The sequence below is a fragment of the Poromitra crassiceps genome (assembly GCF_964638095.1).
Source record: "Poromitra crassiceps genome assembly, chromosome: 25".
In the NCBI taxonomy this organism is placed as follows: domain Eukaryota; kingdom Metazoa; phylum Chordata; class Actinopteri; order Beryciformes; family Melamphaidae; genus Poromitra; species Poromitra crassiceps.
This window is the reverse complement of record NC_139649.1, coordinates 774,254-842,500: the sequence shown is the minus strand read 5'-3', so window position 1 is coordinate 842,500 and position 68,247 is coordinate 774,254. Positions and strand designations below refer to the sequence as shown.

The 68,247-nt window shown below is 45.9% G+C and overlaps 3 protein-coding genes, 1 long non-coding RNA gene and 1 pseudogene across 6 annotated transcripts in view; 1 reads left to right on the top strand and 4 right to left on the bottom strand.

Annotated features, from left to right (window-relative positions):
- LOC310798300 overlaps window positions 1–3,094 on the bottom strand; it is a 4,462-nt gene extending 1,368 nt beyond the window's left edge. The window contains exons 1-3 of the long non-coding RNA XR_014553763.1: window positions 3,050–3,094; window positions 2,186–2,260; window positions 373–468 (exon numbers count right to left, since the gene is read on the bottom strand). This is a non-coding gene — a long non-coding RNA (uncharacterized lncRNA). The remainder of the gene's footprint in view (window positions 1–372; window positions 469–2,185; window positions 2,261–3,049) is intronic.
- Window positions 3,095–17,353: 14,259 nt separating this feature from the next.
- On the bottom strand, window positions 17,354–26,224 carry ldlrad2 (low density lipoprotein receptor class A domain containing 2; the record flags this gene model as incomplete). Its single annotated transcript, XM_083660973.1, has 5 exons — window positions 17,354–17,682; window positions 22,042–22,182; window positions 22,862–23,011; window positions 23,350–23,835; window positions 26,194–26,224. 5 exons carry the CDS (start codon window positions 26,222–26,224, stop codon window positions 17,354–17,356), a joined length of 1,137 nt encoding a protein of 378 aa, XP_083517099.1.
- A 2,277-nt stretch (window positions 26,225–28,501) lies between these two features.
- On the bottom strand, window positions 28,502–52,330 carry nampt2 (nicotinamide phosphoribosyltransferase 2). 2 transcript variants are annotated; one of them, XM_083660801.1, is made up of 11 exons: window positions 52,144–52,330; window positions 43,451–43,586; window positions 40,650–40,753; window positions 40,398–40,526; window positions 39,774–39,932; window positions 38,190–38,320; window positions 36,932–37,157; window positions 34,336–34,455; window positions 32,946–33,086; window positions 29,749–29,874; window positions 28,502–29,632 (listed from the first exon to the last, which is right to left on the bottom strand). In XM_083660801.1, exons 1-11 carry the CDS (start codon window positions 52,189–52,191, stop codon window positions 29,468–29,470), a joined length of 1,485 nt encoding a protein of 494 aa, XP_083516927.1. In that variant the 5' UTR covers window positions 52,192–52,330; the 3' UTR covers window positions 28,502–29,467. The 2 variants fall into 2 exon arrangements, with proteins under 2 accessions (XP_083516927.1, XP_083516928.1); XM_083660802.1 differs by lacking the exons at window positions 32,946–33,086; window positions 34,336–34,455.
- Window positions 52,331–54,654: 2,324 nt separating this feature from the next.
- LOC310798423 (uncharacterized protein) lies at window positions 54,655–56,848 on the bottom strand (the record flags this gene model as incomplete). The annotated part of the gene is made up of 2 exons (XM_083660972.1): window positions 54,655–55,523; window positions 56,554–56,848. 2 exons carry the CDS (start codon window positions 56,846–56,848, stop codon window positions 54,655–54,657), a joined length of 1,164 nt encoding a protein of 387 aa, XP_083517098.1.
- A 5,719-nt stretch (window positions 56,849–62,567) lies between these two features.
- On the top strand, window positions 62,568–65,435 carry LOC310798422 (deubiquitinating protein VCPIP1 pseudogene; annotated as a pseudogene). Its single transcript has one exon. The product of its transcript is annotated as a deubiquitinating protein VCPIP1 pseudogene (transcript).
- Window positions 65,436–68,247: the final 2,812 nt, after the last annotated feature.

The following is a 68,247-nucleotide window of genomic DNA, read 5'->3' as shown; positions in this document are numbered from 1 at the left end:
ACGGAAGGTCAGATCGTGATGCCTCTAAAAAAAAATAGATGTATTTTTTCTATGTATCTTTTGATGCATGACACATATATGTGATATATGTATTTTTTCACCCTGAATCCACCACTGCCATCCGTGAGTCTCTATGAGTTGCGGTTGCAGAGATATGTCCACCCTGCCATCAGGACTACGGGGGGAAGGGGTTTAACTTGGGGGTTCCAAGTTACTGACCAAACACTATTTCAGTGATTGCTGTCAGAATATAGAGCCATTTAACACTTGAAGTGCCAAATAGTAGCTTCCATAGTTGTCTATTCAGTGGAAGGACTAATTTCAAATTTAGAGATTGTAGGGAGAACCCTGAAAGCCATGTATTGCACTCACTTTTATCTCCTTGATCAATGCAGTGGCATCTTCACCCAGGTGATCAATTAGACATCTGATTATGACTTCTCTCCTTTGTTGGATGGGGCAGTCACTCTGTTAAGGAGAAAATTAATTTTAATAGCTGACAAGATGCAATACTCACTCTAGATCAGAGGTTTTCAAAGTGGGAGGGGGGCCTCCAAACAGTTACAGGGGAAGCTTAGTGAATGGAAGTGAAAAATATTAGGTTATTATTAGCGTACTCATCAAAAGGAGATCACATAAAATACCATAAATGTGTGTTTTGGTGAAAGAGATGGTTCAGAGATACAGTAGACTGTCGGGATTTTACCATTTTCCCAGAGTCAGAAACTAAGAAAGAGAGAGAGAGAGAGACAGAGAGAGTTTGATTGCAATTCCATTGAATGAATTTGAATGATTGGGATGTATTTACTATTTTTGGTTTCATCTGCATGCTTGTTCAAGTGACACATGTCGGTGATATTCAGGCCTACATGACCTTTCTGTGAATTAATACACAAGATTAATTGGTCATGCAAACACTAAGTACTTAGCTACATGATCAATGAATCTTGTTTATTAATTCTTGTTAGTGTCTCCTAAAGATCAATATATCAGCTTCAGGTCTTCTAAGGTTAAACTTTTCATTTGTTTTATTAAAGAATCAGCATCTTTGCAGAGAAGTTGACTCAATGTGAAGCAAGAATAACTCTAAACAGCTTTCATGTGTAATTTGGATAGGCCTATCTCCATTGACTGTATATATTATCCCTATCTCACAACACCATCACATCATATACCTGTAAAAACATCTGTGATTTGTTGCAATTTGGGTTCTTTTGTTGACTGGAAATAAACGTGTTTGCAGTGGGGAAACGGGGGTGGGGGGGACAAATGGGAGGAGGATTTACAGTGGACTCAATTAAAACTCTGCGAAACAGTGGGAGCTGCCGTGCCAGCAGAGAGAGATGGAGAGCTTGTCAACAGATCGTCTGTGGTGCCCCAACGACCCTCTGCGTTATGGGATAGGTGAAGGTGCACTGCAAGTAGGCTACAATGTCCAAGTTTCCTCAATTAACTTGCCATTAGGCTCTTTGCGATGTGATAAAAGTTTCTCAGTGAATTATAGTTGATTGCCTCACTAAATAATCTGCTGCTTACCCAATTTTAGCAGCAGAATTTGATGTCCTGGCATGGCATGTCCATGTGTTATGATGTATCCAAAAGGAATTCCTCTGCACTGTGCTGTGCAGCACAGATATTATGGTGGGCTCAAGCACAGCGGGGTATTTTAAGAGGTGCTTTTCAAAGCTCTTTGCAAAGTAATTGTGTGCATGCTGACAATAGGAGCATGCCATCTGTGTCCCCGCATTTTGCGTGGCACGCCTGGTTTGGCATGTGGCACACCTACCCCATGCATGTCCAGTACAATTCTAACAGGCATACAGGTAATAGCGCGGCAGGGAGAATACAAACACGCTTGTACACACCCCTAATTTACATTGCAGTGGCGTTAAACGAGCGCAAAACCAGCACTAACGCAAAATTACCGCTTTTGCAATGATAGGACCCTAGGTCTCTAGTGATTGGTTAGGGAAAAACAAACCCTCCTTCGCGAGATCCCTAGTAAAATAAATAACCAAAATGATTGGGGGGGGGGGGGGGGGGGGATTGTTTGGGCTGTAGGGCCACCGGATGGGATTCAAACATCCCCCCTGGGACCCCACCACCACTACTGAAAAAAATCCTAGAGGAAGCACTGGAGTGTGATTGCTTTGAATACACCCTACAATTCTAAAACTGTGCTGACCTTGTACTGATGGTCCTGGCCTCCTCAACGCCTCCTCGACATCAGGGTTTCCTCCAAAGGAAAGAAGGTTCAGAGCTGGGGAGTAACAGAATACATGTATTTAAAATACAAAATTCGACTGTATTCCATTACAGTTAAAGTTTAAATTGGTGTGTATTCTGAATACAGTTACTGTGTCTTCAAAGAGATTACTTACGGTATTACTTTGTTTTGTTTTATTTGGTCTAATGTTCATGTTTATGTGCCAAGCATTTCCTATAAACATATTTGATTTTTTTTTTGCATGTGCAGTGCACCTGCCACACACAGCCAGGAATCGAGCGTGCATAGTGCGCAAGATCCCTAGTAAAATAAATCACCAAAATCAAGGGGGGGGGGGATCATTTGTGCTGTAGGGCCACCGGATGGGATTCAAACATCCCCCCTGGGACCCCACCACCGCTGCTGAAAAAATCCTAGAGGAAACACTGGAGTGTAGGGATGTCACAATATATCGTCCCACAATATATCGCGATATCAAAACGTGACAATAAGTATCGTTGAGATGAAATCTCATATCGCGAGAAAAAGAAGCTGAACATGGTCGCAATTATCTGCATCCGATTGCATGCTCGCTCTCCTTTTCATTGCTTTGTTTGAACAGATGAGGGACGTTACAGAGGATGAAAATGGTGAAATTACTAAAATTATCGTGGAGGATGCCCCCTCAACATACAAAGCCATTGCAAAAAAATATTGTTAAAATATTGTATCGTTATCGTGAACCCAATATCATGTATCCTATCATGAACTGAGTGTATCGTGACACCCCTACTGGAGTGTGATTGCTTTGAATACACCCTACAATTCTAAAACTGTGCTGACCTTTGTACTGCTGGTCCTGGCCTCCTCAACGCCTCCTCGACAGGGTTTCCTCCGAAGCAAAGGTTCAGAGCTGGGGAGTAACAGAATACATGTATTTAAAATACAAAATATGACTGTATTCCATTACAGTTAAAGTTTAAATTGGTGTGTATTCTGAATACAGTTACTGTGTCTTTAAAGAGTATTACTTTGTTTTATTTTATTTGGTCTAATGTTCATATGTGCCAAGCATTTCCTTTAAACAGATTTGAAAAAATGCATGTGCAGTGCCACACACAGCCTCCTGGCTGGAGAAATGTGCATTTGTTTTTGCAAAGAGTGAATGAACCACACACTCAATATTTCATTTGATATGAATAAAAGACAGACATTTTCATTTTCTGACGATGAAAATACAATTAATTGTGCAGCCCTACTATAAACTCTTGATTTACTGTCTAAATGTGTGTGCTGCATCTAGCCTTGTCTTACATACAAAAAAACGCCAAAATGCCTAACTTTGGAGCATTGGAAACCCCACAAGCTCGACCACATTGGATGCAGTGGGTCTTAGTTTCATGTGGTATAAGGCTCCTCACTACAGTTTCAAAAATGAGTCTGCTACAGCCTTTGAAAGACAGTAATATCCCCGCGGTGTTTCTTCACATCCACCACGTGATGTTATAACGTTATATGGGGCAGAAATAGCCGATATACAGGCGAAAATAAAAAGATAGATTGGCGTTCGTACTCTGCTCATTACCGTGTGTGCTGCAGCACGTGGGAAGACCATGTCCACGCAGACTCTGCAGTGAAGCCAAGCCAAGCGCTTTCACTTCAAAGCCATGAGGAAACCTGTGTTGTACTCCTGGCGTTGCTTTCTCAACCCGACATTATCTCTCAGTACCGTGCTGACAGCATGCACCTACCTCTGGACCAACGCAAATCTTTTCTGCCAACGGGGAATAATTAACTACTTTCTCGCGCCCATTAAAACTGATTAACCCCAAGAGAAAACACGGAAATGCAGAAAGCACCAGCCTAACGTGCAGCAGCAAGACCTCAGCACTGGCAGCACGAATAAAATGTTGGAATTAAGCCAGTCACACAAGGCAAATTCGTTTTAGCAAACAGTGGCTTGAATATGTTTAAAGTTACTTACATTGATGTGCTGCAAGAAGAGGAAAATGTTGGGTAGCAAAAAGCTTCAAGCAGCCGGCTCAAAATGTCCTCTGTCCATGTGGCTGGGCTCTCAACAGATAAATGATGTCACTTCCGCCAGCTTACCAAAATCTTTAAGCAATATGACCAATACATCTAGTTCTTAACATTATAATTTTTTCATTGAAACATACAATAATGATTACAAATATTTAATCAATGGAATCTGTCATTAAAATAACCATTTATTTTAACGAAATAATCTCACTATTATATGTCAATATTATATATAAACATTAGTTGGTGTTTTACTCATGGATTATGATATGATCAACTCAAATAATAACCATATTGATTAAGAGTAATTTTATTGGGTGAAGTTGTCATTATAATACTGTTATATTTACTTGGTCAATGAATTACTTTTCTGAGTGTATATATATATATATATATATATATATATATATATATATATATATATATATATATATATATATGGGTTAGGGTGATTATGTTTGTCCCCTCTTTGTCTGTCTGTCTGTCTGTCTGTCTGTCTGTCTGTCTGTCTGTCTGTCTGTCAGTGTCTAGTCTCGCTTGCCAGAGAGTCTGACTGTTCACTCTCACTGTGGTCTAGCGGGGGGAAAGGCTCTGTTGTCTTTACAACCATCCACCGAAAGTACCAAGCAGGCCTGCTTTATTGCACATTCCAAATCTTCGTCAAAACTCGCAATTTTCAGCGTGTAGCAATGCTAGCTTGCTTGCTAACAACGCTAGCTAGCAAGCAAGCTAGCGTTGTTGTCGTTTCACAGGGGCGGAGGCAGGGCCTGAAATTAACACCCCGCCAAGCGCCTAGATTTGGTGTGTGACAATCGGGGGTCTACCCGCCATGTCCCAAAATAGTCAGCATGTAAAATTAAAACTGTGTTTTGGTGTGCAGCCAGCTAACATGAGTGCTTTGTGAGGTTACATGCTGCCACTCCGACGTGCTGCCACTCCGACGTTCTGCCACTCCGAAATATCGGCACTCAGAAAGGGGGTCTATATTCCCCGTTTTTCACTAACCTCTCCCAGCCCCCACGCCAAACCTAACCTCCCCCCATGCCCCCAGACCCTAACCCAAAACCTAACCTCTCCCACCCCCACGCCTAAACCTAAGGTCGGCATTGCGGCTTCTAAGGTGAACGACATAGTTAGGGTTAGGGTTAGGGTTAGGGTTAGGGTTAGGGTAGGGTTAGGGTTAACCCTAACCCTAACCCTAACCCCGCTTCGTGAGACTGTCTCTAGTTTTCTGGCTCCCGGCACGCGCTGTGAGAACAAACAAACACACCCAGCAGCAGGCAGCACACAGTGACAGACGTGAGTTGCAGACGTGAAAGAGGCCAGTCGTTGACTTTGTTTATAACGTTATGAAGTAGCAGCAGTCACGCAGCTCTCTTGACAGGCTCAGCGAGCATGCAGGCAAGTCCGCTAATGTTATGCTGATGAGCCCATAATTCACATTTCCACACCCACTGGCCAAAAGGGGGTGTGGCAATGGCCGTGGCCAATCACAAAAAGGCTCCTAAGTTCCAAATGGATTCACGTAACACCTGGCTGTAGTGGAGGTATGCCCTCTACGGAGTGCCCTCTAGTTGGCAATGTGATGAAAACCAGCCCTCATAAACAGGGAGAAACCTCAGTCCTCACAGACTGTGGGAAAAATCAAGCTAGACACAATTACAACCACATAATAAGCTATGGTGTAATAGGCTTAATTAAATTAAATCAAGCTAGGCACAATTACAACCACATAGCGTAATAATCTATCTCGTAAGAGGCTTCATTAAATTGTGCGGCATGAAGGAAAACATGAGAAAACATTTTCAAAATATGTTTTGGCTCTGTGCCAAAGTCTGTGTATGTGAACTAAGACACACACACACCATAGAATTCTCACACACACCATAGACTTATCTCTCTCTCTCTCTCTCTCTCTCTCTCTCACTCACACACACACACACACACACACACACACACACACACACACACACACACACACACACCTCCCTTCCTTTTTAAATTCCCAATATGTGACTGTGCCATAATGGGAAATTGACAAACACCATCACAAAGACTCTTTTTGTATGAAACCAAATAAGCACTGGAGCAGCACATTCACCTGCTATGCGTTATGTCCTGTCAGTGAAACTCCTCACTGTCATGTGCAGAGAAGCGGCCGGAGACTGCATGTATATCGGAGGAAGCTTCAACTCTCGCCAGATGGGCAGAGGAGGCGGAGCAACGACCGGGACAGCAGGGGGACTTGGCCAAGTACAATTATGGAGAAAAACGGGGGGAAATCAGAAAAAATGTGGATTTGTGTTGAAGATGATGGTGCAACACACTGTTTCTCAATGCACTGATTCACAACAAAGTGTTTCTGCATTTCCGCTGTTTACCATGTTAGTCACCATTCATGTGTGTGTGTGTGTGTGTGTGTGTGTGTGTGTGTGTGTGTGTGTGTGTGTGTCAGAGTTTGTCCCATTGACTGTACGTCTATGATGTGTCGCAGTATGAGCAGAGGTCGCAGCAGCAGTGTCAGTGTCAGTCAGGCCAGCAGTGGTACAGGGCGAGTGGGTATACAGTATACACAACCTTTCCCCTGATTAGATGCCTGCTGATTTGGAAGATTCACATGGACTCTAGAACAGAACAGTGGTTCCCAAAGTGGGGGTCGCGAGACCCCTCGGCTCTGATTTCCAGAATGTGTGAAAATTGGCCTCAAGAATATGTGAACTGCAAAATGTGTGAAATACCATTAAAAAACGAATGACAAGAGCACCTTTTAACTATAATTGTTTGTTTTGTTTACAAAGTTCCCATGCGCGCACCAACGTTTGTATGCTTCAACCACCTCCAGGGATATTGGGGGTCGCGAGGCTCTGGCACCGTGACTTTGGGGGTCAGGAGCTGAAAGGTTTGGGAAGCCTTTGCTCCAGAGGACCACCTGCATGGCTTTAGCCTACCTACAGTGTTTTCAAGCTGGACCAACGCGATTGCAATTGAAGACCATAGTGGGGTTTCTTTCTTGTTTTTTTGTGTGTGTTTTTTTTGCCACTCACTCAATATATTTAGGTGGTTGGTTTATAATTCTACGTTATAATTTTTCATCTTGGCTGCAATAGTATGATAATCTTTCTGCTAGATGTGTTGATATAGATTTAGCTAGAAAATCAAAGGAAGACAAAACAGATGCATCACTCAGAGGAAGGCAAGTGTGCAAAGAAAGAAAAGCCAGTGATCATCATCATCACTCATTCATGTTCTCTCTCTCTCTCTCTCATGCTGGGATCAGACTATACAATATTTTTGTCTTTCACGATGGTCACGTAATTAGGTCAGGTAATTATACTGCCATAAATTCATGTCATTTCTTGGCCAGGAGACTGGGAACACGAGCAGGAGACTGGGAACACGACCAGGAGACTGGGAACACGACCAGGGCTGCCAACTCTCGTGCAGAACGTCAGCAACGACACAATCTCAAGTCCATTTTCTCATGCAGGGAAAAACTAATTTGTAATTGATAACGCTGAGGGAAAAGGGGAGACTGACCGCGCCCGGACAGCCCTCACAGAGCCACAGCAGCAACAGAAAGAGAGAAGTTTTGTAGACTAATTTATTCCCATGCAGGCTGCTGAGTGGGCTCTTCACAGCTTCTCTACTCTAAGTAAATAGGCTCTGGCTCTGCTTTTTCCTTCTCTGTTCTACACACGTCTACTTCAGTCTCACACGACAACATACGTCTGATCGCTGGAAATCAGAAGAGCAAGAGCGCCGCACCTGAGAGTAGATTATATACCCGAGTCCGACCAATCAGCGTGCAGGAGCAATTGCACCCAGGTGGTGCTAGTTAGTGTCTTAAAGAGTAATCCACGGCAGCTGCGCTGGATCAGATAATCTCATCATGAATGGAATTCATGAGGGAGAGAAGTCGACTGATAGGAAACAGGAGTAGGGCTGCAACTCACAATTATTTTCATAATTTTCTCAACTAATCGATTAGCCGTTTGGTCGATAATAAAATCTATAAAATGTCACAAAATGGTGAAAATTTTCACTTTTCCCCCAAAGCCCAAGATGACATCCTCAAATAGCCCACAACCCAAAGATAATCAGTTTACTGTCATAGAAGACTTACAAAACCAGAAAATATTCACATTTAAGAAGCTGGAAGGAGAGCATTCTAGTATTTTTTTCTTAAAACTTTGTCTAAACATTTAATCAATCTTACTATATAAATTCAGCTCAATTTCTACTTGTAAAAATAGTTGCAGATACATTTTTTGTCAATCAATTAATCGACTAATCATTCACGCTCTGTGTCTCTGCCCCCTGAAAACAAACCTCACTGTGTCTCTGCCCCCCAGAAACAAACCTCAATGTGTCTCTGCCCCCCAGAAACAAACCTCAATGTGTCTCTGCCCCCCAGAAACAAACCTCACTGTGTCTCTGCCCCCCAGAAACAAACCTCACTGTGTCTCTGCCCCCCAGAAACAAACCTCAATGTGTCTCTGCCCCCCAGAAACAAACCTCACTGTGTCTCTGCCCCCCAGAAACAAACCTCACTGTGTCTCTGCCCCCCAGAAACAAACCTCACTGTGTCTCTGCCCCCCAGAAACAAACCTCACTGTGTATCTGCCCCCCAGAAACAAACCTCAATGTGTCTCTGCCCCCCAGAAACAAACCTCACTGTGTATCTGCCCCCCAGAAACAAACCTCACTGTGTCTCTGCCCCCAGAAACAAACCTCAATGTGTATCTGCCCCCCAGAAACAAACCTCAATGTGTCTCTGCCCCCAGAAACAAACCTCACTGTGTATCTGCCCCCCAGAAACAAACCTCAATGTGTATCTGCCCCCCAGAAACAAACCTCACTGTGTATCTGCCCCCCAGAAACAAACCTCACTGTGTATCTGCCCCCCAGAAACAAACCTCACTGTGTATCTGCCCCCCAGAAACAAACCTCACTGTGTATCTGCCCCCCAGAAACAAACCTCGCTGTGTATCTGCCCCCCAGAAACAAACCTCACTGTGTATCTGCCCCCCAGAAACAAACCTCACTGTGTCTCTGCCCCCCAGAAACAAACCTCACGGTGTCTCTGCCCCCCAGAAACAAACCTCACTGTGTATCTGCCCCCCAGAAACAAACCTCACTGTGTATCTGCCCCCCAGAAACAAACCTCAATGTGTCTCTGCCCCCCAGAAACAAACCTCAATGTGTATCTGCCCCCCAGAAACAAACCTCAATGTGTATCTGCCCCCCAGAAACAAACCTCAATGTGTATCTGCCCCCCAGAAACAAACCTCACTGTGTCTCTGCCCCCCAGAAACAAACCTCGCTGTGTATCTGCCCCCCAGAAACAAACCTCAATGTGTCTGTGCCCCCCAGAAACAAACCTCAATGTGTCTCTGCCCCCCAGAAACAAACCTCGCTGTGTATCTGCCCCCCAGAAACAAACCTCGCTGTGTATCTGCCCCCCAGAAACAAACCTCGCTGTGTATCTGCCCCCCAGAAACAAACCTCACGGTGTCTCTGCCCCCCGGAAACAAACCTCAGTCCAAGCTGAAGTCAAAAGGCAGCCCTGGAACATGTCGTAGAGGGTTGTTAAACTAGCTGAGAAAATACAAAAAAAATTGACATGCCAGACTTTTCATGTCTGGGTCACGTCGAACCATGTCTTTGGCAAAAACAAGCTTTTAGTGGACGTACATGGATGGTTCGCGTATGTCCCGTCCACCTCCGCTCCAGCCCGTTGCGTGGCTACCGGCTGAAGTGATCTTGCTCAATACTGGACCAAATTCAGAAATTATTTGTAGTCACACACAAAAAGTTTGGAAAATACCGAAATGTTCCTTTAACTCAATATTGAACTGTACACACTATACAATCCCTATATTACAGGAATATTATTGGACATAAAAATCGCATAAAGAACAATAAGGTGACCATAGTGAGTAAACAGACACTGCATATCCCTATAGGAATATTATAGTGATACTATAGGAAATAAGGTGATTATAAACTCACTATTGAGTATCACAGACACAGTACTATGACCTATAAGCCACTATCGGTGTATTATAAGAACATTACAGTGATAGTAATAGGACATTAAAAACTCATAAATTATAATAACATTGCTATTAACTGGTTATTGAGTCTACAGTACAGACACTATTGTGATAGTACAGGCTATATAAAAACCCTCATAGAACACAGGAATATGACAGGACTACATGAGTGATATGTGTATAATCCCCTTAACCTACATAGGCCAAAAACTGGGCCAAAGTTCCTGGCTCCAGTCGCCTTGTTTTGGCTCATACGTGAAAGACGTGATTGGGTGCTTATGAATATTCATGAGTCATGTTGGTGTGGGTGGAGTCAGACAGTCTGGGCCTTTAAATAGCAGCAGTACCCAGTAAGGGGTGTGCTCTGGGCCATCCGCTGGAAATCCTGTGCAGGTTGTCCACACTTCAAAAGCTCTGAAAGGACAAAAGCAAGCAACCACATCAAAGTAAGTTGATTATTTGGTTCTTTTTAAACTGTACTGCTAAAGCTAGTAACACCTAGCCTAGAGAGGGATAAGCCTCAGTCTGACAAGAGCAGACATATTAATGTAGGCTATATCATATCCTAGAATGAGTTCATAATTCATAATCAAGTCTTGGATAATAGCCTACAGTAGCCTATATTCTGTAACATAAGCTATGTAGCATGATAAAGGTGACATTTTATAGTTGAATACTTTTTCTATTAGGCTACTACAGGCTACATCCTATCATTAAAGGATTTTATTTAATAGCCTATGGAGTTTCCATATATTCTGACTGAGTGCAGTTCTGACAGGATACGATTTGACAAACCAGCAACAACTGTTCTGTAGGCTACTTTCTATATTTTTTTACACAGTCTATTGAATCCTAAACGGCTCTTAAAATAACACCACACATATGTGATTAACCTTTTTAAAGATACATGTGCCTTACCAGCTCACATTTTGTCAATGCATATATTTTGTTAAAGCATAAGCTAAACATTGTGTGGCCTGGCTGGGCATAGTAATATATTTAACTTACTGAATATGACTGAATAAATAGCACTATACCTAGCTTAATAATAATGTCATTGTAATGCACTTTTCATTAGCAATAAATCTCAAAGTGCTACAGAGTAAAAGACCGGGAGCATAAAATGATCCAAAAGCAAAGAACATTAAAGTCGCACAGGAAGAATGGCTGGTTACGAAATGGCCTGGTTAATAACCAACATTGCACTCTTGTGTCCCCAGCTGAACCAGACCAGACACCATGGAGAGCATGCAGGACTTCCTCCCCTTCGCCAAGGAGCTGCTGAGTCAGAAGCCCAGCCGGGGCATGCTGAAGGTCTACCTGGTGGGCTCGGTGTTCGCGGTGCTGGGGACGGTCATCGGCCTGGTGGAGACCGTGTGCTACCCCTTCTCCTCCGGCCAGCCGCTGGACGATGAGATGTTCCTCGTGTTGGCCCGGGAGCAGGGTCTGGAGCAGAGGCCATGCAGCGCTGTGCTCCAGGTGGAGGCAGAGGAGGAGGAGGAGGAGGAAGAGGCCTCGGCTCCCACCTTCCACAAGGTGCACAAAGTCGCCCAAAGGACCCTGTCTAACCGGCTGCATGCTTCCTAAGCGGATCGTCCCGAGTGACTGTATTGATCATATTTATTAGGGAACTGCTGCAGTTCCTGCCACACCACTAGGGTGCGCACAACGCACACAGAAAGCTTCAGGAGACGGCTGAATGAGAAGGCAGGCGTCTGAGCTGCCTGCCCTGCCTGTCTGCCACCATGTGCCGCTTACTGCATCGCTTGGTTTCAGCCACCAGAAGACTGATTCTGTTACAGGGCTCTTTCTCTCTCTCCACCAAAAAGCACTTCACATGTTTCAAGCATAGACTGTATGGTTTTCAAGCATGGTTTCAAGTCGTATTATCTGAACTTGGCAAGACAGATTTCGGAGGAGCACTTGAAGGCAGCATGAGCCCTGCTGAGCTGCCCACTGGAGCATGTGTTCGGCACATATGCCGCTGTAGCGCCACCTGTTGGCGGATGAACCAAACAGAACCGCTGCTGTCTGGTGGGTGGAACTGAACTGCCACTGACTGCCACCCACATAAGGGACTTGAAAAAGAAAAAAGAATGTAAATAAAGAATGTGTCAAGCCAATGCTGTAATATATTTGTTTTTTCATATCAATAAAGAACATTATATTTATAAAGTCTGGTTTCAGAGTGAATTCTTGTCTCTGCTAGCCTAACTCAATAGTGGGTTTACCTTATCATATTTTATTGTAATTATAATCCCCTGTGGTGATTTATAGTATGGTCAATAAAAACTCACTGTTGCCTATGATAATACTCACCAATTAAAGACACTATAAGTATAAGTCACAATTGGGATTCTAAATGAATATTACATGAATATACCATAGGAGATTAAAAAAGTAGTACATACAGTAAAATAAGTCCTCTTTCAAATTCCATTCAAGAACACATTACTTAACAGGTGATCTATAGTCCAGCTGGTCACGAGCAACTCCATTTTTGTATTCTCACAAATGTAGGTACAATGTAACTTGTAACTTGTAACCCACCCAAAATGCAAATGTGTTATATTACACATATCTGATATATATTATGTATTATAATAACTTGTAAACATCACACAAATGTGATCGTATATATGTATATATAAGACTTGTATTGTATTGCATTATTGTATTGTATTTGGACCCCAGGAAGATTAGCTGGTGCCACAAGCATCAGCTAATGGGGATCCTTTTTAAATAAATAAATAAATAAATAAATAAATAGGATATTATTTTGTTGGGGAAATTGCATGTCTCAAAAAAAAACTCCCATGCAACTTCCCATGCAAATAGGAGTTGGTTCCAAAATGATTAAATGCATATTAATATACAACTAGCTAATCAGATACTGTAGGTATTAATATATAACCAGCTAATCAGATAAATTGCACTCTGAAAAGCCATAAGGTTATTTAATTGGCTCCATGAGGCTTAACTGAGTTTACAATGAGATGATCTCTGCCTTCAGAACAGAGCTGCCTGTGCAAATCTTTCATCAATGACCTGCATTTCAACACCAAGCCTACTTAGGACGGCAAAGTACGCTGAATGTCCCTTTCTCCTAAACCTCCAGACAATGGTGCATATAGTGCCCTTTACTTATGCTCCATTGAGCAGTGAGCACTGGTGCGTTGAGGGTTGACCGAGGTTTGACTGAGGCACGTCCTGCAGCTAGGCTCACTGAGGGTTGACCGGGGGGGGGGGGGGGGGTACAGGGTCACAGGGAGGTTTGACTGAGGCACGTCCTGCAGCTTGGCTCACTGAGGGTTGACCGGGGGGGGGGGGGGGTACAGGGTCACAGTGAGGTTTGACTGAGGCACGTCCTGCAGCTTGGCTCACTGAGGGTTGACCGGGGGGGGGGGGGGGGGGGTACAGGGTCACAGTGAGGTTTGACTGAGGCACGTCCTGCAGCTTGGCTCACTGAGGGTTGATCGGGGGGGGGGGGGGTACAGGGTCACAGTGAGGTTTGACTGAGGCACGTCCTGCAGCTTGGCTCACTGAGGGTTGACCGGGGGGGGTACAGGGTCACAGTGAGGTTTGACTGAGGCACGTCCTGCAGCTTGGCTCACTGAGGGTTGACCGGGGGGGGGGGGGGTACAGGGTCACAGGGAGGTTTGACTGAGGCACGTCCTGCAGCTTGGCTCACTGAGGGTTGACCGGGGGGGGGGGGGGGGGGGGTAGGGGGGTACAGGGTCACAGTGAGGTTTGACTGAGGCACGTCCTGCAGCTTGGCTCACTGAGGGTTGACGGGGGGGGGGGGGGGGTACAGGGTCACAGGGAGGTTTGACTGAGGCACGTCCTGCAGCTTGGCTCACTGAGGGTTGACCGGGGGGGGGTACAGGGTCACAGTGAGGTTTGACTGAGGCACGTCCTGCAGCTTGGCTCACTGAGGGTTGACCGGGGGGGGGGGGGGTACAGGGTCACAGGGAGGTTTGACTGAGGCACGTCCTGCAGCTTGGCTCACTGAGGGTTGACGGGGGGGGGGGGGGGGTACAGGGTCACAGGGAGGTTTGACTGAGGCACGTCCTGCAGCTTGGCTCACTGAGGGTTGACTGGGGGGGTACAGGGTCACAGGGAGGTCAGACTGAGGCACGTCCTGCAGCTTGGCTCACTGAGGGTTGACTGAGGCACGTCCTGCAGCTTGGCTCACTGAGGGTTGACTGAGGCACGTCCTGCAGCTTGGCTCACAGAGATAGCATGGACAATGGGCCGCCCAGCAGCAACTTGACACATGAACACACAGCTGAGTCAACGTGGTTTTGGCCTAAGAATAGTTTGAGTGATGAGGTGTCTGAAGGCAGACACAGATACCGTAACCCTCAATCTCTGGGCACAGTTGGCCTACCGGGTAAACTGAGAAGAGTCATTGTTCCCTTTGATATACTGTGCAGGCTATGTAAGAGCGCCCCCTACCTCTTAGTGTTGTGTGGCGCTGAATGAGTGTAAAAGCAGCCTGTAGGTGAAAGCAGTGATGTAGTGGGAAATAATAAGGTGAGTAAACTATGACCTCCAGTGGGGGATCGGCATAAAGCAACGGAAATTAATGACATTTCCAGATGGGTTTGTCCCTTAAAACACCCAATATTTAAACATCTTACAGCAGTTTAATGCAATTGACTAAGAGTCGATGTCATACAGATTTATGACAGGCTAAAAATACTTACTCTGCAAAGTCAAAAGGTGGGTAAACATTCACTTAAAAGGCATTTTGGGACATGCCTTGTGTCCACACACTTGGCAAATTAGGAACACTCTAACTTTACAACATAGCTACTTAACTCCAGGTCAGAAGGTCAATGATGGACAGATAAATCAAAGTGACAAAGGGATGGGGCAGATATTTACGCGTTGAAGAAACGCAGGGATTTGACTTGAAAGGTTGCCCGTGGAGACAGAGGCAACACACACAGTTTGAAGCTGCTGGGTTTCTGCCAAGCTCTACCCCAATGTCACCCTGCCGGGGGAGAGAGGCTTACATGCATGTTTTGACTTGAAGACAAGATCTGGAAGATGCCTCTGGTTCTTCTTCAGGAAGGTTGCAAATGTGCTTTAAACACTTGTCTGTATTTTTCTATTTATTGAACATAATGCACATTACAAAACGAGATCAACACTGAAATATTTGGACAGTGAATGTTAATCAAAATGTGTGCAGTGTGTGTAGTACAACAAAACAAATCATCACACTAGCCTCTAAACTCTTCATCATAATAATAATAATAATAATAATAATAATAATAATAAAAAGCTTGGTGAAAACACTTTTCTGCTTGTCCTTTTGTCCTTTTCTGATTGTGTGCAAGGTTGTATGGATTTGATATATTTCTTTCAAAAATACAATTTCCCACATTGAAGTGAAGGATGACATCCCTTTGTTGTTGTTGTTTTTTGATATTCATTTTACATTCAGAAAATCTCAAAGAATATTTACCAAGGATTGATCCAGCACAAGCTAACACACCACACTGAGATCATCTTCATCATCATCGTCATCATCATAATCCTCCTCCACAGGCTGCCTATATGAAATAACTCAGACATGTGTTTATATACAGTATTACGCACTAAATGAAAGCTTAGAGTGAAAAAGTCTCCCTGGCTGAAACGTTGTACTGGGGCTCTGGTGTTACGTGGGTGTGACGCACATCCATGTGACTGTGGGTGTGTGAGTGAACATATGCATGTGTGTGTGTGTGTGTGTGTGTGTGTGTGTGTGTGTGTGTGTGTGTGTGTGTGCGTGTGTGTGTGTGTGTGTGTGTGTGTGTGTACTGTACATGTGTATCCTGAAAGCGAGACAGATGAAGCAGTCAGCATACCTCGCTACGTCGCAGCCTAGCAACCTGGAGGTTAGAAACAGGGTATTTATTCAAGCCTATGGCTGCAGCCTTACCAAGGGCACAAAGTCACAAAGCCCTAGGAAGACGGTGCAGGGGGGCTCTGTGTGACGCAGTGGGTGAAATGAGGAAAAGTTACGGCGTCACTCCATCTAGAGGACGCCACGAAAGAACGTCTGCCGGCCTACGCACGCACGGCTCGCCCTCAGGCCTCACACGCACGGCTCGCCCTCAGGCCTCACACGCACGGCTCGCCCTCAGGCCTCACACGCACGGCTCGCCCTCAGGCCTCACACGCACGGCTCGCCCTCAGGCCTCACTCTGAGCGTCCATCAAGATGACGACAGGAGGAGACAGGGGGAGGCTGTTTGGTGCTGTTGTTGTTGGGGCTGTTTCTCCAGCATGGACCAGAGCTAACCCTACCAGAGCTAACCCTACCAGAGCTAACCCTACCAGAGCTAACCCTACCAGAGCTAACCCTACCAGAGCTAACCCTACCAGAGCTAACCCTACCAGAGCTAACCCTACCAGAGCTAACTCCCCAAAGTCACACTTTTGGTCAAAGCTCTGATCACGGCATCGCACACACGTGCATTTTCACCGCTGAAGAATCATTTCAACATCTACTTCTTACGTCTAATGTAAAGTAGGTGTGTTTAGAAACACACAACCATACAACTGTAAATCATTGTCCATTTTGAAAGGGTTTGTAGCTGTGAAACACTACTAGACTCTTAAACAGTGTGTGTTGCTGCCATAGTGTGTGAGACTATTTTCTAAACAGGCAAAAATGTACTGTAGATTTTGGTTATGAGTGATAATAAAACAACCCTTATTCATCATAGCCTTCAAATACATTCGTACTTTTCAAATACATACTGTACCCTGCATGACCTTCTCTTCACAACAGTCCCAGCAACATAAAGACAGCAGTCTCTTCGTCTCCTGCAAATCATATTTAAAGCGCGCAAACCATAGTAAGAGGTCCACTCATTCACCTGCATTCACTTCAACATGCCTTAGTATCGGAACACATCAGCCCCACCTTCAAACACGTCCAAAAGATTCCTGTTGGTTGTTGCACTGCCTACGTTACCAGCTGTTCATGTTCGTCACCGACCGCCTCGCAGTCGGCGGGTTCACCGCCGACCCCACCGGACCAGGGTTCTGCTCTAAACCGCCACGGTTTCCTCGGTGCTGTCGGTTCTGTCGGGGGCGCCCCGGGTGGTTACCAGGCCCGTTGGGGTTCCGTTGGCGGGTGGGTGCGGGGTGACTGGCTGCTGCTGCGGGGTGACTTTAGCCGGCCGGTGCTCCTTGTTGTGGCCCGTGCAGCAGAGCTGGCAGGAGGAGCAGGCCGAGTTGCAGCAGGGCAGGAAGCGGCAGACGCTGACCCGCCACAGGAACCACGCGGGCGACCAGCAGCACCAGCACAGCACCACAGAGCCCACCAGCACACCCAGGAGGAGGTACAGCGCCAGCAGGGACACGGAGCCGGGCGGGTCTGCAGGGAGGGGCGGGGACAAAAGCTACAACATCAACAAGAGGGCTAGGGACAATAGCTTATCTCCTGATACAATAGAGAGCTAACAGTCCTGGTTCTTCACTGTTTTCGCCTATGGGAGTTTTGAATGGGTTTTTGGCGCAATGCTTCTAATAATCTCTCTGGGCAACACTGGCTTAATCAAACACGAACCAGTGTTTAGTAATATCATCTTCACACACGAGGACCACTTTTATGAGTTTTGAAGCTTTTACGTGCCGTTAAAAGGGCGGCTAGCTAGCAAATGGCTAAATGGGACTACACTGTTGAGTCGATGGGGATATATACGTCAATAACGTCACCACTTCAAAGGACGAACACGGAAATTCTCTTTCCCTCACCTGGTTCAGCCCCGTTCAGCCCGGGGTAATCAGTGCACTCATCAACAACAGTCCAGGTTGAGTGGTGACGTGACGTGGAAGCCTATGCGACAGTGTGTAGTTCTGGATTAGCTTAGCTCGAGCTTTTTACTTCTAGGGCTCGCATTTACGCTACAAAACTCATGAAAGTGGTCCTCATGTGTGAAGATTATCCGACTGAACTCTGGTTCGCGTTTGATTAATCTTGCGTTGCCCAGAGACCGTATTTGAAGCATCGCGGCAAAAACCCATTCAAAAATCCCATAGACAGAAACAGTGAAGAACCAGGAAGTCCGGGACTTCCGCGTTCTGACTACAAAAATACGTCATCCCTGCGGCTCTCTATACTAGCAATTTTCCATAATGCTGAAATTGATAAAAATAAGGCATAATTATCAAAATCACAAGTAGACCTAATTATTGTCTACTATAACCTAAATTATTTCATAATTGTAAAATAGGCCCAGAGAAATAATTCTGTTTTTGGATTGGGGTGTTTTGAGAGGGGGGTGGGTTGCGTGGGACTCTTACTGCACCTCACAACTTGGTTTTCACTTGGAGAAACATGTGGAAGAGGCTGGCTGAGAGTGCTGTCATCAAAATAAAAAAATAAAGAAATATTGATCTAACATCTCAATTAAAAAATTAATTAAAATTATAATGGAAAAAATAATAATTTTGGGGAAAATAAAATGGAATTTGGGAAAAAATAAAACTGATTTCATATGGCCCTACTTTTGAGATAGGTATCATGAAATAAATCAACCCGTTGAAGCCGAACCCCCACATACAGAAGAGAAAATACAATGACCTCCCCAATAGCCAACAGGCAAATCTCACTTGGTACCCTGCTACAGAATAATGTAGCTTAGACTAACTGTCCAGACAAGAAGAATCAGATTTGGCTTCAAATCGATCTCCCTATTCACTGGTCCTGTGGGCTGGGCAGAATAAGCTTCATTCAAATGGATCTCGGCTAGTAAACAGCTGGCAGTTTGCACAGCAGGCGGATGGGAATCCTCTTTCCTGCTCCCGGTTGAAAAGACAGAAGAGAAGAAGAATAGCTGTTTTCTGGGCCCAGACTTGGCCGGGTCTAAAAAGCAAGCAGAGGCTGACAGCCTAGACAGTCTCTATTTGCACCTCTGGTGCTGGAAGAGAGACAGATCACTCTGGTGCTGGAATAGAGATAGATCTCTCTGGTTCTGGAATAGAGGCAAATCACTCCAGTCACTCTGATGCTGGAATAGAGACAGATCTCTCTGGTGCTGGAATAGAGGCAAATCACTCCAGTCACTCTGGTGCTGGAATAGAGACAGATCTCTCTGGTGCTGGAATAGAGACACATCACTCTGATGCTGGAATAGAGACAGATCACTCTGGTGCTGGAATAGAGACATATCACTCTGGTGCTGGAATAGAGACATATCACTCTGGTGCTGGAATAGAGACAGATCACTCTGATGCTGGAATAGAGACATATCACTCTGGTGCTGGAATAGAGACATATCACTCTGGTGCTGGAATAGAGACAGATCACTCTGGTGCTGGAATAGAGACAGATCACTCTGGTGCTGGAATAGAGACACATCACTCTGGTGCTGGAATAGAGACAGATCACTCTGGTGCTGGAATAGAGACAGATCACTCTGGTGCTGGAATAGAGACAGATCACTCTGGTGCTGGAATAGAGACAGATCACTCTGGTGCTGGAATAGAGACAGATCACTCTGGTGCTGGAATAGAGACAGATCACTCTGGTGCTGGAATAGAGACAGATCACTCTGGTGCTGGAATAGAGACATATCACTCTGGTGCTGGAATAGAGACACATCACTCTGGTGCTGGAATAGAGACAGATCACTCTGGTGCTGGAATAGAGACAGATCACTCTGGTGCTGGAATAGAGACAGATCACTCTGGTGCTGGAATAGAGACAGATCTCTCTGGTGCTGGAATAGAGACAGATCACTCTGGTGCTGGAAGAGAGACAGATCACTCTGGTGCTGGAATAGAGACAGATCACTCTGGTGCTGGAATAGAGGCAAATCACCCCAGTCACTCTGGTGCTGGAATAGAGACAGATCACTCTGGTGCTGGAAGAGAGACAGATCACTCTGGTGCTGGAATAGAGACAGATCACTCTGGTGCTGGAAGAGAGACATATCACTCTGGTGCTGGAAGAGAGACAGATCACTCTGGTGCTGGAAGAGAGACAGATCACTCTGGTGCTGGAAGAGAGACAGATCACTCTGGTGCTGGAAGAGAGACAGATCACTCTGGTGCTGGAAGAGAGACAGATCACTCTGGTGCTGGAAGAGAGACAGATCACTCAAAAGGCCTCATTCAGCCTGACGACCCATCACCATTTATTGGTGTACAGGGAGTGTTGAGATGAAATTAACAACTCAGTGCGCGCCTCCATTAGTTTTACGTCGCGCCATAGAGCCACTTTGCAGATGGAGACTTAGTTAATTTGTGTAACAACTGACTGTCAGACACAAACAGTACATTACACAGTGATTTATGCCTGTTCACTGTTCAAACTGTTCACTGCTCTGACCCCTCCCACCCTGGCCACAAACTCTTTAAGACACTCCCCCACGGCAAGAGACTGAGGTCTGCCAAGACCAGAACCACCCGCCACAAGACCAGCTTCTTCCCAACCGCCATCAGCCTCACCAACAAGGCCCGGAAACCCCTTCCGCCAAGGGCCTCACAAACAACCCCACCCCCACACACACAAACTCACTACCTCCTCCTAAACTCCTAAACTCAACTGAAACTGGAACTCATACTGTATCTAATGTAATGCCTGTCTAACTGGGACTGGTAAATTGATGTAAATTCCCTGCACATTAATGCCTATTTAACTTAGCCTGTAAATTTCATGTACAGTACATTCAATGTAAACTCTTATCTAACTCTGACTGTAAATTCATGTAAATCCACTGCCTATTTAATGTATATTTAACTCAGTCTGTAAATCTCATGTAAATCCAACAGAACACTTCACCACTCATGTACATATTGTATAAATTGACTCGATTTGATTGCACTTGCAACCTTGCGATTGCCGTTAGTTATCTTCCTACTTCTTATCCCTGTATATTGATGTAACCGCTACGCTGCATACAGACACTAAGACAAATTCCTCGTATGTAACTTGCATACTGTGGCAATAAAAGTGATTCTGATTCTGATTCTGAAAGTGGAACGTTTGCCCAGCAAGTGCACCAAGTACAGCATCAAATACGAGGGATCAGCCAAGCAGCATTTTGGTAAACAAACCGCGTCACCGGGTGGCAACGGCAATGGAACCCTATGGAGCCTGAGTTTGAGCGTCTGACTCTAGCCGGCTGACCGTGTTTACAATTTAAAAACTGCGACACTTCACACAACTTTAACACGACGTGCATATATTATACATCTCTAGCTCAACTCTTGAGCTAGTTCTGCTCTCACTCAGAATGTCAAAATGTAAGTGATAGGGATGCGATCCAATATCGGTATCGGGTGCCGATATTGGCACTAATTCACGGATCGGATCGGATTCGGATTTTCTTTCCCTTTTTTTTTTGCAATTCCAGCGCGGGCCGCACAGGGGGCGCTGGCTGTAATTTGCCCATGTATAATAGTATCCTTCTTTGCCTTGTATATTTTCTTAATTTTGTCTGCTTTTTGCAAGGTATATTTAAAAAAAAATCTTTAATTGGCCAAATGTTTGCCTATACTGTATATTCAAGAAAGATATTGGTATCGGCATAATATCGGTATCGGCAGATATCCAAATTCAGGTATCGGAATCGGATCGGAAGTGAAAAAATGTGGATCGGTGCATCCCTAATAAGCGTTGTAATGTATACTTTTGGGTGGCAGTGACGTCACGCTGATTCATCCTATAGCAACATGGGGAGATAGGGACAAAGCACATGTTGGGTGTAATATCACATTGGTCGCTCACCTGTTGCTGATTCATGATTGGGTGCACTGTTTGGCACGGCACAGTTCATAGGCGGAGACACTGGCACCGTGGGCGGGTTCACCAAAGGTGGGGGTGGTGTTGCCATCAGCGGTGGAGGCTGAGGGGGTAAAATCTGACCTGCTGAAAAAGGAACGATTTTTGGATGTAATATTATAAAGAGACATACAGCATGTATGTACAGCATGTTAAAGGATACGTTTCGATTTTGGACCTATAGGCTATGTAATTTAGCGCTGTTCGGGGCGGAAAGGGAACTGGTGGGAATAGCGTGATCCTCCCACGTGCTACGTCCTGCCGGTGACGCTCCCCGCTGTCAGGTGAAAAGAAGCGGCTGGCAACTGCGCATGTATCGGAGGAAGCATGGTGCTAGTCTACGGCTCTCCCCGGTTCGGCAGAGGGTGGAGCAGCGACCGCGGCAGCAGGGGGAAATTAGCCAAGTACAATTGGAGAGAAAATAGGTTGGAAAAATCTGAAAAAAATAAAAAATATTGTGATGTTTGATTTTGTCCATATCACCCAGCCCAGCCCTAATGTAATTTATATATTAAATAAATATAAAATATTTGCATATTAATAGATTATAGAATTTTTTTAATGAGGGATGAGTAGATGTCATTTTAAGGATTTTCACAAGATAACTGAACTTTTTTTGTGCGGTCGCAAAACACATCAGACACAAGTTATTATTCAAAGTGGAGTATTTTACATAATACACAAAACATGACTTTAGGGGGTCTTTCAAGTTTGGGTATCGACATCACAACAAACACACAGCGTCCGGTCCAAGCAGCTGACTGACCTTTGCATCCAGTGGTCAGGTTTTCTTCCAGGTCACTGCCGTCCCCACAGTTGTCGATGGCCTTGTCGTCACACACCAGGCTCAGTGGGATACACTTGCCATTCCTGCAGGTGAAGTAGGGCTCGCCGCTGCACTCTGATTGGTTGAAACCTGAAGAGTGGATTATATATATCAATCAATCAATCAATCAATCAATCAATCAATCAATCAATCAATCAATCAATCAATCAATCAATCAAGTTTATTAAAGGACAGATAGTCCATAGAAAAAACATACAAACACAGCATATATATATATATATATATATATATATATATATATATATATATATACATACATACATACATACATACATACATACATACATATATATATATATATATATATATATATATATATATATATATATATATATATTCCACCAAAATACCTGTGAGACCACAAGCATCTATAGCATAAATGGGCGTGTCTCTGTCTTCTGTCTTACCCAGCCTGAAGGAGGTGAAGTCCCCCACAAAGTCCACTCTGGGCTGGTTCCCCCGGGTCACCAGGCGCAGGGTCAGGTAGTTTCCTGTAGACAGCACGGGCCGGGGCGGGCTCTTGCCACACAGCGGCAGCCCCACGGGCGGCGAGTTCCTGTCCCGACCATCGTAGAACTGAATGTAGGAGCCGGCGTGGCACGGATCCCCCGCCCCCTGGCCGGGCGTGGGCTCCGGTCGTGGGTTGAGAGGGGCGGAGCCACGAGGGGACTCGGGTAAGAAAGGGGCCGGACTTAGCGGGGCCATTCGCAGCAAGCTGTAGACCAGGAAGAAGCGGAAGTGGAACTGGACCTTGTCTTTAGGGGACGAGGCCTGCATGGTGAGGTGGCAGTCGGTCCCGATGGTCACGAAGTAGAACTTCTTGGACTCCTGGTGCGAGTTGACGATCATGCCGTCACCCCGGATGGTCTGGCCGCAGAAGTCCACCACGTTTACTGACGGGGACAAGAAACCGGAGATGGTATACCTCAGTGGAGACGATCTGATAACGTCTCAGTTGTATCGTGAACTTGGGGGCATCCTTTGAACAGCACAGCATTTTGTTTTGTCTTATTCACCAAGAAATATACGTCAACTTGTTGCACAAAAAAACAGCACTTGCAAGTAGAGCGCTACTTGCAAGCGAGCTTCACCTGTAACACTAATCGGCTGGCTGACCGTGCGCCCAGTGTTGGGGGTAACTCATCACAAAAGTAACATATTACATGTAATATAACTCAAGTTATATTACTAACTCAAGTTACAAATTGAGTTACTTCTTCCCATCAAAGCACATATTTAAAAAATATACAATCATTTCCTAATCAAATTGTGTGTTCTTATGCAAATAACCACTATAGATGACAATAACAAAGGAAAAGGATAACATTTAGAATTTTGGATGTTTACACTGACTTCAAGATGGTTAAAATAATTTTTGGGGTGGTTTGACGGGGCGGCGATGTCATTCTGCTACTGCTGTTATTTTGGTGAAAGTAATGCAAAAGTAGTGTAATAAGTAACGAGTTACTCTACACAGACAGTAATATTGTAAAGTAACGTATTACTTTACAATGAAAGTAACTAGTAATATGTAGTATATTACATTTTGAAAGTAACTTGCCCAACACTGCGTGCGCCCTACAGTATTGTACTGATTTGATTTCATATCCTATTCACCTTATGTTACAACACAGAGGTCAGCCAGTTACGTCCTATTGTGTTGACACTTCCTGTGACAGTACAGGACTAGTGAGCAGGTAAAACAGACGGTGTTTTGAACAGGAAGTCATAACACAACTGGGTCAAGTGGGCGGGGCTACATAAGGTGAATAGTATGGAAAGGATTTCCTCAGCAAAAAGGGTGATCATATTTATTTTCACTATAATTCTGGGAGGCTAATTGTTTCTAAACATGCAGGCCGACCGGCTAGCAGCTGGTTATAATCCGGATTTCACTGCATGTTTAGAAGGGGCTACTGTGTTAGAGGGTGTGAAGTCAAACCTGATCAGCATGGTCATGGTTTGAGAAGCAGTGTAAGGACAGATGGGGTGGGCAGATCCTGCTCCAACAGCCCCCCCCCCCCCCCCCCCGCCCCCACTGCCCTGCCCCTGCCTCTGGGCTGCAGGCCAAATAATGAGAAAATTTACGACCACCCCTGGAGTTTATTAGCTCCGTTTCCCTGGGAGACAACTAGATCCTCCTGCACTGACCTCCAGGAATGTCCCAAAGCCGGGGAGCCCCTGTTGGTGGGAACCCGCTAATCCCCTCTCCAATGCACAAGTCAATACAATGCCTGGGGGACGCCGTCCAAAACACGCATGACTGTGAGACGCCGTGTCCCCAGTAAAGATTCTTTACAAACACTTTTAAACACTATGATTGTAATTGAGTGGGTTTCAGAAGGCAGATGCACAGGGCAGGGATGGGTCAAGGTCCTGGAAGGCACACTGACTGGACTGTAGTGAAAAATGCCACTGAGACAGCATTGTCTGGAAAGGGCAGATGCCTCATTGGCTGTCCATGTGTTATCCTGTGATGTGTGTGACTCAATGCAAGATCACGCTTTACTAGGTGAGACTTCAAGTTGAGTGACTGCATTCAAAGCAATCCATATGCAAACAAACATACATACATACATACAACCTCTGATGCAAACAGTAGAACAATGACTACACATAAACAAATAGGCCAAATGAGGCTGCAGTGTGTGAATGGAGTCCCATTGCTCCTAGCTGTTACAGGCCTAGGTCACTTCAAAATAATCAGCCTATTAATGTTAAACGTATTCTATATATATATATACATAATATATATATACATACATACATACACACACACATACATAAACACACACACACACACACACACACACACACACGCACGCACGCACGCACGCACACACACACACACACACACACACACACACACACACACACACACACACATACACACACATACATTTTGTAGAGAATATGTTGTGCCTTATATCTCATGAAGCAATATTATCATCATCATCATCATGATAATAATAATAATAATAAACTTGAGGCTACTTGATAGGACTTTTCTAAGTAGGCTACTCAAAGATGTTTTACATAAACAGACACAGAAAATACAACTATAAATATAAATATAAACGTTACAAAAACTTCTACTAGGCTGATAAAACAAGTACTAGTACTAATTGCCTACTACTACTACTACTGGGCTACTAAGAAGAAGGAAAAATGAAGAAAGCGCAGCGCACACAGGTCAGTGCGTCATAAGAGACAATTACGCAAGAATCAGTGTTTAAAATCCGTCTCCTTACCGGTCTCGATGGCTGTGCTCTGGAGCGCCATGAAGCCAGTCAGGATGACGAGCTTGGCCAGGCGCTGAAACGGGCGCTCCGCCACCAACTCCATCAACGAGCTGCGAGTAGTGCTGCCTGGAGCACTGGAGATCCCCGAAGTGAAAGTGCTGCCTGGAGCACTGGAGATCCCCGAAGTGAAAGTGCTGCCTGGAGCACTGGAGATCCCCGAAGTGAAAGTGCTGCCTGGAGCACTGGAGATCCCCGAAGTGAAAGTGCTGCCTGGAGCACTGGAGATCCCCGAAGAGAAAGTGCTGCCTGGAGCACTGGAGATCCCCGAAGAGAAAGTTAGGCTACTCAGCTGTTACCAGCGCCATTACATATAAAGTTGGCATTCTATTGGCAGAGGGAAGAGAAGGTTTAGCCTATGAAGGAATGAAAATCCTTTAGCTTCCTCTGTCCGTGCTGCTCTCCATCATACTGGCTTTATTCCATTTGAACCTCCTCTCGGTCCCCTCCATCGACGTGTCCCGCCGTTTCCATGACAACGCTCAACCAATCAGCTGTCAACGTCAGCAGGAAATAGCTCTGAAGTTTAGCAATTTTGGGTGCGTTCGGAACTGATTCGGAAATACCACTCCGAGCGCCCAGACGGTAAATTTACGAATTTACCGTTCGTAAATTGGGAGCGCCGTTGTAATGTACCGTACCTTCGAGCTCTCATTTCAGTGTAGAGCGTCCGCACCTTTTGTAAGAAAAAATAAAATCAATTGGGCTATAATAAAATGATAATAATTATTATTACATTAATAGTTGCTATTCAGTCTATTTCTGCACTTATGGCTATATAAGTGTATATGGCTATATGTGCTCAAAAATGGTCTAAGCGTTTATTTACTTCAAAGCTACAGATAGGCCTATTGAAAATCGAATTTGTCTTGAATAATCTAGGCTATACATTTTGTGTTGAGATTGAGAGATTTTAATATTTTACTTAGCATTTAAAATAGCCAAGTTCATTATGGAACTCTAGAAGGGACTTGCAGTAACTACCGGTAAGCCTTAGCTGCTTTTAAGCCATGCCTGGAAATGTTCTGTCACCTTGAATTATTAGACAACACGCATAGTAAACTCATCCTTTGTGTAACTCTGCTGCCCTCTTGTGGCTGAAGGAAAAGCTAAATTGATATTTATTGGGTGAGAAGAATGAATGAATTTTTGTTCTTAGGTGAACTGATCCTTTACCATTGTTACTTAGTGAGCTATCTATCTTGGTGAAAGCCTGATCACAGAGGTTTGAATGGATTCTACATCTTGATAACTTCACAGGTTCAAGTTTCATGCTTTCTTGCTTTGGGACAGCATAACATACATCTTTGATTTGCTTTCGGGATAAAACCGGTCAGAACTCAGACTCACTCTTTAGTAACATACCTCACATACATAGTTGACAGCATAAAATGTATTTTTTGGGTCATACAAAATTTATTTTTTTAAGACACACAAATCACAAAGGACATTAGCATAATCGTTTTCAAAAATATATTTAAAAAATAGATTAATATAAATTATATTACCATCTGTGCCAACCTTATGTTAATGCGCAATACTAGAAAAAAGAGGTACACTTTTTTCGTCCAATGTTGGGGGCTTAATTGCATAAAAATCAGTATAGTCTGGTCAGAAGCATAAAATCAAAGGCTTTAGAATAGATTAAAACAGACTACTAGTCTGAAACTAAATCCAACATACCACCATCTATTTGGAAACAGACTACTAGTCTGAAACTAAATCCAACATACCACCATCTATTTGGCAGTATGTTGCTGAATATTTACAATCTTATATTAAAAGGGAGAAAGTGGGCAATGTTTGTTGTCCTTCCTGGCTGAGGCATAAGTTCAGCGATGATGTCATCAGTGATGTCATAGAGCGAGGCCGCGTACTGACCCTCTTCTGTGGGTTTTTTCTACATTTTGATTTGAAACTAAATACCGGTAGTCTCCATAAAGTCTATGTGAGCAGGTCAAGTAGAGTAGTGCAGTATGCCTGTGTCTGGATCTTTAGAGCAGCACAATAATCATAATGTTTTTATAAGAAACTAATCCAGACTTGACAAAAAAGCTATTCCATACTTATATATGATATATACATATATGATCATATTACCAGTATATTCAGCATCAATAACAGCCTGTCAATATCTCCAGAGGCAACACTTGAATGGGGCATATTTAACCCATTGATACCTGATGCAGCATTTGTGTTTGTATCCCTTTAAGACCGCGAACCGCGTAACGCGGTTTGCGGTCTTAAAGGGATACACACACAAATGAGGGCTATACACACAAATGCTGCATCAGGTATCAATGGGTTAAAGCAGCATTCATTCTTTCAAGATATAAAATTTGTGAGTACATGAGTTATTGTTGATGTTGTGTTATATGGTAGAGAGCTCGCCCCTGCCTACACCTTTGCCAAATTAATATGCCAACAATGGACATTTTTGTAAAATTACTCATTCATTATGTTCAGAATAAAATGAAAGCACAAAAAAGACAAACCCATAACCACACCCCCTACCCAAAAAAAACATTAATCTACACACCTCCAAAATGAATTGAGAATGTTCTGGAGATGAAAGTGAGCCTGAGATATATCACAAATATGAAATAGAAACCACAGGTACGATTCACTTTGGTTTCTGCTCTATGCTGTGGTGAAATAGCGCCTTCTAGAGGTTTTTAAGTCATGCTTCATTCATTTTTCTGGATTCTATGATCATATGCTGGCATGCCTTCTGAATCAGCGCTTACATGGAAAGATCATCGTGTCAAAACAAAACAACACAGACAGAAGTTAGTGCTACACTCATATATTGACTTGCTGATCATTTATGTACGTAATTACTTATTAAAAATCAGTCAGTCACTGTTTGTCCATTGATGATTGGTGATTGCATATTTATTGTATACGTCAGCATGAATAATACTAATAATAATGTACTTGGTGTAAAAGGAGAGTTCTATCATATTTGACCCTGAGTTTTGATTGTTCCGGTCATGGGAGGAGGAAGTGAGGGGAATGGTAGTGCTTAGGTGGTGACTGTTAGGAGAAACAGCGTTTCACTCCCCTCTCGAGAGGTCAAGTGGTGACAGTCTTTCACACACATGAGGCCTGCAGTGTGCGACTACAGTCCGTGCAGTCTCTCCACCTCATAGCAAATCAGTGCAGCCTGTAATTAAATACTCTAATCTGATATGAGATGCATGTGTGAAGAGGCGTTGGAGCTGACTTAGTGCAGCCTGTTGTTGATGATGTGATTGTGAAGCAGCTCCTGGTCCTTGTTGTGCTGGGCGGGGCTCACCTCTTCTTCCCAGAGCCGGGCGTTCTTCCGGATCTCCTCCAGGGAGTAGTCCTGCAGGAGGACGCCGTTCTCAAACACCGTCACCAGCAGATCCTGAGGAGGCAAAGCACACACAGATACTGGACATGAGGCACCAAGAGTTTCCTGAGGAGGTAAAGCACAAAACACATATTATACCGAGTAAGATCCAACTAAACTCAATATCCCACCTCTTCAGGCTTGCCTGCCCCTCTCTCTACTGTCTCTAGGAAGCCATCAGAATTTCTCCTCAGTGATAGTCGACCCCTCTTTGACCCCTTGGATGGGTCGGTCACCGGCTGCTTGTACACGTCCATCTAAGCAAGACACACAAACAAAACAAACAAATTTAAACTAGGAAATATTCTAGTCTTTGAGTATTATCTGGGAAAGTGGTACAGAATCAAAACACAACTCAACTCCAGTCAATCCATTCATCTACATATTTTATGATCTCATTACAGAACGGTAGAGGTATGCACTCTACTGCACGCCTATTCAGGTGGTACAGGTATGCATTCTACTGCAGGCCTATTCAGGTGGTAGAGGTATGCACTCTACTGTAGGCCTATTCAGGTGGTACAGGTATGCACTCTACTGCAGGCCTAGTCAGGTGGTAGAGGTATGCACTCTACTGCAGGCCTATTCAGCTGGTAGAGGTATGCACTCTACTGCAGGCCTATTCAGGTGGTACAGGTATGCACTCTACTGCAGGCCTATTCAGGTGGTACAGGTATGCACTCTACTGCAGGCCTATTCAGGTGGTACAGGTATGCACTCTACTGCAGGCCTATTCAGGTGGTACAGGTATGCACTCTACTGCAGGCCTATTCAGGTGGTAGAGGTATGCACTCTACTGTAGGCCTATTCAGGTGGTAGAGGTATGCACTCTACTGCAGGCCTATTCAGGTGGTAGAGGTATGCACTCTACTGCAGGCCTATTCAGCTGGTAGAGGTATGCACTCTACTGCAGGCCTATTCAGGTGGTACAGGTATGCACTCTACTGCAGGCCTATTCAGGTGGTACAGGTATGCACTCTACTGCAGGCCTATTCAGGTGGTACAGGTATGCACTCTACTGCAGGCCTATTCAGGTGGTAGAGGTATGCACTCTACTGCAGGCCTATTCAGGTGGTAGAGGTATGCACTCTACTGCAGGCCTATTCAGGTGGTACAGGTATGCACTCTACTGCAGGCCTATTCAGGTGGTAGAGGTATGCACTCTACTGCAGGCCTATTCAGGTGGTAGAGGTATGCACTCTACTGCAGGCCTATTCAGGTGGTACAGGTATGCACTCTACTGCAGGCCTATTCAGGTGGTAGAGGTATGCACTCTACTGCAGGCCTATTCAGGTGGTAGAGGTATGCACTCTACTGCAGGCCTATTCAGATGGTACAGGTATGCACTCTACTGCAGGCCTATTCAGGTGGTAGAGGTATGCACTCTACTGCAGGCCTATTCAGGTGGTAGAGGTATGCACTCTACTGCAGGCCTATTCAGGTGGTAGAGGTATGCACTCTACTGCAGGCCTATTCAGGTGGTAGAGGTATGCACTCTACTGCAGGCCTATTCAGGTGGTAGAGGTATGCACTCTACTGCAGGCCTATTCAGGTGGTAGAGGTATGCACTCTACTGCAGGCCTATTCAGGTGGTAGAGGTATGCACTCTACTGCAGGCCTATTCAGGTGGTACAGGTATGCACTCTACTGCAGGCCTATTCAGGTGGTAGAGGTATGCACTCTACTGCAGGCCTATTCAGGTGGTACAGGTATGCACTCTACTGCAGGCCTATTCAGGTGGTAGAGGTATGCACTCTACTGCAGGCCTATTCAGGTGGTAGAGGTATGCACTCTACTGCAGGCCTATTCAGATGGTACAGGTATGCACTCTACTGCAGGCCTATTCAGGTGGTAGAGGTATGCACTCTACTGCAGGCCTATTCAGGTGGTAGAGGTATGCACTCTACTGCAGGCCTATTCAGGTGGTAGAGGTATGCACTCTACTGCAGGCCTATTCAGGTGGTAGAGGTATGCACTCTACTGCAGGCCTATTCAGGTGGTAGAGGTATGCACTCTACTGCAGGCCTATTCAGGTGGTAGAGGTATGCACTCTACTGCAGGCCTATTCAGGTGGTACAGGTATGCACTCTACTGCAGGCCTATTCAGGTGGTACAGGTATGCACTCTACTGCAGGCCTATTCAGGTGGTAGAGGTATGCACTCTACTGCAGGCCTATTCAGGTGGTAGAGGTATGCACTCTACTGCAGGCCTATTCAGGTGGTAGAGGTATGCACTCTACTGCAGGCCTATTCAGGTGGTAGAGGTATGCACTCTACTGCAGGCCTATTCAGGTGGTAGAGGTATGCACTCTACTGCAGGCCTATTCAGGTGGTACAGGTATGCACTCTACTGCAGGCCTATTCAGGTGGTACAGGTATGCACTCTACTGCAGGCCTATTCAGGTGGTAGAGGTATGCACTCTACTGCAGGCCTATTCAGGTGGTAGAGGTATGCACTCTACTGCAGGCCTATTCAGGTGGTAGAGGTATGCACTCTACTGCAGGCCTATTCAGATGGTACAGGTATGCACTCTACTGCAGGCCTATTCAGGTGGTACAGGTATGCACTCTACTGCAGGCCTATTCAGGTGGTACAGGTATGCACTCTACTGCAGGCCTATTCAGGTGGTAGAGGTATGCACTCTACTGCAGGCCTATTCAGGTGGTAGAGGTATGCACTCTACTGCAGGCCTATTCAGGTGGTAGAGGTATGCACTCTACTGCAGGCCTATTCAGGTGGTAGAGGTATGCACTCTACTGCAGGCCTATTCAGATGGTACAGGTATGCACTCTACTGCAGGCCTATTCAGGTGGTACAGGTATGCACTCTACTGCAGGCCTATTCAGGTGGTAGAGGTATGCACTCTAGTGCAGGCCTATTCAGGTGGTAGAGGTATGCACTCTACTGCAGGCCTATTCAGGTGGTAGAGGTATGCACTCTACTGCAGGCCTATTCAGGTGGTAGAGGTATGCACTCTACTGCAGGCCTATTCAGATGGTACAGGTGGGGGGGGTACGGTGGTGCAGTGGAATAATAATAATAATAATAATAGCTCAGGGAAATGTCCGGCCCCCAGGCCCTTAGATTCTTAGTGTCCCCCTGAACGATATACGGTAGTTGAATAGCCCTGCTCTACTGAGCGCCCTCTAGTGTCTAATGTAGTTTACAATAATCTGTTTATGGGAGAGGAAACGATGTGAAAAAACATCATTCAAACTGAGAATGATGGCCTGTACAGGCTGTTTGAAAATCCACAAAGACCAAGGTAATCAAAACCGAGGCAAAGAGGTGTTTAATCGTTCCCCCGAGAATAGTCAGTTACCGTACCCCCTTGCCGTTGGTCTCCACGTAGCTACACTTGAAGGCACAGTTGAGTGTATCTCTGTTGAGTTTCTGAAGCAGAGCGCTGCCACAACCAAAGAAGATGTTCTCAGCACTCCAGCCTTCATCGCTAAGCTTCTGCAGGATCTACCGACAAGAAAGACACGAAAGCTTCAGACACAGCAGGACAGAAGCCCTGGGATTAGCATGTTAGCTTATGAGCTTCAATTCCTAGAAGATCAGCAATGTTACAGGCAACCAAAAGTAAGGAAGTCAAAGGTCAGAAGATATTCCTGTTAAGAGAATTGCTGGAAAAGAAACAAAAACAAGACAGCAGCAAAAAGGGCACTACAACATTTTGTTTGTTTTAGTTAGTACTCAATGAGATTGTTTTATTAGTCGTTCACAAGAAGCAAACTTATAAACATGAACAGGTTTGAATCTTCAGACTGGCTAAAAGTCGTCTCTCCCCAGACTCAAATATTACGTGCATCTGATATTACGTTGAATCGCTGCACTCCGCATAGAGATCTGCAGCATGCAGTAAAGTAGTATATCAGTGTAAGAACTGTCATGGGTCTGGCGTTGAGGTGAGACTAGGCTAAAAAAAAATTGTTTTTTCTGAGAAAGACTAGGTGAGAGGGAAAGGTGGATCTTGTTCATTTTTGAAAAGGGGATAGTTTGTTAATGGTTAATTGTTTTCTGCCAGGCACCAAACCTGCCAGGCACCAAACCTCAACATGCCATGTTTCCCAACTTCGTAGATGAAGCTGTAGCTGTTGTTTTGTTTCCTAATAAAACGCAAAAATATTTGACCTCGTCTTTTCCTCTACAAATCATCTGCACATGCTGACACGGAACCTCCGGCCCGGACAGATGTGCGTTCACGCTGCACCTCCCGCTCGGGGGGAACCAAGCGTTTTGCCATAGCAACCCGCGTTAGCATGGTAGCTACCTACTAGCAAACAATGCTAACCGAACATGCTGAATGCTGAATTTCACACGGAGCGAAACACAGATGACACAAACACATGACACGTTAACATTACATAATTAAGACCTCAAATTGTGTTAAAACGTCAACAATGCAAGTTGCCATTTTGATGTGGCTGTGACGTCAACTTGGAGAAACCGGAGCTCTGGATGATACCCGAATTTCCGAGCTGTAATTCCGGCCTGAACGACCGTTCAATTCACTTTTTACAGGTCGGAACCCATTTTTTCCAGCGGTCTGAGTTGTCTTGAACGGGGTATTATATCTGATGAAACTAATGATCATCGTGGGGAAATTAAGTGTTTATAGCAGCAGAAAATACAAGAAAACGACATAGATCTGAATAAGATGGATACACAGTACTTCACATAATACAAGTAGAACAAGCAAACTTCTTCTGACCTCTCCCACTGAGTTGAGGTCGATGCCATCTCCTTGAATGATGCGTAGGTAAGAAGGCAGCACCTTGTAGCCCACAGAGTTCACTGAACACTCGAAACACTCCTCTAAGATCTTGATGACCTAAGAAACCAAACACAAGGCATTAATACATACAACTCCCACAATATTGCTCTGTAGACCAGGAGTCATTTGAGTCATGAGCATCAGATGTGTCTGGCAAGGTGTGCTCTGTCTCCAACAGACTACGTCCAGAGGTTTAGGGATATTTCTGAAAATACTTTTTTTTTTCTCCTCTGTTTTCAAAAGGATTCCCGTTCACACCAGCCAACAATTTAAAGCTCATTATTTCCTATAGAGACACTGCATGAAATAGGCCACGTCCCATCACGGGGGAAAGTGCTCCATTCACTTCCATACACCAGCGTCATTTCCCTTGAATTAAACATAGCTAAAAGCTGTTGTGTGGTGGGGCTGCGCAGACAACAAATGTAAAAAATCGCCAATTCAAGTTTTTTTGTACTCCTGAGCAAAACAAGGAAGCCATTGAGAATTGTTGAGAAGAAAAATGTGGATCTAGCTGTCAAGGAAGTAAGTTGGAGTGTTCATCTTCCGTATATATGATCTTTGTGTGCAACGTGACCATGCACGCGACATAGGAGAACGCCAGGATTGGGGGGGAGTTTTTGTTTTTCCCCGTCTTGGGCGTGGTTTCTGAATGATGACACGGTCCACAGTGTCTCTATGGTAGGGTTAGGGTTATCGAAAATCGATAATTGATCGTTAACTCATTGAGTGCCAGCCACTTTTGGAAAACGGATGCTCCCAGTGCCAGTTTCAGAGCGTTTTCAGTGATTTCTCGAGGCCCACAGAATATTGTGTGATATTACTATGTAAACACCGAACACGCCCAAAGAACGATGAGACTCTCTTCTATCATCAGCAAAAAAAAGTTTATTGATATCATTTGCCGTTCTTTAGTTATGAGCCGGAGAATATAGGTTGATTTCACCAAAAAGAGACGTTTCAAACTAGAAGCTGAGATAATTAGCCTTTTGTGAAATGAAGCATTTCAAGCACATGACTGACTCTGAAGCTAATATTTTCTGATGTGACACCTCAAAAATAATTTCCTTCAATAAAACAGTGAAAACAAAGGAATTTAGTTTGGCAAAATAATATTTCTTAGCTGCAACCAGCAGCGCTGGCCCCTGCGTGCGCTGCTGGTTGCAGCTTCTTGCTGGTTGCAGCTTCTTGCTGGTCTTGATTTACTGCTGGTGGGCATCAGATATTCTAGCTTGTGTTTGCCAATCCTGTCCTGCTGTCTGGGTCTGTCTGGGTCTGTGTTGTATGCTGCCCTGCGTGCCCCCCCCCCCCCCCCCCCCCCCCCTCAACTGCAAACCCCTCCTCCGTGGGTGTGTCTCTGGTGGCTCTGGTGGCTCTCTGCTGAGTTTGCTCTGCACTGAAAAGTGCGCTACATCCAGCTTTTTTACAGCGTTCCGCGTGTATTTGTCACCGGCTCCCATGCTTCCAGTTGAGAATAATAACAACTCCACAACTAATCATGCGGATGGGCTATCGCAGCGGACACGGAGGGGCTCAATTGTGGCAGCAGATTGGCTGCTGCAGGCACAGCTAACATTATGCTTCATGCATATCGATGCATACCGATGCAATTTCCGTTTCCCCATGACTTCTTCTCTCTTTTTTCCTCGCCTTTCTCTAATCTGGAGAGCACTGTCGCCACCTAATGGGTCCGTAAAATAGCTTTTACACATTCAACATCCACCATACTTTCACAGGAGATGGATCAGGCTTTGATCCACGTCCCACCGTCAAAAAACGTAATTGACGACAATCGTCGTCATTGGCACTCTACGTTAGTATTTGAATTGACGACGATTGTTGTCATTGGCACTCAATGAGTTAAGGAATGGAATCGATCATGTGGAATTTTTATCGATTTTGTTATTATTACATTTTTTTTTTTTTTGCGGACTAGGTTTGGGTGGAATTCGTTCCTCCTCGCCCCACTCCATTGCACAGCCGACTAACGTGAGGTGGAGCTTCATATAGTCTGTCTTCTGGCTGGGCACGGGCCTTTGTGCCAACAAAACTGTTTTAAACATGGGGAATTCACACCGGCATGCGCCGGGGACAGCAGAGTGTTGGAGAGGAGACACATTGAAATAAAGAGTTAATTGAGGAGAACACGTTGTCTTTCGTATTTTCTGCCATAGGCATTCATTTTGTTAAAAAAAAAATATATATATATATATACCGTATATATATTAAAAAAATATAATTTTTAATATGATCGATAATCGATAATTGATCGTAAATCTTCCCCCGATTTTCGATTATGGAAATTTTTCAAAATGAACATCCCTAGTTAGGGTACAGATTCCACACTCACCCCCGTGGTTGGTCGCGCAAAGAGTGGAAAATAGTTCAACTTGCAAAAGCTCTGTTTTCATGTGCACGGGAGGCCAAAATGCAGAGAAAATAATACATTTTCAAAAATGATATCCGTATATGTGTGGGCGGGGCCTCAGTGAGCCCAAATTTGATAGGGCATAAGAGTCAGGTGTGTCCAAACCTCAATAAGGGTCTCGGCGGGGTCTCCGGAGTCTGGCCGGATGACCAGATAGGAATCCTGGCTGCGCTCCATGACTCGCTCCTTCAGCTTGTCTCCCCAGATGTGTTTACAGGCCTTGAAGATGTCGTAGCTGTCGCTGACCACTGACACCGGACCACTGGAGAACTGGTCCAGGAGCTGCTCAAACGCCTCCTTCTCCCTGCTCCTTCCCCACGAGATGATGGTACTGGAGGACAGCAAAGACAGGACACAGTGTCACAGTGCTGGATATACTAATTACACGTTACACCGCCACCTAGCGGCCTGGCATGTGCACTACAGTGTTTTCAGTCACTTTTGCGGCACCGTCTGCACGTGATTCATTATCATACAACACTGTGTGTAAACGCAGAACCAAAGTCCAGAACACAACAGCAGTTTGCCGTTTTATGCAGGGAGCGACGCCGTGTAAACATGGCCTAAGTTTACATGCACGCATGTGTGTGTGTGTGTGTGTGCCCCTTAAGCTCACATCCATCAGTCTTATGACATCACTGATGAGATCATCACTGTCTTACACGACTGCTTTTGTCCACAAGGGCTGCTAAAATCAACACAAAATGAAAGTTCCCCATAGCTGCTTTAAGAATGATAAGAATGATACTTTATTACTGTCACATTGCTACTGTAATATCCAACAAATACATTGTACATTGCATATTTGCTCCGTATTGTACGAGTAACATTGTGAGAAAAACACACATCTAGAAAACATGTAGCATTTTAGCCTAAATATTGCATTGGGGCGTGTGTGTGTGTGTGTGTGTGTGTGTGTGTGTGTGCATGCGTGTGCATGCGTGCGTGCAGGCGCGGACTGCATAATCGGGCACGTCGGGCAAATGCCCGGTGGCCTGGCCTGGCCTGGCCTGCAAAAAAAAACTTTTTTTTTTTTTTTTTTTGGTGCCCGCAGTCAGGCCACTCACTGAACAGCAGGCCAGGCGCCGCCTATTGGTTTACTAGTGGTTTTATTACTTTATTCAGGGTTAAAGTGGGTGCATCTCATTGTAAAATTGGACTCGGCCCAAATTGGGCTTCAAACGGCCCAAATTGAGTTTCAAACGGCCGAAATCTGGCTTCAAACGACCCAAATTGGGCTTCAAACAGCCAAAATCTGGCTTCAAACGGCCCAAATTGGTATCTAATGCCCGGCCTGAATTATTTTTCCAGTCTGCCCCTGCGTGCGTGTGTGTGTGTGTGTGTGTGCATGCGTGTGTGTTACCTGTGTTCTGCTGCTGGAATGGAGAAGCCAGCCATAGGACAGCTGTAGTAGCGCTGTGCCATCAGCAGCCCTGCTACTGTATCTGTGCTGCAGAAATTCACCAGGTGAGCAGCCCCTCCTAATGCTGCTGACTAGAGAGAGAGAGAGACAGTCACACAGAGAGGGGCGGCTGTAGCTCGGCTGTCAATCAGCTGTCAATGCGGTTTGTTGCCACACAATAAACCAGCGGTTTGTTCCAAGCCAGTGTGATCCTTGACTCACTCCCACATGGCAGCCAATCAGCGTTGAACAGCAAGCGACTGTTGGCATCGAAATTTCGCTCGAGTTGGGATATTTCATCTCGGGCGACGAGCTAATTTTCGCCCTATCGCTCGGTCTCTGTCGCTTTCTCCCGTCGAATATACGCTCAATCGCTCGTTTGCATTGACTTTGTATGTAAACTGGATGTCAGCGAAAAACTTTAATAGGTCGGTGTGAACGCACCTTAAGACAACCACCTCTACTTATGCAAGAGATAAACAACAGCTGTGGCAGTTTGTTTATGGCTGATTTGAAAGTCACCTCTTGGCAATAATCAAGCTTATGATTGCCATGTTGGATGTGGGCATTCCAACCAGATACACATGTGAATAAGTTCTAAGTTGTAGCAACGAGATGTCGTCCCACTTTTCTTCTGATATGAACAGGGCAGTAAAGATTAGGTTGGCATCCGAGTTTCATTCCTAAAGACTAGAACAACTTCACCGCAGATATACTGTATATACAACAAGTGAGCAGTTGACATCATGTCTGTCAAGAGCTTTGAGCCAAATGTGAAGAAATTCCATCATGGCGTTCCTGAGATATCGCATTAACGAGCTAGAAAATGGCATTCATGAGGTCACAGTGACCTTGAACTTTTGGCCAGTTCATCCTTGAGTCCAAGTGGACGTTTGTGCCAAATTCGAAGACATTCCTTAAGGCATACCTGAGATATCGTGTTACCGAGCATGAAACGGGCGGTCGTGAGATCACCGTGACCTTGAACTTTGACCACCAAATTATAATCAGTTCACCCTTGGTCCAAGTGGATGTTTGAGGCAAATTCAAAGAAATTCCGTCAAGGCGTTACTTACTGAGATACCGCGTTAACGACCTTGAAAATGGCGTTCGTGAGCTCACAGTGACCTTGACCTTTCACCACCAAAATCTAATCTGTCATGTTTGGTTAGAATGAAACTAAAGACCTTGAACTAAAGATATTCACATTAATTTGAGCACAGTCAAAGGTTAAGAATGACATCAGAATCAGTATCACCGAAGTGTTCCTAAGAATAATGATATTCCCATGTCCACTGAATGCAGCATAAACTCCAGCCATATTGGCCAGGTGAGTGGGGGCAGTCGTATGGAAGGAGAAAGGAAAAGGTCAAAAACACTGGTAGAAAAATCGATATTCTTGACTGATGATTGATGTTGCAGCCATGCGTTTTGCTCATGAAAGACTTTGGCCTCTGACTGTCATTGGGTCCTGTTCATGTCAATATTGACATCAGTGATGTTGAGTCTGACTAGTGAGAAGGAATGAAAGAAGCTCCTGCTGACCTCCTGTGAGGAGACTCCTCTGTAGCCGAAGTCGTGCAGTTTGAAGTCCAGACCTTCCAGGCTCCCTGAAGTGGCCTTCAGGTGCTTGGCCAGGATCTTCTTAAACTCCCTGGATATTGTGGCCACTGTGATGGGATACCACATCTGGACCAGCATGGTCTATCCTCAGCAAAGGGAGGGTTGGGGGGAAACAGGAATGAGGGGGAAGGGGCAAGAGAGGAGAAGGGGAGTTGTTGAGGAAAAGGTCAGGAAAGAGATCAAATGCCTGGCACTGCTGTAATACTTATCATGCATCATGTCATAACTTCTCGTCTATGGGTGTGGCCACACCAAGCCTGTTTGATGGTTCAGCATAGGGCTGTGACGATGACCAGGTGACCGCAGTTATTATTATTATTATTATTTACATTATTGTAATCTACTTTATTATATTATTTAGAGGTACACTGCCAAAAGAAGTTCAGTAGGTTGTTACGAATTACAACATAATCCAAACAACTACAGGTCATAATTACCCCAAAACACAGTAATATGGGTGTAAGGAGACGGATGTGGACAAACCCAGTCTGGCTCAGTGACAGAGTCTTAACACTATGAAGAAGACATTTCTGTGTTTAGTTTTACCTCGATGTAGTTGGTGAGCCAGAAGAAGTCGGGGTCTGTATTTTCCACGGTGAAGAGCACGTTCCCTCGTGGTATGACCCTGCCCTCAGGAACAGCTTTGATCCGGATGGGAAGACGACCATCATATTTCTGCCAGCAGAAAGCACATTCACATCAGTTTGGTGTCGAGCTGTATGATGAATGATGAACACCTCTTTGTGTGAATGGGCGTGTCTGTGTGATGGACAGATAGGTAGAACACTTTTAGGATACCTCTAGGAGTTTCCTCCAGCCTTCTTCATCGAATACAGTCTGTCTGAAGTGCATCTGGTAGAAGAGTTTGGCTTCCTGAATCTTCTCCTCTGTGACCACTGGGCCTGCAGAGAAGAAACAGAGTTACTACTGGACCGTCAACCATGGACAGAAAATACACAAGGCTAGGGTTCAACCATTATTTGAAGTAGGGGTGTGTGCAACTAACGATTATTTTCATTATCGATTCAACTGTAGATTATTGTCTTGACTAATAATCGATTAGTTGTTTAGTCTATAAAATGTCACTATTCAACATTAACAGTGAGTGAGCTAGCAGCGTTTGTTTTGTTTGTTATATTTATTAGATTCTACAAAACCTTGGCTGCCAGATGGCAATTTGAGACGGGTTTTATCATTATCTTAGTTACATATCAATGTGCGCAGTCCGGTTTTGCAACATAATAACCTGGCACCATAGCAACATCACCTCCAAACATCTTCAGCTCCCACGTCATAGCTTTGGCTCCATTATGTTTGTAGGCAGGTATCTGCAGCTCCTCTGTGGTCCCTACTGCCGCCTTTTACACCTTTATGTACATTTGGGGTCTATGTATTTTTTAGTGGCCTAATTCTATTTTCCTCCCTCTCTGCTTCTCTCTCTCCTTTCCACTTTCCAGGCCTTGATTATGCTGAAAGACGCACAGGCTGAGCTCTATATTCAGGTAGCAAAACATATATTTGTCTTTTTTGTTATTTTTATTTTTTTTTAGTTTTACAAAGGAGAGATGGAAAACCAAGTCCTTTGTAAATGTTACATTGTATCTGCTGTTTCTTACCAGGAAAAGGGACAACGCCTTGTATACTAGGATGGATTTTGGAAATGACACTGCTGGTTCTTCCTTTATTCCATGCAGATGGTGGCGGAACAACAGCAAGCTCTAGCATAATGTGAACTTACTGCATATCTATGCTGTATCACCGGGTTTGCTACCGGGCCCTGCATCTCGTAGCATACCACGAGAGCTCCTCCTCTCATAGCATACAGTACCACGAGAGCTCCTCATCTCATAGCATACCACGAGAGCTCCTCATCTCATAGCATACCACAAGAGCTCCCCACCTCGTAGCATACCACGAGAGCTCCTCCTCTCATAGCATACCACAAGAGCTCCCCACCTCGTAGCATACCACGAGAGCTCCTCATCTCGTAGCATACCGCGAGAGCTCCTCATCTTGTAGCATACCGCGAGAGCTCCTCATCTTGTAGCATACCGCGAGAGCTCCATATCGTAGCATACTGCGAGAGCTCCATATCGTAGCATACCGCGAGAGCTCCATATCGTAGCATACCACGAGAGCTCCTCATCTTGTAGCATACCACGAGAGCTCCTCATCTTGTAGCATACCGCGAGAGCTCCTCATCTTGTAGCATACCGCGAGAGCTCCTCATCTCGTAGCATACTGCGAGAGCTCCATATCGTAGCATACCGCGAGAGCTCCATATCGTAGCATACCACGAGAGCTCCTCATCTTGTAGCATACCGCGAGAGCTCCTCATCTTGTAGCATACCGCGAGAGCTCCTCATCTTGTAGCATACCGCGAGAGCTCCATATCGTAGCATACCGCGAGAGCTCCATATCGTAGCATACCGCGAGAGCTCCTCATCTTGTAGCATACCGCGAGAGCTCCATATCGTAGCATACCACGAGAGCTCCCCACCTCATAGCATACCGCGAGGCGTGATTTCGAATCGCACATAGGTTACGCAAAAACCACGCCCTGTGCTCGCCTACGCAGCAGTCAAGTGCCGGGATTGGCCAGGCGCTCATGCTCATGTTGGGCTCTCTGTTACAGGAACACCATTCCTACAACAACAACACCAAGCGAGGCTGCAATGAGGATATTGAAAGACAAAGTCCTACATCGCACCAAAGCATACAATGTATTTTAATGTTATTTGACTTTCTGACCACCCGCCTCAGTGCTTATTATGAGGCCAGAATAACAGATGCTGCTGGCCATTGGGAAGGCTAACCGTTTACTTTTGGTTTTATTTATTGTGTATGATTCAACTTTTTATCTATGAATAGTATTGCATGTTTTTGTAGATTGTTGGGACTTCACTGGCCTAGAACAAACGGCTGGCCTGGGGGGGGGGGGGGGGGGGGGGGCAGGTTAAACTGTCAGCTGAGCTCTGTTATTGAAGCTTTGGCTAAAGGCCTGCATTTTACAATGATGTTTTGAAATAAATGTTTAAAAATCGATTGTGTGTTAAAAGCTTGTGTTTTCATTGGCGTTATTAGGCTACAGTAATTTATTTTCAATGTCCACTATCAAGAGAAATTTGGTTAATAAAATCGCTGGGCTGGGCACAGTGTTTGTGGTGTGTGGGAAATGTTTGTTTGAAAAGCTTGTGTGTTACGTTTTCATTGGCGTTAATACACTAATAATTCATTTCAATGTCCGCTATCAAGAGCTATTCAGTTGGTTCATGAAATCGCTGGGCTGCGTGCCGTGCAGTGTTTGTGGTGTGGGAGATTCCAGCTGTCAAAAGAAGAAGACAAAATACTTGCTCCTGGCCAATCGCGGCGCTTGACTGCTGCGTAGGCGGGCACAGGGCGTGGTTTTTGCGTAACCTATGTCCGATTCTAAATCACTCGAGAGCTCCCCATCTCGTAGCATACCGCGAGAGCTCCCCATCTCGTAGCATACCGCGGCAATCAAGGCTCTTTGATTTCTTCTGGTAAAATGTCAGACTGACTGTAGAATGACACAATAAATGAATGTCCCAGGTCAAGGTTAAGATCTGTGATCTCACCTGTGAGGTACTTCTTCAGAAGGTACTGGAGCCCGAAAAACACCACCTCATTGAACTGGGAGCCTTTCTTCCGTCGGCATTCAAAGTAGGAATAGATTTTGCTGATGTTGGGAGGATACTGTTTGTAGTGTGTGATCTGGAACACAAAGAGAGACACAGGGGTTAAGCAATCTCATTTCCACGACTTGTGACTCGACGTGGACTTCAGCACTGATGACTCGGACTTGGACTCGAGCATTGGGACTCGGAAGTTGTAGACAAGGACTTGACTTGATGTATTCATTTTTCTTCTTTGTAAGAGGCCCTAAAGATTTGGCATATATCGATAGCTATATTAATACCGTGACTATGGAGAGGCAAAGTGAACGTCACTTCCTGCTTCAGCACTGTACCAGAGATTTTCTTCTGCTATTTATTTTCCCATAGACATTTAGTAAAATGCTTATAAAAAGAGTTTTACTTGGTCAAACAAAACGGTTCAGCTATATTTAGAATCGGGAGATTATAGAACATTTCGCTCATATCAAAACATCGAAAAAAAACATTTTCTTTAAACCTGCATTTTTTTTAACGTTTTGGTCCGAGTGAAATGTTATGCGATCTCACCTGTTTCTAAATATATCTGTACCGATTGGTTTGAACAAGTAAAACTATTTTTATACGCATTTTACTAAATGTGTATGGGAAGATAAATGGTGGATGAACATCTCTGGTACAGTGCTGAAGCAGGGAGTGACATTCCACTTTGGCTCTATATTCAATTTTGTGCAAGGGCAGGCACGTGTGTTCCACCTACATGCAGATTGACACTCATGATCAGTTACTCTGCACTCAGACTCAGGTAATGGGGACTTGACTCAGACTCTTCTTTGCTAGACTCAGCTCTCAGTCTTAATCCGTTTCACTACTGTAAGACTGACAATATTACTATTTAAATATTTTCATAACGTTAGGTGGTGCTGTTGGAAGCCTTGCATCGGAGAACCAATCACGGGCCTGCTTTCTGAGGGCAGTGGCAGGTCATGCAGGACCGGTGTCTCGCAAAACACCGCCGCGTTTGCGGAGAAACATATTAATCACTTAGAAACAAACATAACCTGTTAATAGGATGTGTTTCATCCGGCCCCGGCGGCTAGAGGTCTTTCCCCCAGCGATAAGCCCGACTCCCGAGGCCAACGTTACAGAGTCTGCTGATGACCTCACAGCGCTTCACAGTACAGTAGCAAGCGGACCACTTCCGGGTAGGACAAATTATTGTAAAATAAACAACAGGCATAAACTCTCTTTGCAGCACATCAGTGTCTTGCTCTATATTGGAACTATGAAACATTGCATTGCCGCTACCAAATAAAATTCTAATAATAAATGTAGGCGTGTCTGCTGCCGGCCGTTCTCGCCGGGCTCTGAACCAGATTTGGAACAGTAAATTCCCAGACGTTTGGTGGTTAGGTGGCGCTGTTGGCGCCGCTCACCAAACGTCTGGGAACCGAGACTACTTCTTTGGCGACTCAGACTTGGACTGGAACACTGTGGACTGCAGACTCCACTCGGACTGGAGATATAGTGACTCGACTACAACAACACTGTGGACTGCAGACTCCACTCGGACTGGAGATATAGTGACTCGACTACAACAACACTGTGGACTGCAGACTCCACTCGGACTGGAGATATAGTGACTGGAGGGGGATTGATTTTATTTGACATAATTAAATATTCCATTGCTGTCCCAACCAGTGACAAAATACTAATTTCTTATTCACTTTATTTTTAAACAGACAGGGATGCTAAAGGCTCAACTGTTATCTCTCAAACTAATACTTGATCTGTCTATCCTCTAAGATTCATACCGCATGAGATCCTGACGTGGGGCAGGATTAACTCTGTTCCTGACTTGAGTTCGAAGGGAAGGCGACCTCCCGCCGCCGTCTCCTCTGCAAATGACGAGGACTCCCTCGTCAGCTGCTCTCTTTACTCCTGCACTGGCACGTCTACCTCTGCAGCTGAGATGTCTCAGCATCTATTCTCAAAGCAATGGGACATTGGTCTTCTGCACCATTCAAACGTCATATTTGGTCAATGACATCTCGGCTCAACAGGCCATGAGCGCTAAACCTAAGGAGACAGCCATTATGTTAATTGCTGCATTGGACAGTGGTTGGCTGTGTTCATCGTACTGACGCATTCCGCAACCTCCATCCGGCAGCCGACCCGTCTCCAATGCCGCTTCCCCCGTTCTCGGCCCTCACCCTCTCATGAGTCCGGACCCACGTCCTAGGCCCCCGGCACTCCCTCACGATCCCCGCCTCACCCAGCTACTCCACGCCGCTCAGTCCTACATCAGGGGGGGGGGCTGGCCAGCTCCACAGCCAGAGCCTACGACGGCGCCTTCATCTCACCCCACCATCTCATGACAAGAACCTGGTTCACTCTTCACCTCAAGCGGATCCTCCAGATGTGCGACCTCCCAGCGGAGCACTATTCCGGCCACTCCTTCAGGATCGGCACGGCCACATCAGCCGCCGCGCAAGGGGTGTCCTCCGCCTCCCTGCAACAGATGGGCCGCTGGTCCTCGTCAGCCTACGCGGCCTACATCCGACCAGAGCAGGCTGCCATATTGTCTGCCCAAAGATCTCTCCTCCCCTAGGCGTCACATGGTAAGCACATGGCATCCATTCCTGCATTCCTCGCAATAGCCGTTACTTCACATTTCATTGGTGGTGGACTCCCCGAATCGGTGTCGATCTAATTGATTAAGCGTTCCAGGTGTCGAGCAGCCTGCAAGTGCTCGGCGTTGAACAGCCCGCAACAAATCACTAATTCCGACCACGGTAGACTACTCGAAGTGTTCTAGGTGCCGAGCAGCCTGCAAGTGTTCTAGGTGCCGAGCAGCCTGTAGTCACACCACTAATTCAGACCCCAGCAGACTACTCAAAGTGTTCTAGGTGCCGAGCAGCCTGCAAGTGTTCCAGGTGCCGAGCAGCCTGTAGTCAGGAAGGGGGGCTCAATCCAAATCTCAAAACCGAGGGGGCTCAATCCAAATCTCAACACTGAGGCAGCATCACTAATTCAGACCTCAATAGACGACTCGAAGTGTTCTAGGTGTCGAGCAGCCTGCAAGTGTTCCAGGTGCCGAGCAGCGTGTAGTCACATAACTAATTCAGCAAGACCCCAGCAGACGACTCGAAGTGTTCTGGGTGCCGAGCAGATATAGTGACTGGAGATATAGTGACTGGAGATATAGTGACTCGACTACAACAACACTGTCGCAGAGATCATAAGATTGAGATTGGAAAACAAGCTGAAATAAAACCGTAAGTAAACACACTAATTAGCTAAGCTAAAAAAAATTTAAGGATTGTCTGCTTCGTGTGCAACGTGACTCTACTCTAGCATGTACAGTAATCACGTTTCTCGCTGGCCAAACTTGGATTTGAGAAGGTCCTTAAGGCCTTCAGGATGATGACAGCTTCAAGCACAAACACCTCTTTGTGTTCACTGAGCACTCATTCAATAATGAAGTGCAACAACCCCTCACTTGGGAGAAATGTCTTCAGGAAGCATGTTCTCCTCAAGACTTCTCTCTCCTCCTGCCTGGCTGCTACATGGAGACAAGCTCCCCGTCTTTCCCCTTCCAACGTTAAGACTACGACATCAGGATCATTGAGATGGTCAGTCAGGGGTGGAATGGAAAGACGACCCGAGTAACCTACTCAAGTAGAAGCATTACTTGGCTGGACTTCTACTTCAGCGGAAGTCAGATGCATTGCGTAACAATCTACTTGAGTAAAAGTAGTAGTAGTGGAAAATGTACCCCCAAAAAACCTTGAATTTTAGTTTAAAAGACACATTTAAACAGGAAGTTACTGTTACCTTTTTACCAAAGATACCATAGATTATTACTCTTTTATTTTTGTTCAAAAGTAAAAGTAGAACTTGCCACCTCTCTGGGCTTCCCTACAGCTGTGCAACAGTCTCTCACACAACTGTTGCCAAAAAAACTCATTCTGAAAGAATGGAAGTCCCCCTCTTCACCAACTGTGGTTGACGGACATGGTCTCTGTTATAAGGATGGAGAGGCTACCTCGACAAGGTTAGGGGCGGTGGGTGACTTGGCCGGCTGGTTTTTGTTGGACCCCATGGGCGACATCTCTTACAAGTAGCACCTTATATGGATGGTAGCACCACATTATGATAACTGTTGATATATGTATGTTTTTTGTTTTGTTTTCCTTTACTGTGTCTGAGCTTGTTCATATATTGTTAAAATTGAAAATAAAATATTAAAAAGTAAATTGTGACTCAACATGATCCATTCCATTCTGATAGGTCAGTTTCTGATGTGATGCACACAGAGCCGACCAATGATGTGTTCTTTGTAAGGGATGTGATAGAAAATCTGAACTCAAACTTAACAAGAGTAATTCATTCATTACTTCCGGCCTTAGAAAGCATCAGCATCTCAGAAGGTATTCTGACAGAAGGTATTCTGACAGAAGGTATTTCTGTGGCACGATGCAGCAGCAGGACAGGCCTTCCTCTCATGTTATGGTTCAAAGTCAAGCAACTTATGCAATGAGTGACCAAGCGCTAAAGAGCAGGGCAGGACAAGGACTCTGTTGACGACATTGGCCCATGTTTATTTAACGAGCTGTGGATGGTCCGTTATTTAACGAGCTGTGGATGGTCCGTTATGTGACGAGCTGTGGATGGTCCGTTATTTAACGAGCTGTGGATGGTCCGTTATTTAACGAGCTGTGGATGGTCCGTTATTTAACGAGCTGTGGATGGTCCGTTATTTAACGAGCTGTGGATGGTCCGTTATGTGATGAGCTGTGGATGGTCCGTTATTTGACGAGCTGTGGATGGTCCGTTATTTGACGAGCTGTGGCTGGTCCGTTATTTGACGAGCTGTGGATGGTCCGTTATGTGATGAGCTGTGGATGGTCCGTTATTTGACGAGCTGTGGCTGGTCCGTTATTTGACGAGCTGTGGATGGTCCGTTATTTAACGAGCTGTGGATGGTCCGTTATTTAACGAGCTGTGGATGGTCCGTTATTTAACGAGCTGTGGATGGTCCGTTATTTAACGAGCTGTGGATGGTCCGTTATTTGACGAGCTGTGGATGGTCCGTTATTTAACGAGCTGTGGATGGTCCGTTATTTGACGAGCTGTGGCTGGTCCGTGGGCAGCATTGTTGTATGCTAATTCCATGATCATGGGATGAAGTCAGAGTAGAGGCGAAATATGCACACAGGATATTAGGCTAATCATTTTCACCTGGCTAGTCTCATGATGCAGAATGCAAAGGAAAACATGACGTCAGTTGGATTAGCTACTGTAAGTTTACAGCCTTCTCAGACCAAGGCTCTCCACAGAGGCAAAGCAGCAAAACATCACGTCACTATTGTGACATTCTGAGAGGTTGTTTGGTAACATGGCCAGTTTGGCCACTACGCGTACGCGCATTCAAGTCCCATGGAAAAGACAGTAGATGTATGAGCAACCTGTTAGAAAATAATGTTCACCTCAGGTTTAGCAGGTAATACTAGAAAGTCTCATAACCTCAGCTTTCATATTGTAAATAGGCTACTTGGGAACTTTGGGTTTGGTGATGGAGCCGAGTGTTTCCCCTATATGCATTCAAGTGACGCCCCCCCCCCCCCCCCGCTGCTGAATTACCCTGTAAAATAAAACTATAGGAATATTATAAGATTACTATAGAAATAGTATATTATAGGAATACTGTAGGAATATTACAGGAATACTAGATCCATATTGCCCAATACAATTGTATTGACTGTATCTCCTACTCGACAGGAGAGGACCTAGGCAGGCGCGCTTTGCAAGCAAAATACATTTTCTGTGCAAAAAAATAATCTTGCACCTGCACTCACGATTACGACAATTACGACACACAAAAAAATCTGGATTTTTGGTTCGTGGTTGATGATGTTGCAATATTTTGTGTGAGCAACTAAATTATTAATTAATACACAGGACAAGATGTTACTTGATGAGAAAACTTCAAGCATGGCCTCTTGACAGTTTCAAGTTAAAATGTACAAAAACCTAGGGCTGCTCGATTATGGCAAAAATAACTCAAATAAATAATATAGACAAAATAATTGTTTTATCTCAATTATCCTGTTTTCATAATTGTGGGAAGCCAAAATTGTAATTGCGATTCAAATTTGATTAATTGCACAGCCCTACAAAAACCTCAAGTCACTGCTTTGAGCATCTGCCTTTGCTGGCAGTGTTACACCTGTTACACAACACAACCAAGCATTTCATCAGAAAACTAAACAGCCTATCGCTGTTCTTTGGTCACTACCATTGGGTCACGACCGATGAAGTGAAAGGACTTGAGCAGGCAACCTACGTCATCAGCATCATCACCAATTATGCAAGGGGGAGAACGCCTGAAGATTGCATAACTACACACACACACCAAACACGGCCCAGAGTCATATCTACATAACTGATACACACACCAAACACGGGCCAAAGTCATATCTACATAACTGATACACACACCAAACACGGGCAGTCATATCTAAAATTACAGAAGAAGGTGGTGCAGCCAAGAAAGACCAACATAGATAACATGGATAAAGCTGTGTTTTGGACTGATTCTTGAAACAACATAATGATTAAACGGATCTATATATATATATATATATATATATATATATATATATATATATATATATATATATATTAATATATATTTTTGTTTTGTTTCGTAAAGTTTTTTAACCCTTATCCCCAGTCTGATCTGCTGGTCCCCCAGGGGACAATAAAGTTGATGTTATCTCATCTCATCTCATCTCACTGACCAGCTCCACTGGAGCAGTTGGGGTTAAGAGCCTTGCTCAAGGGCACCTCAATGATGGTAAGGAGGTCGGGGCACACACTGCTGTTTCACTTTTCCCACCCAGATGTACGGTATCCTATGGGTCCTGGGGATTGAAGCGACAACCTTCTGGTCACAAGCTCGCTTCTCTAACCTTTAGGCCACCGTTTAACCATGACCATAGGGATTGTCTTGAAAGTCTGCTGGAGTGTTTTGTTTTCCCTTCTTTCCAAAACAGAGCAGGGTCTGGAAATGAGTTTTGAACTTTGAAGGTCAGAATTCTTCTCAGCACCTGCAAATAATCAATGGTACTGAAATGATCAACCCCCGCAGATCATACAGTATTTATTGCCCCATTAATGACAAGGCAGTAGGTACTGAGCTAACCGCTTACTGTACTGTCTGCTTCAGGAATGCTGCTGTGCTGAAGTAACACCAGTGAGACGTTTGCTAATAAAAAGGCCATCATCATCGGGACCTTTTGGCATTTGGCTGCAGTATAAAAGCTGGTGTGACATCTAACAGTGACATCTGACATTTAAAGCCACTCCGCTGGGCATATGATACCAACACAGGCTGGCCCACATTGCAGTGGAGTGACTGGCCCCTGCATAGAGCTGGGATTTAACTTTCTGGACTGACTGAAATGAAAGTGAAAGTTATTCAGCCAATTATACAGGTTGGACTCTGATACAGCTGCAGACACGTCAGCAGACGAAAAGAAGAGCAGTAATAGCCTACATGTAATGTGATCTCATTCATCTGGTTTGTAACTGGTAACTGGAATCTATAACAAAAAAAAACACCTGAGAAAAAATAACAAAATGACTTGAAAACTTGTTTATAGGGAAATCAATGTTGATTGTGACATTGAGACACCGACAGCATTTTACGCAACTTCCCAACCCTGGCTGTCTGTACATTAACTGTCGTAAACACATTATTTTATTGATTCTCATAGTTAGTCGTCCCACCTTTAAGCAGGTAATCGGGTAACTCATAAATTACATTTGCATAAATGCTGTACAGTTTGGCTTTGCTACTAATAACATCATAGGCTATGGGACTCCTCTCTAGTAGGTTATCAGGAGGTGCCCACCACCAAGGTGGTCTCTCTCTCTGTGTTTCCTCCTTTGAGGTTAGCACATTGAGGAAATGTAGGTTTCACTTTCCCCACAGCTCCCCACGTACACGATTTGGCCATAACTTCTACCTAACTTCTACCACTAACAACACAAATCCTCAGGTGGGCTTCCTCTATAGTTGGGACAACATCTGATTAAATGAGGGTCTATGGACTAAGGTGGTCGTGTTTTGGGAACCCTGCTCCAGGTTTTAGACTTAACCCTATAATAGTTTATTAACTAACGTTAGCTAGGTAACGTTACACAAACATCAGCAGCATAATTACATGCTATAAGAGAGCGAAGCTACAATTCCTACTGTTCTCTACATGTAGAGTCTACATACATGTGTCCTACACTACAAAATGGGACCATTCCAATGTGAATACTTGACAGTGAATGTAAGTTTCACTCGGTATAAAGGACACCTACCATATCCACTTGAATAACGGCGAGACTCCATGCCTGTTGTTAGAGTTAATAGGAGTTGCGTTTGTTCATACGGGCATGAAATACAATAGAAGTAATTTTTCATAAGTTACCAGAACAACCAGCCATTCAGTCCGCCGAAAGCAGGGCGCATTTCGTTGAACATGTTTTGACTGAGACTTGTACCTAACGTGACCGCTAACAAAATCGCATTTTGTAGGAAACGAAAACCATTGTAAATTATGTAATAGACAACAACAAACAACAGGGTCCACACTCACCTTGTAGGAATCCGTCGCTAGCAACAAATTAAAATCCTGTGCTGCCATTGTTATGAATGAATGATGTGAATGTCACGACACTCCGCCTCGTTTTAACCGAAAGAAGGCAGCGAAGCCCCAAGACAACCCGAGCGGGGAGGGGAGGGGCGACGTGACGGGAGGAGTGGCAAGAGACTAAACCACACGAATTAAATAATTAATCGATTAATGAAGATTAAATCTGATTTTAAGCCTGTCTATCTCAGATCTTATATACCGCTGGTCGGTGAAGAGACGATCGTTCTGTAATCATTATGTTGGGGCAGGTTGATTGGGGGTCGTAAGGGGCGGGTCCCTTCGACCGCCTCTCTGAAACGTCATGCTACGTTCAAAGACAGAGAAAAAACATGGGAGATTATGTCAATCATACTTGATAATACCCACCACGCCCCGCGGCTCTCAGCAGGTGATGCGTCCCTGTATTATCCGACTTCTGAACATCATTAAGGACATACCACTGTAGAAATTGTGGAAAATTTAATTTCTAATATTAAAGCAGACAATTTTAATCACATAGTGACAATGTACATCAAACCTAGGATTTTATAACACCAAATTATCATGTATCTTTCTAAGTTTGCTCCCTCACTTTAAAACATTGCCAGGCACCCATGCTTGTTCATATTGTATATTGCAGAGGTTTTCAAAGTGGGAGGCAGGCCTCCCCAGGGGGGCTCTAAGCAGTTTCAGGGGAGGCTCAGTGAATGGAAGTGAAAAAATATTGCATTAGTTATCAAAAGGAGATCACATAGAATAGCCTGAATGTGTGTGATTTGGTTAAAGAGATAGTTCAGTGATACAGTAGTTTTGAGGAATCTGACAGACAGAAACAAAAAAATGCCTTCTAACTCTAGGCATCCAGGAATTGAGCGAGGGAGGTGCATTCTTCCCAGCTTTATTTGGGGGGGGGGGGGGCACAGCCTCATACTTTGAAAACCCATTGGTATTGTATTCATTTTCTACCATTATTTTTTATCTGGTTCTGGGGTTTGTAAGATGATAATTTATTCAGTTTTTACTTCTTTTCTTTTTGGATAGACTTGAGAGACTAAAGTGCGAGTGTGGCTGAAGGGAGCGACTTGGTGAGGAGCATAGATCTTACTTATCCTGTTTTGAAGAAATACACATTAGCAAAAAGAAAAAGTGTTGCTTTATAAGGCCACAGAGAGTTAGAGTGGGTCAATTTACCACGAATAATGCTAATTTTATTATGAACAAAAACAGGTGTTGTGTCGACCCCCCGACACAATTTTAGAAAGGGGTCTGACAGTTCTGTTTCCTGGTTTTTCTAGGTTCTCCTTCTGAGTCTGACCCAGCCTACATCCTCTTGTTCCCCTCGCTCATCTTTGATCTGTAGCTGTTGTGAAATGTAAGTATTGAACAGATTCACTCATAGACTGTAAAACTACAACAACCGTGCTCTTCTCAATGTGCTCTAATCCTGCCCAGCCTCTGAGCTCACAGAAGCTCTAAGTCTAATCTGTCATGTACTGTCCTAGTGCCTGCCTCAGCAATGTAACTGTCACCATTTAGAACACTGCATCCAAACATGTTAATGTCTTTATCTGTCACTGTTGTACCCAGGGAAGAACACCAAACATGTTCATATCTATCACTCATTGACGTCTTCTCCTTATTTTGCTGTGGATGCCTGTGTGTGTGTGTGCGCGTTTGTTTGTGTGTGTGTGTGTGTGTGTGTGTGTGTGTGTGTGTGTGTGTGTGTGTGTGTGTGGGCTAGGGGCCTACCTGGGCTATCTATAAGCTGTGTGTGTACATTGCAGCTTTGTCCAAAACAACTCAAGTTGCAGGAGGAGAGCCGTCTGACTGTTCAGTCTTAAGAAAATAACGGAAAATAACCATAACACGTCTCCATGCAGTTCTCACAGGCACAGCACAAGTGTCTTGAAGCCAACAGATCCCACAGGGACTTAAAAAGAGCAACACCATTAGCTGAAATCATCACTCCAGCGTCGCATGTGTCACACCCCTTGACCTTAATAGATAACACTAGCTCGAATGAGAAGAAACAAGACTTCTGGCTTAGCGGTCTAGCATTCAAAATGAAAGTGGAAGTAAAATAAAAAGTAGAAATACTGTTTTAAACAAATTACCAGTACTTTGTGTATTTTAATCGTCAAATTCAACAAGTGAGCGCCCGTGTTAATGTTTGGTAAAATTGCATAAATTGGCTTTAGTGCTCATTTTTCCTTCTGCCATTTCCACCAGATTGGTTTTCCCTTATTATATCAGCTGAACTGCCCATGATGTCAATATGTCCACACCTATATTTTGATGGCAAATGAAGAGAACAGCACTGTGCTACACATTGCTGTACACACACCACCCTTTATTTCACCACAAACACTAAGACGCACAAAAACACACAATCATGATACACTGTTTGAACCTGAAAGTCTTTACAGAAGGTCTTGGCTGCTTGGTCAGAGGTCAGAGCATCTCCACCGCTCTCCTTCACTTGGAGTGTGGCGCTTGGCTCCAGCAGGCCCTGTCTCCGGTGTGGAGCCTGAAGTGGGTGTTGAGGTGGGCCGACTGGTTGAAACACTTGCCGCACACGTGGCAGCGGAACGGCTTCTCCCCGGTGTGAATGCGGTGGTGCCTCTTGAGCATGCTGACCGTGGTGAAGCTCTTCCGGCACACGGCGCAGCTGTAGGGTTTCTCCTTGGTGTGCCAGCGCATGTGCACCTCCAGCTGGCAGGCGAAGCTGAAGCCCTTCCCACACTCTTTGCAGCAGTGCCACTTCTGCGCCTGGTGCGAGGAGGGCCGCGGCGGGGGCGGCTTCAGCGACCTGGCGCTCTTGATGCGCAGCAGGTGCGCCGCGTTCTGCTTTCCGTTGGAGCGGGCTGATCCCTTCGCCTGCTGTCCCTCGGCTCCCGGGGGATGTTGTTGTTGTTGTCTTTTCTGGATCCTGTCGCCGCCGCGAGCCGCGTCGGCACGAGAGTCAACTTGAGCGGTGAATAAATGCGAATAAACAGTCAGCGAGGACGGTAAGCCGTCGGTTGGGTGGTATGTCCTGCTGTCTACTCCCCCGCTTTCAGTCTTGATGTCCTTGGATGCTATTGGAGGAGGGGAGACACTCGCTCTGTTACACATCGTTTGGATGGGTGGAAGCTGTGACCTCTGCGGTGACTTCTGTGGTGGTGCATCCTGAGCACCGTTTCCCTCCGCGAGTGAAACGGAGGTTCTTCCTTCATGTGGAAGAAGATCCTTTTGAATGTCAATGAATTCGAGCTCCTCTTTAATTTGCAGCGGCGGCTCCACGTTGGCTCTCCATTCAGGCTCACAAGGCTGACCGTCTTCTTGGGGTTGGATAGAATGAGGTTCTGAAAGGTTACAAATATCACAGTCATGTGAAGTGTACAGCATTTGCACTAAGATACACTGTGACTTTTCAATGCCTGATATGACGATGACAATATATCAGTTTCTGTCAAAACCACTTGTGTCAAAGTCTTCTGCTCAATCCTACCCCCAATAATAGTCTGTTCTCAGTCTCACTCAAACTCCATTCAAAAATCGGGCAATTTAATGTTGCCGTTGTTTATCAGAGAACATACATACCGGTACATTCTAGAAGGCATTTTCTTAATCAACAGGTTCTACTGGTAAAGCTGGCATATAACCCTCCAAATGAAACAGCAGTTATTTCAATATCATTGAGCTACATTTTTAGAATTACTTACCAGTCCTCTTCCACTAACATGCTAATTAAACAGTGTGAAACAGTTCCCAAAGTTTAGATTTTATTTAAATAAAGTGCTGCTTAGTGGGTCTATGCACCAAATCTATTACAGTGGTTCTCAAAGTGGGGTTCGGAGACCCCCCAGCGGTCCTTGATTGGGGTTACAAGTAGAGTGATTTATTTTCACTATAATTCCATCCATCCATCATGTAACAGTATTTTGGTCATGGGTTTCATACACCTGGCTTCTGTAATAAAACATCTACAAGCAAACATCGTATCACATGTGGGACCCTGGGACAAAATAATCTAAATTGGTCCGTGGTCTAAATTGGTGTCTGTTTAGGTTCTTGGACGTGAAAAGGTTTGAGAACCACACCGACGACTGAGGGGAAAGGTCTTCAAGTCATGTTATGTCAGATATGTACCCTCTCTACCCGATAAGCAAGGCGACATTAAACTGTCGTAATTTTGAAAGGATTTCGCGGCCTGACGTCGTTTCTATGCGAGTGAACGGCAGGAATGGGGGCTAGCTAGCTCGTGGGGATTCGGACTATACACAGTGTAACAACACAACAATGCTATAACAACTGTTGTGTGAGCTAGCCCATGTCAGTCAGAACAAGCTGGACAGAAAGTGATGAGATAGCTAGTAGTCGCCGTTTCTTTACCTGACTGTAGTAGCAGGCGCTGGACGGCGACATTGAGGAGCCGTTGGAGCCGCTCGTTCTCCTCTTTGGAGCGGAGGATCTCACTCTGGTACTCCACCACCGTCTCTTTCACCGCTCTGAAGATGTCCGCGGCGGCCGCCGTCAGTCTGTCGTTCAGGAACACGTTCAACAGCTCCAGTTTAGTCATGTCTGCCTGTCTCAGGTCGGTCTCCTGCTGCTGCAGCTGTTTCCAGAAGAGAAGAACGTCCTTCTGTTTACATCTGCTCACCCGGAAGTAAGGACACGCCGGCAACATGAGCGAGCTCTCAGAGCCACAGCGCCACCTCGTGGGCGGGGAACCAAACAGCTTCTGTTCTGTTCTGTTCTGTTCTGTTCTGTTCTGTTCTGTTCTGTTCTGTTCTCTTCTCTTCTCTTCTCTTCTCTCTTCGTCTATAATTGCTAGTGCAGTCCAATACAATATAGTCCAAGCGGTGCACAATGTACAAGAGTAATATAATAGAGTAAAAAGTTATGTTAGGAGAAGCAGCTATAATACACTCAGGGCCGCTGCTGGCCATTTGGGTGCCCTAAGCGTAATTGTTTTGTGGTGCCCCCCCCCCCCCCCCCCCGCAAAACTTTCAATAACTGTCAAACGAAAGACTGCAAATTCATTAATTATGAACGATACTAGTGTATCTCACATTACATTACATGTGGCAAACAAACAATTTGTAGCGATCCGGGGTTTGACGTGTAATGTGATGTGCAACCTAAGTGTCTGGATCGCAGCTAGGAACTGATGTGTGTGGGTGTGTTCCTAGGGGGAAGGGGATATATGTGACCAGCGGCCGGGGCGGAAGCCAGTCAGTGCCATGCGGCGAGCAGACCGGTTGTTGCGTCTAGAGCTAGCGTTGTGAAGCTAGCTGCTAGGAGCAGTCAGGCCAGGGTGGGCGAGCTGACCGGGTGGTTTAGAGCTAGCAGCGAAGCTAGCTGCTAGGAGCGTGTATTGTGAAGACAAGAATAAAGAGCCTGTACCAACTTCAAGTCTCCAGTTCCTTGGACGAATACCTACTTCGTTACATTGGTGCCAGACAGTAAAGCGGTAACGCCTCTGATTCGGCCGAGAGGGGAGAGGGTGAGAAGGAACGGCAAAAGAGACGGGTGGTGCGGCTTTTTGGCTCTACAAACTGGCGCTAGTAAGTTAGCTACCAGGGGTGCTAACTGCTAACTGCTAGCTGCAACCACGTGCGATGGTGCGCGGAGAATCAAGTATCTCCGGAGAATGGCCATCGGTGAACGGGAGGAAAGGAGAGCTGACGGCGGGGATCAGCTCGATGCTGGCGGGCATGGAGGCCCGTGTGTTGAGAGAGGTCGGACGGCTGGTGCAAGAGACTCCTGCCTGGGCAGTGGAGGTGATGCGGGCGCTGCGAGAAGTCATGCAGCGGGTGGACTTGATGAGCGCGGAGGTAATGCAGCGGGGAGAGCGGCCGGAAGAGCCACGAAAGAGACTGTGTTGGACCTGCAGAGAGCCGGGCCACGTGGCGAGGTGGTGCCGATGCGGTTCCGGGAGACGGACCGGGTATGCGGGACAACGACATGGACAGCAGGGAGCCTGCTGGACATGTAGCGAGACTGGACATTTAGCCAGAGAGTGTCCAAAGGCTGTCGGAGATCGGGGGACAGCGGGAGAAGAGAGACGTGCAGGCGGCAGACAGGTGAGGCTTTGTTGGGCTTGCCAGTCGCCTGAACATTTAGCTAGAGACTGCACTAAGAGTGCGAACGCTGGAAGAGACACACAGCCAGGGGAGCAGCCTGAGCTACAAGCAGCGGAGCAACGGGGCAGTACAGAGCCGATTGTGCTGGGCAGGAGAGTGACTGTTGAGCCGGCCCAGGCTAGCTGCTCTGGAGCGGGGATCGTTTTGAACAGCCAGAGGGAAGTGAGCGACATCACCTGCAATGCTGTTACAGTCGGGGGAGCGGCGCTCGTGTCCCCGGGGGAGCGAGAGGGGTCAACGCTGGAGGAGCCGGCCCAACCATGCCGCTACACAACCCCCACGGCTGCACTGCAGAAAGTCGAGGCGGAGATCGACGCCGATGGTGTCCGCCCTGCTGTCCTCAACACGCCGCCCCCTGGGGGAGCGGGACGGGAGGACGAGCGAGTGCGAGGCCGGGAGGACGACGCCAGGGTCAGCTGGAGAGTCGACGGGCGCGAGTGGAGACCGGAGGACGAGGATGTCGATCCGGTGCTCGTTCGTGCATTTGCTATTGGAACAAACAAAAAGGGGGGACCGAAAAGAGTGCTTCAGGGGAATTGGTGAAGCTGGGAAAAGGGGGGATGGAAATGGGGTTTAAAAAAGAAAAGCTAAGGGAAATGTGGGTTGAATTGAAATGTGTGAAAAAGAAAGGCAATAATGAAAAACTAGACATTTTGGAGTGCCTAATGGGAAACTAGACATTATGGGGGTACCTAATGGAAAACTAGACATTACGGAGTACCTGATGCAAACTGGACATTATGACGGGGGTGTTGGGAAGAAAGAAGGAATTGTTTGTGGGAATTAGAATTTGATGTGGTGACGGGGGAAAAATGTTATGGGGTTGGTGTGTTTTGGTACAGGGGGATATGTGTGGGTTGTGGGTGCCAGCGTGGGAGCTGGCTATGTCGAGAGGGGATAATGTAGCGATCCGGGGTTTGACGTGTAATGTGATGTGCAACCTAAGTGTCTGGATCGCAGCTAGGAACTGATGTGTGTGGGTGTGTTCCTAGGGGGAAGGGGATATATGTGACCAGCGGCCGGGGCGGAAGCCAGTCAGTGCCATGCGGCGAGCAGACCGGTTGTTGCGTCTAGAGCTAGCGTTGTGAAGCTAGCTGCTAGGAGCAGTCAGGCCAGGGTGGGCGAGCTGACCGGGTGGTTTAGAGCTAGCAGCGAAGCTAGCTGCTAGGAGCGTGTATTGTGAAGACAAGAATAAAGAGCCTGTACCAACTTCAAGTCTCCAGTTCCTTGGACGAATACCTACTTCGTTACAAATTGTTAGAATTACTGTACATGTCAGCAAACAAGCGATTGTTAAACTGTACATGCAAGCAGGGGCGGACTGGGACCATAATTCAGGCCGGGCATTAGATACCAAGCAGGCCAGGCCGATACGGGCCGGCGTGCGTGCCGGTGTCCGAAGGGCGGCGGCGAAAAATTTGGGCTGTTTGAAGCCCAATTTGGGCCGTTTGAAGCCCAATTTGGACCGTTTGAAGCCAGATTTGGGCCGTTTGAAGCCAGATTTGGGCCGTTTGAAGCCCGATTTGGGTCGTTTGAAGCCAGATTTGGGCCAGTTGAAGCCAGATTTGGGCCGGTTGAAGACAGATTTGGGCCGTTTGAAGCCCAATTTGGGCCGAGTCCAATTTTACAATGAGATGCACCCACTTTAACCCTGAATAAAAATATAATAAATACACTAGTAAACCAGTAGGCAGCGCCTGGCCTGCTGTTCAGTGAGTGGCCTGACTGAGTGCACCAAATTTTTTTTTTTTTTTTTTTTTTTTTTTTTTTTTTTTTTTTGGTGCCCTTAGTCACATGATGCCCTACGCAGTCTGCGTACTCTGCGTAATGGGGTGCGGCGGGCCTCTGACGCCCCGGGGTGGAGTACTATGAGTGTGAAGTGGAATTGTTCAATAATAACAGGTAGTTTTCTATCAATATTCCTCCAAATGTACATGTGATGCAGTGAAATATGAATAGTTAGAAGGCTTTTATTCTGAAATGCTACATCAGTTTGCTCTAAAATTTTCTGAGTGACGCCCCGGGGTGTAGTACTATGAGTGTGAAGTGGAATGGTTCAATAATAACAGGTAGTTTTCTATCAATATTCCTTCAAATGTACATGTAATGCAGTGAAAAATCAATAGGCTTTTATTCTGAAATGCTACATCAGATTGTTATGAAATTTTCTGGGTGACCCCCCGGGGTGGAGTAGTATGAGTCTGAAGTGGAATGGTTCAATAATAACAGGTAGTTTTCTATCAATATTCCTCCAAATGTACATGTGATGCAGTGAAATATGAATAGTTAGAAGGCTTTTATTCTGAAATGCTACATCAGATTGTTATGAAATTTTCTGGGTGACCCCCCGGGGTGGAGTACTATGAGTCTGAAGTGGAATGGTTCAATAATAACAGGTAGTTTTCTATCAATATTCCTCCAAATGTACATGTGATGCAGTGAAATATGAATAGTTAGAAGGCTTTTATTCTGAAATGCTACATCAGTTTGCTCTGAAAGTTTCTGGGTGAACCCCCGGGGTGAGGTACTATGAGTCTGAAGTGGAATTGTTCAATAATAACAGGTAGTTTTCTATCAATATTCCTCCAAATGTACATGTGATGCAGTGAAATATGAATAGTTAGAAGGCTTTTATTCTGAAATGCTACATGAGTTTGCTCTGAAAGTTTCTGGGTGAACCCCCGGGGTGAGGTACTATGAGTCTGAAGTGGAATTGTTCAATAATAACAGGTAGTTTTCTATCAGTATTCCTCCAAATGTACATGTAATGCAGTGAAAAATCAATATTTAGAAGGCTTTTATTGTGAAATGCTACATCAGATTGTTATGAAATTGTCTGGATGACACCCTGGGGTTGAATACTATCAGTCTGAAGTATAATTATTTTTTAATAACAGGCAGTTTCCTTGAACTATCCATTTGAATGTTCAGAAAACAGTGAAAAGAAAAAAAAAGTAGGCTTTTACTTTGAAATTGTACATCAACTCTCATAGCGTGCAATTGTAATTATAATATGTAAAAATTAGAACATTTAATTAGTATAGATTTGTTCTGGGAGTGCGCTTTTATTTTGAAATCAGTTCGCGCATGCTTTTACCGTAATGCCTAGTATATACACGCACCACAAAACAAGTGTGGGCTAGAGTGTGGGCTAGAATGACTGAGCTTTCCGAGGTGTGGGCTGGCTTGACTGCAGTTATAATACTTTAATGTAACAACTGTAGTCCAGATGCTGCTATAAAATGATGTATGATGGGAAGAAGCTGCTTTTGTGGTGAGAGGGTTTGGTCTTCAGACCTCAGACTCTTGCTGAGGGGGAGCATTTCAATTCAAAGAGATCTCTGTGCTCTGTGGGGGGGGGGGGAGTTGTTTGTGAACTTTTGAGAGATACAGTTTCTGTGTGTAGTGGATAAAGTTGTGTTGCATTCTCTTCTCACTTCTCACTCCTACTAGAAAGCGCACCATGTTATTGTGCACTGCGGAACCCCGCACCTGTCCTGCACCTGTCCTGCCGTATTACTGGATAGCAGTGTCTGTCCGGCAAGACACGCCGTCAGTGCTTTATGACATCACTGACGATGCATCTGTGGCCCTCCACAATCGTCATACTATGCGTATTTTACACCTTCACAGTGACACCACTGATGACATCATCATTGATGACATCACTTGCCTACACTGATAGGCTCCGCCCACACTGATTGACAGGTGATGTGTGGGAAGAGGCTCCACCACACAGTGTGATTGACAGTGGGAACAGCTATATGAAGTGTGTTAGAAGGGCTGTGTGAACAAAGCTGTCATTCGAGGAGTTGTGATGTTATCAGTGATGTCACCAGTGATGTCACTCAAGCAATTGTGATGTCACCAATGATGTCACTTGAGGAATTTCAGTGATGTCACCAGTAATGTCACCTGAACCAATTGTGACGTCACCAGTGATGTCATCAGTGATGTCATTAGTGATGTCACTTGAGCAATTGTGATATCATCAGTGATGTCACTCAAGCAATTGTGATGTCTTCAGTTCTCCTAAACAGCTAGGCCTAATGTTAACCTGTGATAGCCCGCCTGTATAGGCTTCTAGCATGCTTTAACTAATGATCGGTTAGTTAGTGAGTTGTGATTGGTTAGTTAGTGAGTTGTGATTGGTTAGTTAGTGAGTTGTGGACCGTTGTATCATGCTTTAACCGACAGTGTGTCGGTTAAACCAGAACCAGCTTTTCAACCTGCTCAGGCTTTGAAGGTGTGTGAGCCATCATGTCGTTGCGGAAGAACTCGCGGCGGGTTCTGTGTGGGAGCTGTCCGGACGCTGCATGCCGGACCCGCCTCTTCTTCCCGCCGGGCTCCGTAAGCATAGAGTGCAACGCCTGCGGCCAGCACCACGAGCAGAGCAGCCTACAGTGCGTGGAGGAGGTAACCGACCCATCTCTGGTGCTTCACAACCTGCTGAGAAACGTCCTGCTGGGAGTCACCGGAGCCCCGAAGAAAGGGACGGAACTGGTGAAGGTGATGGGACTTTCTAACTACCACTGCAAGCTGCTGTCTCCGGTGCTGACCCGGTATGGCATGGACAGACAGACGGGCAAAGCCAAGCTGCTGAAAGACATGAACCAAGGTCAGATGCTCGACTGCTCGCTGCTCGAGGACCGGGCGTTCCTCATCGAGCCGGAGCATGTGTCCACCGTGGGCTATGGGAAGGACCGCTCGGGCAGCCTGACCTACCTCCACGACACCCTGGAGGAGGTGAAGAAGTTCAACGCTGACACACAATGCCTGATCCCCGTTCACGTGGACGGAGATGGACACTGCCTGGTGCATGCCGTGTCGCGGGCGCTGGTGGGCCGCGAGCTGTTCTGGCACCCGCTGAGGGAAAACCTGAAACAGAACTTCAAACTGAACCTGGACCAGTACAAGGCCCTCTTTCAGGATTTCATCGACGTGGCTGAATGGGAGGACATCATCAATGAGTGCGACCCTCTGTTCGTCCCTCCTGAAGGCGTCCCGCACGGTCTGAGGAACATCCACATCTTCGGCCTGGCCAATGTGCTGCACCGACCAATCATACTGCTGGACTCCCTGAGTGGGATGAGGAGCTCCGGGGATTACTCTGCCACCTTCCTGCCCAGGCTGCTGCCCGAGGAGCAGTGCAAAGGGAAAGATGGGAAGCTGAACAAGCCCATCTGCATTGCATGGAGCAGCTCTGGCCGTAACCACTACATCCCCCTTGTGGGCATTAAGAACACAGTGCTGCCCAAGCTGCCGGCGCGCCTGCTGCCCAAGGCCTGGGGCGTGCCTCAGGAGCTCATCCCCAAGTACATCACGCTGGAGGCGGATGGAAGCTGCATCATTGGCGGCGAGCGCAGCCTGCAGGAGAAGTATCTGATGAGGCTGGTCAACGCCATGGAGGAGGTGTTCATGGAGAAGCATGGCATCCACCCCTCACTGGTGGCCGACGTGCACCAGTACGTGTACCGGCGCACCGGGGTGATCGGCGTGCAGCCCGAGGAGGTGATGGAGGCCGCCAAGAAGTCTGTGCTGGAGAACCGGCTGCGCCGGTGTCTGACCTGTGGCGCCCTGTCCGAGCTGCACATGCCGGACGAGTGGCTGGCCCCCGGCGGCAAACTGTACAGCTGGACCAAGTTGGCGCACGGCCAGCTAGCCCCCGGCAAGGAATACAGATACCGCGGTCCACAGCAGGTCCACAACCTGGTGTACTCCTACGACCCGCTCAGAGATGTTCTACTGCCAGACTACAAGCGCTCGCTCACCACCTGCACCTGGTGCCACGCCACCTCGCGGCATGTCCACGGCAACGGCTCCGTGGCCTACCTGGACGGAGACCGAACCAACACCCACTGCCAGGGCGGGAAATGCGGCTGCGGCTTCAAGCACTTCTGGAAAGGGAAAGAGTATGACAACCTCCCTGAAGAGTTCCCCATCCCGCTGGAGTGGGGGGGGCGCATGGTGTGGGAGACGGTCTACTGGTTCCAGTACGAGGCCGACGTGGCTCTGAACAGCAACGTGTATGACGTGGCCATGAAGCTGGTCACCAAGCACTTCCCGGGCGAGTTCGGCAGTGAGATCTTGGTGCAGAAGGTGGTCAACACCATCCTGCACCACACGGCCAAGAAGAGCCCCGACGAGTACAACCCGGTGTCCATCGATGGGACTCACGCCCAGAGGTTCACCGATGGCACGGAGACGCCGCATGCCACAGCGCCACCGGTGCCGACCAAGATCATCCTGACGGGTCAGAAAGCCAAGACACTTCACAAAGAAGAGCTGACCATGAGCCGCGCCGAGCGCAGCCTCCAGAAGAGAATCAGTGAGCAGGCCTGCGTTAGCCAGAGGAGACGCACCAACCGGCAGAAGCAAGAACAGAGAGGCCACACCCGGACAGCTTCCCCTGAAAAGCCGTCCTCCTTTTCTCCGGCCATGCCCACCAAGTCTGCCTCCTCGCCCTCATCCAATAAGGAGAAGAAGATCTGTGTGACCACGAGAGACGGCAGGGAGGCCATGCTGACTCTACAGGCCCAGACCTTCTCTGACCTCCAGAGGAGCATCGCCAGCCACTTGTCTGTGCCGCCCGCGCAGCAGTGCCTCTGGTACGGCTACCCGCTCAGAGAGCTCCTCCCTCCCAAGGCTGGAGAGGAGAACGAGCCTGTGGCGCTGCAGCACCGCGACCGGGTGGTGGTGGAGATACTGCGGGGCCCCGGGGAGGACAAGGCCCCGCCCTCCATACCCTGCTCTATACCCCAGGTTTCCAGGATCCCCCGGGCCTCCAGCGCGTCCTCTATGTGGGATGAGCTGAAGGCCCAGGCGACCACCAGGGGGTGGTGTGAGGCCAGCCCGTCCTGCGGTGCTGCGCTGTGCCTGGGCAGCGGAGGCGTGGTCCCCAAGAAGGAGCAGCTCCAGAGTGTCACCGCTTTCAAGGGCAGAGGTCACTCACTGGGCAGTTCCGGGGACTCCTCCCCTCCAGAGCACTGGCCTATCACGCACCAGCACAGCAGCGGTGTGGACCTGACAGCCACCGTGTCCCGCGACGCCCCCAACCAGTCAGACATCGCCGAGGAGATGGAAAGCCAGGAGGCCGAGCAGAGCGGCGAGCCCATTGACCACTCCTGATCCAAACCCACCCCCCACCCCCCGCCTGCCCGCCTGCCTGGGGGCGGGTCCCAAAGTGAAACATTGTTTCATTTTCATGTATGGAAGTAAGCATAATAATAATAATAATAATAATGAATTGTATTTGTATAGCACACTTTCAAATCAAAACTGACATCCCAAGGTGCTTCACAAGAGAAAGTACACAGAATAAAAATAACAATAAAAAATAAATAAAATAAAAACACTTAAGTAGAGGAATTTAAAAACAGGCCCTAGTCGAACGCAGCGTGAAAAAGGTGGGTCTTTAGGCTGCTTTTGAAGGCTGCAAGGGAGTCCGAGGCCCGGATGGATCCTGGGAGCAGATTCCACAGGCGTGGCCCCAGTGCACAAAAGGCACGATTTCCCATGGTTGAGAGCCTTGTGCGTGGGATTGCAAGCAGGTTTTGCAGCAGGCATAAGAATGACTATTAAAGAAATCTTGGATCTTGAATCTTGAGTCTTGGTCTTCATGGTGATTGGCTGTGTTTAGTGCATGACCAGAGCAATCTAGTAAGAGAGTGGCGTCAGTGGAGGACCAAAATGTGTGACTCAGTAGCCAATGAACAGCCAGGAAGGAGGCTCGCACTACTTTTGAATGTTAAAATAAAGCTGATAATGTACAGTTTGATTTTTAAACGTCTGACCCTTTCAAAGTACATCACAAACCGACCATTTTGCTGCTTAATCCAGAACCTTACTTCCGGGAACTCTTGAGAGTAAAAAAAAAAGTTAGTTTAAAAGTTTGTATACGAGTTTCAGGAGAGGCGGCGGCGAGTCACGTACGCTACTACAAGAGAGAGACGTGAATGTAAATCAGTGATAGATTATTACAGACTGAACTTATTACCCGGCACAAATATCTCTATATATCTGTCATCTGCTTGCCTGTCTGTGTACAGTTTGTCAGATTGTGTCCCTCCGGTTTGATCCTGTCTTCTGTAACATGATTTTAATGTTGTCATGTTCTGTCTGCCTAACATTGTCTTAACTGGCATGATCCATATTCCTCTGGCTCGCTTCATGTTGTTGTATTTACTCCTGTTCTTGTTTTGCTTGTGTGTTTATTGTTGGTGTTTGTTATTTTTAATGGCAAGGGACAACAGTTGAAAAATAGCCGTTTGGCTATAAACAACGGCACGTTTACAGTGATGTTGATTCATGTGCACTGTCCCTAAATAAATACAAAATACAAAATACTGAATTGATGTCATCTATGATGTCATAAATCCTTCCCTTCCTGCTGAGATTATAAATTGGACGACTCTTGAACACAGCCCAACCAAGCGTTAACCTGCAACAACAACATGAACCAGCTTGAGCCACTTCCAGACCACAAGAGGACGGAACACGGAAGACTGCAGGAACACAGAAGACTGCAGGAACAAGACTGCAGGGACACAGGCACACAGAAGAAGACTGCAGGGACACAGGGACACAGGGACACAGGCACCTGAAGCGCGCTAAGCGCATGAGTTGGCATGAGTTTGGTCACCCCCCCACCAAAAGAAAATGCGCCCATGGCGCATCGTCTCTAAAGTCCCCACCCTATAAATTGAGTGTGCGCAGTTCACACAATTTCTAGTAGCAACTGCCTAATCATCATCATCATCATCATCATCAAGTACATGTGCAGCCTCAGAACTGAAACTCTGCCGATTCTCCCGTTGGAGTCTCAGACAAGCACCCGTGAATTCCACTGTGGGCTCCAGTTAAAATGTCCCTATTTTCTTACATGTAGCAATCACAATAAAACAGTGTTTAAAGACAATGTTGTCCATCGAAACGGGCTATTTGTGTTCTTGAATGTTGCGTAGTTTTCAATAGCTAGGGTTTTGGTCATGCCAGAGCATGTCATTTCTGTTCTTCCGGATGTGTAATTTAGCGGTTTCCAGCGGTAGCCACAGCAGAGAGGGGGCGCTGTTTCCCCGCTGGGAAGTGGAAGACCAACAATGGCCATTTTCAATTGAAAGAACAGGCCGAGACAGGCACGGCCATAACAAAAAACAATTGTTATTGAAAAGCAACATTCAAGAACACGAATAGCCCGTTTCGACAGACAACAACATTGTCTTTAAGGCAAATAGCCTACTGTTTTATTGTGATTGCTACATGTATGAAAAAGTGGCGCCATTTTAAATGGAATTCGTGGACGCTTGTCTGAGACTTTGACAAGAGAATTGAAGGCGGGGTCCCAGTTCTGAGATATGTGAAATAAAAAGCCAAAGATGAGTTTATTGTGTGTGGCATGTTGTATATTTCTTTTAGAAAGCAAACCATATCCAAACACTACAGGTGATGATAGCCTGAAGCGCCTCCTGGACCAGCGCTGGACCTGCCCATGACCTTCCCCCCTGATCCTAACCCACCACCATGCACATTTTCAGTCCAATTCGACTTGGCGTGTGGGAGTGAGGTGGTTTCCAGGACTTTCCAGGTGTCCAGGACTTTACGACCACCTGCCCAGTGGCCACGACCTTCCCCGGATCATAACACACCGTCATGCAAATGTTCAACCCAATCTGACCTTTGGGTGTGAGGTGGTTTCCAGGACTTTTCAGGTGGGTCCAGGACTTTACGACCTGACAACTGCCCTTGACCTTCCCCATATTAAACATAACATAACATAAAACCGCCATGCAAATTTTCAGCCCAATCCAAATTTCGCACATTGATAAGAGTCCCGACCTCAAGACATCTACATGCAATTATAGCGCCACCTACTGGCAACAGGAAATAACATGTTTCATACTTTGATACTGTAGGCAGTGTAGGCATCATAGCCTACTCTTCC

Bases quoted from the DNA above. Each gene is read 5' to 3' on its own strand.
- nampt2 (XM_083660801.1), bottom strand. From the start codon at position 52,191: ATGGCAGCACAGGATTTTAATTTGTTGCTAGCGACGGATTCCTACAAG. The intron at 29,875-32,945 runs GTACGGTAACTG...TGTCTTGCTTAG, and splicing joins TGGAGACCAACGGCAAGGGG to ATGGACGTGTACAAGCAGCC. The intron at 29,633-29,748 runs GTGGGATATTGA...TTGCCTCCTCAG, and splicing joins GGGCAGGCAAGCCTGAAGAG to GATCTGCTGGTGACGGTGTT.